Consider the following 72,089-nt stretch of genomic DNA (forward strand, 5'->3'; position numbering starts at 1 on the left):
GAATTAATGCATTTTCACTATATTATCAAGAGCCCCACCCTCACACCAGCACATCTGACCCAGGGGTCATGAAATTCATTACTCTGAAAGAAGCATTCTTGCTCATCATAACTATACACTTAGCTTCTTTGCTTTTTTAACCAGAAGCAGAAAAGAATATTTTCAAAGAAATTTTGCTTTTTCATTTTATAATCAAAAGAAGCCCCCCCCTCCCCCCCCCCCCCTCACCAGAACCCTTAAACCTGGGGTCATAAAATTCACAATTTTGGAAGATGCATCCTTGCCTATCATAACAATTACTTAGTCTGTTTAAACAATACCCAGGGGCAGAGAAGAAGATTTTTAAAGAATTAAAACATTTTCCCTTTTAATCAATAGAGCCCCACCCTAACACCAGAACCCCTGATCCAGGGGCCACGAATTTCACAATTTTGGAAGAGGCATCCTTGATTATCATAACTATGTATTTAATGTGTTTCAATAATACCCAGGAGTAGAGAAGAAGATTTTCGAAGAATTAATGCATTTTCACTATAAACCAATAGAGTCCCACCCTAACACCAGAACCCCTGCCCCTGGGGCCATGAATTTCACAATTTTGGAAGAGGCACTCTTACTCATCATAACTATATACTTAGTTAGTTTATTTAATACCCAGGAGCTGAGAAGAAGATTTTCAAAGAATTAATGCATTTTCACTATATAATCAATAGAGCCCCACCCTAACACCAGAACCCCTGCCCCTGGGGCATGAATTTCACAATTTTGGAAGAGGCACTCTTACTCATCATAACTATATACTTAGTTAGTTTATTTAATACCCAGGAGCAGAGAAGAAGATTTTCAAAGAATTAATGCATTTTCACTATACACCAATAGAGTCCCACCCTAACACCAGAACCCCTGCCCCTGGGGCCATGAATTTCACAATTTTGGAAGAGGCACTCTTACTCATCATAACTATATACTTAGTTAGTTTATTTAATACCCAGGAGCTGAGAAGAAGATTTTCAAAGAATTAATGCATTTTCACTATATAATCAATAGAGCCCCACCCTAACACCAGAACCCCTGCCCCTGGGGCCATGAATTTCACAATTTTGGAAGAGGCACTCTTACTCATCATAACTATATACTTAGTTAGTTTATTTAATACCCAGGAGCAGAGAAGAAGATTTTCAAAGAATTAATGCATTTTCACTATATAATCAATAGAGCCTCACCCTAACACCAGAACCCCTGCCCCTGGGACCATGAATTTCACAATTTTGGAAGAGGCACTCTTACTCATCATAACTATATACTTAGTTAGTTTATTTAATACCCAGGAGCAGAGAAGAAGATTTTCAAAGAAATAATGCACTTTCACTATATTATCTATATAGCCCCGCCCTAGCACCAGAACCCCTGACCCTGGGGCCATGAATTTCATAACTTTGGTAGAGGACTCAATGCTTATTACAATGATGCCAACAGTTTGACTGCTTGATGTCCAGGAGTAAAGAAGAAGATTTTTAAAGATTGCATTAATTTTGGTGGTTTTAGCCCAGGTCCCAGGGGGGCAGGGACCATGAAATTCACAATTTTTGTTCCCCTTCACCCATAGATGCTATATGTCAAATTTGGTTGAAATTGGTTGAGCGGTTTCAGAGAAGAAGCTAAAAATGTTCAAATGTTAACGCACATCGCACGACGCACGCCGACGGACAAAAACAGATAGCAATAGGTCACCTGACTCAGGTGACCTAAAAAAAGAGGGTAAATGAATGAAAATTAAACAATTTTACCATGATTACTCTAGCTGTGTAATTTTTGGAGGAAATATGGAAGGTATTTCATTCTCCAAGTCAAAGGAGAAAAAATTCAAAAGAATTATCCAATTTTCTAGAAGAGGCCCAGGGGCCACATCGCTCACCTGAACACTATGGCTAGGAAAAAGCAGAAATCAGTTCAATCTTGAAAGGTTGAAAAGTTTAAAGATAAAAGTGGTTCGGAGGGGGGGGGGGGGGATTGATTTGAACTTACTTGAATCTATACTTCATAGGGATGCTTTTGAATTAATATGACAAATAATGGCTTTGCTGTTCTTAAGAAGAAAATTTTTATTGATATATCCTTTGTATAACTATGATCCCCTGTTATGGCATCTCTATTCTCCTGGGGGGTCATGAATTGAACAAATTTGAATCTACATTACCTGAGGATGCTTCCATTTAAATATGACCAATCATGGCTTTGCTGTTCTTGAGAAGAAGATTTTTAAAGATTTTTCCTATGTATTCCTATGTAAAACTTTGATCACCCTCTGTGGCCCCACCCTACCCCTGGGGGTCATGATTTGAACAAATTTGAATCTACACAATCTAAGAATGCTTCCATATAAATATCACTATACTAATACTATGTATTCCTATGTAAAACTTTGATCGCCCATTGTGGCCCCTTCCTACCCCCGGGGGTCATGATTTGAAGAACCTTGTATCTACACTATCTGAGGATGCTTCCATATAAATATGACCAATCATGGCTTTGTTGTTTTTGAGAAGATTTTTAAAAATGTTTCCTATATATTCCTATGTTAAACTTTAATTGCCAATCGTGGCCCCCTTCTACCCCTGGGGGTCATGATTTGAACAAACTTGAATGAACACTATCTGAGGATGCTTCCATATAAATATGACTAATTATGGCGTTGCTGTTCTTGAGAAATAGATTTTTAAAGATTTTTCCTATATATTCCTACGTAAAACTTTGATCGCCCATTGTGGCCCCTTCCTACCCCCGGGGGTCATGATTTGAACGAACTTGAATCTACACTACCTGAGGAAGCTTCCACATAAGTTCATATTTTCAAGCACAGTGGTTCTTGAGAAGAAGATTTTTTAATGATGCCATTCAATTTTCACAAATTCATGATTATCTGCCCTTGGAAGAAGGTGTGGCCCTTCATTTGAACAAACTTGAATCCCCTTTACCCAAGGATACTTTGTGGCAAGTTTGGTTGAAATTGGCCCAGTGGTTCTGGAGAAGAAGTCGAAAATGTGAAAAGTTTACAGATGGACGGACAGACGGACTACAGAAATGTGATCAGAAAAGCTCAAAACTGTGACATGATAAAGTCTCCTCCAAAGAAAAAATTTGTTTGTATCATCTGTCCTTAAAATGACTCTGATGACCTCATAAACAGCAGTTAAAAAATATGACTCTAATACATGTATTTTATCTACATGTATGTATAGTTACTCACATAGACAAACCCCATCACATCTGTCTTAATATCTGTGAAAAGTTTTGTAACTTTACGAATAAAATTGATGACTGGTTGAAATTCCTGGGGTAAATCCTTCAGATCAAACTGTCCTATCTTCTTCCAAGCTGTGGAAGCTATCTTTCTTAATCCCAGTACCTACAAAAACAAAATATCTTCATATGCATGCATACAAATGTACTGTCATTTTAAAATGTGGTACTGAACAACTGTGGTTTTGCTATTTTTCAGTGAACACCAATTTTCATTATTTTTGAGGCAGAGTCAGATCCTAATTTGTATCTGTGAAGGCTGAGCTTTTTTTTACTTTCTTTTAGTACTAGAAAATGCCTTTGAATTTTACAAAAGACTGTTTAGCTGGTACAGTAAGCAATACTTTTACTGATCACAGTTAAAAAATTACCTTTGCCTTTCAATTCATATTGGTATTGTATAAGCTAATTGGGTACCCTTAATTTTTTTTTATTCAAAAGTATTATCTTAGCTGGTAGTGCCTGTAATCCTAGGTCCAAAATCTCTGTGAGATATCTTATATTTTTGCATGGAAGAACTTGATACTGGGTATAAGAGTGGAAGTCTTTTGCACAGAATGTGAGGAATGATAGGTATAATTTTAATACAGAATTCATCACCTTTTCAGGTAAGTGAGTAATGGCATCAATGAAGTCTGTAATAATATCCTTCAGATTCAGCTTTCCAGATATTATATCCTTGAAGAGTTGCACTCCTGCTTTAACACCCTCAACTATTTCTTTCAGTTTTCTCGAGAAGTTTGCAGCCAATTTGAATATTTTTTTCATATCATTCCCCTATAAAAAGAAATTTAATATATGTATATCAGATATATGCTTTAGCTTCAACTAGAACACCGAAAACAAGAAGTCTGTGAGCTAATGCTCAGAAGTAATACCCCCACTCTGATGTGAATATACATTTTGATGTGAATATACAAAAGTTCAGTTATGGACAAACACAGGGATGAACAGGAAGTTGACATTCGATTCGTACAAAAGTGAATCCCATCAGGGATGGGTATCGGCAAAGATTTCGTATCATGATATATCACGATTTTTTCCCAAAAATATGATAAATCGTGATATTTTTACACACTATTTTTACTAGAATTTCAAATGAATTTACATAATATTTGTTAAAAACATGCTATAAAAACATAACTTTATTTTTTAAATTTTTATTCATTTAGTATAAAGCATGTCTTTTATGCCGTTGTTTAACTTCCTGTAACTGTCATTCAATAGTTTGAACAAATAAATGAATGATTTCCGGAATTTATAGTTATGTACCAAATACCGGTACTTAAGTCTCTGTATCACGATACATATCACACAATAAAAAATTGCGATATACCGGTATACCGATAAAATCGTGCATCCCTATTGCATGCCACAACAGAGAGTGTGCTAACATTTCATGTATCTGCAATGAGTAGTTGCTGACAAAACTGCAACAAAAATTTGTTACATATTGTATGGACAGACGCAGATAAACAGGAAGTTGACATGGATTCATACAAAAATGAATCCCACCATGCCATGGCATGCCTCAACAAAGAGTGTGCTTATTTCAAGCATCTGCAAGGAGTAGTTGCTGAGAAAACTGTGATGAAAATTTGTTATGCATGGTACAGACAGATGCATGGATAAACAGGAAATTGACATCAGATTCATACAAATATGTATGGAATGCCTAAACAAAGGGTGTGCTAAAATTTCAACCACATGCAATGAGTAGTTGCTGAGAAAACTGCAACGAAAAATTTGTTACAGACAGACAGAGGGTCACATACACAGACAGACAGACACATAAGGGTAAAACAGTATAACCCCCCCCCCCCTCCGTATGAGTAGGAGTATAAGAAGTTGCTGAGAAAAATCGAAAAATTTGTTACAGACAGACAGACACACAAGGGTAAAACAGTATACCCCACTTTCCGGAGCGGGGGTATAAAAAGTCATACAGGACTATTCCTTGTGCTATGAATGATCTTGCCTTTTAAACAAGTGGCCTCCAAATCTAAAGTTGTCTCTTTAAATTAAACATAAATATGAAATGAATTTTTTGTACCAAAAAAGTGTAAAGAGTTTGACCTTGATCTTAGACAGTCTGTAGGTTTACACCGTTTACACCATTACTCACCTACATATTGAACATATAGGTATAAATTAAAAAATATCTGAGTTACTGCATCACCTAGATATGCAGTAGGCATACTAACAGTCTTGACTTTTGCCCCCCACTTATGTTCCAGAGAATCTTAGATACGACATAAATGTGACTTTTTCCATTCAATATTTAAGTAATAAATATGAAAAAAAAAATTGCTTGTTATTTCATCAGTGATCATATTTATATAATCATAACCTTGACCTTTGAAAAAGTGGCTTTAAAACAAAGAGGTGTATTTCAATAATCAAATCTTCATCTTTGTGGTAAATATGAAATCTGCATGCAAACATTTTTTTTAAATATTGCACCATATAAATGTCATGTTAATGGCAGTCATGCATCTACATTTTTTACCACGAGCTTTCACTTTGTGACTCAAAACAATCAACATCTTTCTGTAAACCATTTATCTTTAATCTATATAGTTATAAAGTCTACCATGTCAAAGATGGACAGATGGAGGTACACCAGGAAAAACAAGGGCAGACAGACACTATGTTTACTATTATATAGGATATCCACATCTTTATGGGTAGAACTAAGGAAGTATATACCTGTATGAGCAAACAAAACAGCCAGTACAATCGAGAAAAATCTCTGAAAGCTTTTGTATGAATTATCTATACATGAACATCAATTACTTGGAATATGTTTATGCTGTACTGGGCTCCTCCCTTGAAGCACACTCTAGCCACAAAAAAATCAATGTTTGTATTGACGCATCCAAGGTTAATTCTTGCATATGCTTCATCGTGAACTTTAACTTGAACGTGTCCATGTGATGGAGCTAAAATTTTCAGTAGAGAATTATACATAACAAAGTGGATATCCAATACAAGAGGCCCAAGGGCCTTGTATCGCTCTTCTGATAAACTGTATAACCTATCAGTTCTATTTGAAGCCTCTAAGTATCCTGTACATTTAGATAAACCCTTGAAATTCCAATTCACATTCTGAGAACCCAAGATGATTCTAAGCCAACTAGTACCTGAGAGTTGGTCAGGTGACCTACTTATCACTTGTCATTCTCTGAGGACCCATCAACTAAGTTTGATAATTCTAAGCCAATTAATACCTACACTACGGTCAACGCGGATCCCGCATTTTCCCGCGACCCCGCGATGGTGTTTTAATCCTTTCCGCGATACACCGTCACGGTTTTATCATCGCGGTGATCGCGGGGACACGAGATTACCGTGACGGTGTGCTCTACCGTATTTTACTCAATGTGAAGTCGATAATCCTTCTGCTTAATGTCAAAGTAAGGATATTTGATTGTGAATATATAAGATTGGTTTTTTTTTTAATTTGGCTTAAACATGTGAAAATTCTAGAAATAATTTATAAAAACTTTTTTTCAGTCTAAAGGGTGATACATGTATTTGAATGATACTTGGCATTTATTCTATTAATTTAAAAATATTATCATTGTTGTAGTTTCTAATAAGTAACCTGAATTATAGTGAGGAGATCTATAAATCAACATACATGTAATTTTTTTATTGTAGTAAATATCGATTCGATTTATTTTACGCCCTTTTTACATCATGAACAGTTTTTTCATACAGTATTACTGCAATTTTTTTTTTTTTTGAATTGAAAATTACAATGTGTATATCACTGAAAAAAATTAATTGAAAACACATTTTCACGCCAAATTACCTCTTCCAACATGTTCAAATATTATTTACAATAATCCCGAATATTTGTTAGAATTATGGGCCTGAATAAAAAAAAACAGCTCTGTTCATCATGTTCAAATATTCTAAAAGAAGTCGACAATAGATATATTTTTATAAAGCTAAAAAAAATTAAATGGTTGCGTTCTCAGCTGATAATTAAGCAGAGAAGTCATTAACTAAATAAGTTGAAACTGACCAAACACGTGTACATGTATTACACAATCACAGCGTGTGCAGTGGGGCGTAGCTAATATCCTATCGGTCGCCCACTATAAGACTATGGGTTCTCGGAAAATTCACGAGATGATCAAGCCCTTTTACGATAACCGTGTTTTCAAGCTGTAAAAACTGTATGTATAACATGACCATATTTCAGTAGCCGGTCTTGACACCTTGATCACCCATCATACATATAGGTTATATCAACTGATCAAACGCAGTCCTGAAATCACAGAAATATCGTTATACTTCTTTAAAAAAAAATTTAAAAAAATAATAATAAAAGTCTTTTTTTTATTGGTCGGCGATCTTGAAAAACTTGGGACTGCCAGAGTAATTATTGAAACCAAAGAGAAAGGTTTCACAAAACTGAATACTTTAAACCATTTAAGGGAGTGGGTGTTAAATTACACACTTTAATTTCGGATAGAGAAACATGACGATTAGTTTGCACGGCAACAAAGTGTGTGTGCGTGTGTGTGTGTGTGTGGGTGGGGGGGGGGGGGGGGTTGAGGGGGGTTAAGAATAAAAATCTAAAAAAAATGGCGAGGGACATTTCAGAAAACTTGCCTGTACGTATATTTTTACACTGTATTGTACATATTTATTTAATCAATTAACACACTTCATGAATGCCCAAAATGTACATAGCATATCTTTAGAAAATAATCAATAAAATATGAACAGTCTGTTAAAACCAGCCCCTTCTCCTATCGTCGTCGATATGTGAATATAAGATACTATTAAATCTATTTTTCTATATCATATTAATGCATAACACTTGCTGTTTGTTCAAAGCCTTTAAAGTCTGGAGGAATTCTGAATGAAATTTCTTTATGTACGCCGTCCATTTCTTGATTTTTATACGCCGACATGTAACATTACTTATTTAAAAAAAAAAAAAAACTGCACTTAATACTGTCTACTCAAACTACAGGCCTGTATGAAAGTAATTTCAGTTTGGGGCAAAACTTAACTAGAAAGTTCTTAACTAGCAAACCTTACCAGAAATTACAGGGAGAAAGTTATGTATGAAAGATACAGGACGGTACTGGCTAAACGGCTAAATTAAGCCACATGTATATACATGTTTATACAGCCCTGCACATCAACGAGTATACACCGGGCATTTATTTTCCAACAAATCAGATGATCAAATACTGATAAATTGTTACCAGTCACAACTAAAATTCTGAATGCAATGGACATAATTGTAGGTTACCTACAATAATTATGGGCTTATTTTTATCATGTGTTTTAGGTCTTTAGCAACAGTTTCAAAATGGGGGGGGGGGGGGGGCTTCCAAAAAAAATCTGACAAGCCAAAAAAAACATGCCGAGAATTTAATGTTGTATTGGTATTGAATCAATGGAAAATTTTGTATAAAATAATTTGCTACTGATAGAATGGACAAATTATTTTATAGTTTGCGATGTATTTCAAGTTTAAATTTACGAAACAGACTCCTATTCAATATGAATGCAAAATTTTGCATGTCCAGGTATACAATACAGGTAAATCACAGCTTTAAGAAATCTAATCTATTGTTGTGCAGACGTATGTGTATATCTATTACATAACACTTCCTGTCTGTATCAGTGCCAAGGTTCTGACTGTGCGTACTACAAACTCGAATCTAGCCCGGGGACACATACAAACCTTCTGTTTCGATTGTATTTTATCAGTGTAAATTAAATTTCAAAATCGAATGTTGCATATTTGCACATGCTGTAACATCCTCTGAGCTATTAATAACGTTTTTTGCCTGTAATTGAAGGTAAATAAATAATAATTAAAAAAAACAAATTCAGGGAGGGGTATCCATGGTATCACATGCATGAAGATAATGTGTGATGCCCAGAGCATGGGAAGTCAGTCACTAGGGTAACCGTCACTAGAAAACAATCCACGAATGAAAACTTAAACTAAGTTTGAATCAGTTTTGAAATTTTGAATTATCAGTTGATTATGGACCGAAAATTAATTAAATTTTCAAATCAAAATAGGGTAAGCTTGCTATTTACGAATAAACATGTATCTAAAGTAAATTAAAGTTTGAATGATAATATTTATAGACAGGACATATTTTGAAAATAATATTTTACACCCGAGTCATAGTTTGTAATACCTGGATAAATACCGTAAAAGCGCACTAGATTAGAAGTCATGAAAAAAAGTCTAGTATACATGTTGTACGTTAATACGTACTTTCTCAAGTTTAAAATTTTCAAGGAAACTTGAATTATGAATAAGGAATACATAAAAATAAAGATCATCATAAAATGAAGTATCAGCATAAAATACAGAAGTACATATCTATTCCTTTGAAGATTTTATTCTGAGCGCCTTTTTTTTTTAATATTGCGACTATTTTACTTATTTAAAATGGTTAAATGAAGGAAAGGTTGTTTTCAATTGACAATTAAATCACTGAGTTATTGGATGATCAATAACTGTGATCTACAAAATTAATGCATATGTATAATTTAAAAGGATATCTTAAGAACAATAAATGAACACACAATATACATATATAGTTGTCTCCATATCATGCATTCTTTCTTTCCCTTTTTTTTTTTTTTAATTTTTGAAAGAGGCGTGAAATAAAAAGATAAATTAATCAAATATAAAAAGGAGACCTAAATAACTGCTAAGACTGGTTTTATCCTTTTAACTTTTTTTTTTTTTACTTCTATTCATTCTTGTTTTGTTGAGTTTTTTTTTCCCGTCGGGGGAGGTAACTCGCGTTTATGAACAGAATAATTTTTTACCTGAGACGGATAACACTAACCGCGATGGTGTGGATTAGTTGAGGACCCGTACCGCGACAACACGCGGTTTTACCTGAGTTACCTGTGTTAAACCGCGATCAATTTCACACCGCGAGGACTCGCGGTAAATACGGAAACCGCGTTGACTGTAGTGTAAAACATTTTTTTTTAAAATTATAACCATAAAATTTTATAAGTAGGTCAAAGTGACCTACTTTTCAGTTGTTGTACTCCAAGGACTCAAGATGCATCAACTGACAAAATTTGATGATTTTAAGCCAATTAGTACCCGAAATATTTAATTAAAGCCATAAGTTTTCAAAAGTAGGTCACAGTGACCTACTTTCCAGTAGACCTACTCCAAGGACCCAAGATGCATCAACTGACAAATTTTGTAATTCTAAGCCAAATAGTACCCGAAAATATTAAATACAGCCATAAACTTTCAAAAGTAGGTCACAGTGACCTACTTTTCAGTTGTCGTACTCCAAGGACCCAAGATGCATCAACTGACAAAGTTTGATGATTCTAAGCCAATTAGTACCCGAAATATTTAATTAAAGCCATAAACTTTCAAAAGTAGGTCACAGTGACCTACTTTTCAGTTGTCATACTCCAGGGACCCAAGATGCATCAACTGACAAAGTTTGATGATTCTAAGTCAATTAGTACCCGAAATATTTAATTAAAGCCATAAACTTTCAAAAGTAGGTCACAGTGACCTACTTTTCAGTCGACCTACTCCAAAGACCCAAGGTGAATCAACTGACAAAGTTTGATGATTCTAAGTCAATTAGTACCCGAAATATTTAATTAAAGCCATAAACTTTCAAAAGTAGGTCACAGTGACCTACTTTTCAGTCGACCTACTCCGAAGACCCAAGGTGAATCAACTGACAAAGTTTGATGATTCTAAGACAATTAGTACCTGAAATATTTAATTAAAGCCATAAACTTTCAAAAGTAGGTCACAGTGACCTACTTTTCAGTCGACCTACTCCGAAGACCCAAGATGCATCAACTGACAAAGTTTGATGATTCTAAGCCAATTAGTACCTGAAAATATCTAATTAAAGCCATAATTTTTCAAAAGTAGGTCACTGTGACCTACTTTTCAGTTGATATTTTTTAAGGACCCAAGATGCATCAACTGACAAAGTTTTATGATCATAGGCTTTAAAATGTCCAAATTATGCCTCTAAAATGCTTTGAAATCGAATGCCTGCAAAGTTCAAAAAGTAGGTTACTGTGACCTACTTTTTAATAAATATGTTTTATGGCCCCAAGATGCATCATCTTACAAGATTTAATGATTCTAAACTTCTCGGTATTTGAAATAATGACCTTAATTGTTTTGAAAAAGATTAGCCATAAAATTCAAAAAGTAGGTCAAGGTGACCTACTTTTTAGTTGACGTACTTTGAGGACCCAAGATGCATCAACTGATAAAGTTTGATGATCATAGGCCTTAAATTGTTAAAAATATGCCTCTAAATCATTTTGATAAAGAATGGCCGCAAAATTTAAAAAGTAGGTCACCATGACCTACTTTTGAGTCAACATGATATGAGGTCCTTAGATGCATCAACTGACAAGATTTGATGATCCTAGTTCTTACAGTAAGCAAAATATCAACATTTCAATAAAATGTCATTTTTGGTCAACTTTGAAGTGACCTTGAGACCACGCCCTTTGCCCCAGGGTAAATCCCCGTGCAAATTTTAATCTACAACATATCCTCATCCTTTTGTGTAAGTTTGGTAATAATCTGCCCAGTGGTTCTTGAGAAGAAGATTTTTTAGCAACCTGTACTTTTGTTTCAATTTTCCTAATTACCTCCCCTTGTTAAAGGGTCACAACCCTAGTTTTAGTAAAAAAAGGAAGCCCTTGGGCCAAGGATACCCTGTGACAAATTTGACAATAATTGGCCAAGGGGTTCTTGAGTTATGGCCCATATTCTAAAAAGTTTACGCACACCGCACAAATGGCCATAGCATTAGCTCTTTCAGCCTTTGGCTCAGAAGAGCTGAAAATGAATATTGCCCAAAACTACCAATCATTAATGTAATCATGATAATGTTTTTTGTAAACAGTGCACTCATTTTACTATAATTTTCAAAGATGTCTCACTTCACTTCATTTCATACTCTGAAATAATTCTTGAATTTTTTTTGTGAAAGTATGCAACTCTTCCTTTCAATGAAACAATACAGTTTTCCAAGGATACATGTAGTCACTTAGTTTCATACCAACTTCCAAGTCCATAAGATTCATCATAATAACTCCAAATGAAGCTCCTATAGATCTAGATCCAACCATTTTTCGCCAGTCAACACCAGGGGCTTCCAATTTAAATTTCAAACCATCCCAGACACTGCGACGCTCTCTTCTGAAGTTCTTTGAAAGGTCTATAACATCCATTCCTGAATCATATGGGTCTTCATACAAGTAGCCTGATTCATTGTGATTTCGATGAAATCTAAAAGATTTTAAATGACTCACAAAAGAAATATCTGGTCAGCAAAGAGGAAAATCAAATGTAAGTTACATGCATATGAGAGAATTATTCCTATTTATAATAATACTGAAGAAAATTAGAATAAATTTTAACTGCAAATTTGTAGAAGTCAGCCTTGACCTTTTAAAAGTTACAATAACACTTAAACCTTTACTGTAAACCAACTTTTATTTACAAATTGTCTGCCTGAAATCCATCCAAAACTGTTATTTTCCACGACTGGGAAAACATGATACATCAATACGCGATTGAATAATAGGTTTACGATGAGAAATATTCACAAGCAAAAGGTTGCGAAGCTCGTGGATGTTTCTTGCATGCAAATAAAAGGTGATTTACAGTATATGGCTCTTTAAATGTTTCATATAATCTTACTTGTTTAAAGGGGATATCAGCATTTTTCCTTTCGGATGTGACATGTACAATAAAGTAGCTTCATAACGAACAGATAGGTCCTCGTCAAACAAGGCAGAATACAATAAAGTATCTGCAGCCTATAATAATAAGAAATTCCCAGCAAATTGAGTTTTATCTATTTTATGGAGTACTTTTTGAAAAGCAAAATATATACTTAAAATGTAAACAAATAGTTCTATTCATTCAATGTCCAGAGATGTCATCAGCTTTGCTCTCCTTGCTACTTGGCAAATTTCCCAGGTTATTTATTTCTGATAAAGTTCATAGATACATAAAAGATTTATCACATAATTACAACTCTTTTCTACTTAATTAAATCTTAAATTGATAATAATGTTTACCAAAAATACAACTGTGTTAAATTTTAAGAAATTTGGAAGTGTGATATAAAACCCTTTAAACTTGTCCAAATGAACTTGGATAAAGATTATTGACACAGAGCCTCACCTAGGCTGTAAGCAATCTATCAGTCAAGTATTGATATTCCAATGTTTCTTGCACAAATAGCCTTTGATAAAGGTCATGTCAAACCCTCAGCTAATAAATCTTATATTTCTTCTGCAAATGACTTTGGACTTTCCTAAATGACCTTAAGTCAAAGTCATATTAAACAATTATTTTGTTTCTATGAGCTTCCAATATTTCTCAATTACAAGACAGAGCCATGGCAGGAATTCTTCTTTTTTTCTTTATTGTCAGAGACCTTAAATTTGTCCAAATGACCATGGATAAAGATACTGACACTCCCAGATCAAAAAAATCTTCCATTCAAGTATCAGTTTCCGATAATTCTTTGTTAAAGATTTATGGAACAAAGAATTTAATTTTTTTTTTACCAGTCACCTTGAACTTTATCTTTGGTCAAGACATACCCTCAGGCCATAAACAATTCCCCTTCAGATGAACATTCTTTAAAATCTCTGGTTGCCGAAAGGATATAGAAATCTGTATTTTAGCTAATATGATTATACATCTTTCTTGCTATTCTACATGCCTTGTTTGATGAATATAGGAATTCCAGATACTTGATAAATCTGCCATGAAACATTAAGCTGATCACTGAGACTCAACCATGACAGCCAATCATACACAAAGAAATTTTTTTGCTATCACTAAAAACTCAGTTGCACTTTCCCACGTACGATTCAACTCTGCTTTTCTGTGAAAAAAATTCTGCTTTATTTCTGTGACAAGAAATACTACTTTTTAGTGATTATATTTTTTGCTTTTCCATGACTTAACATGTACCTCTTAATTCTGTTAGCCAGATAAAACCTATTTCCCCTGCCTACATTGCAATTCCTTTTGCATCGGTTGTAATTGTGGTGAGTATATTTTACCTTTGCTGCATTGTTAAAGACACATTGCCATTCCACATTTACCTTTTATACATAATAAATCCATCATGTATAATACATTTGTTACCACAATTTTTTACTGTATGAACATTTTCCGGAGTAAAATGTGAAATTATTCAATCTTTATCACACTGTTAGTACTCACTACTGAGTAGAACTCTGGGGTAAATATCGTCAACCTTTTGATGCAGTGTGGCAGACAGACAGGAATAACAACAATAGACCTTAATTTTTTTTTTAGAAAGTATCAATATATTTACATGTTGATGTTCATATTTCCTCAGTGCATGACATCCAGCCCTTTTGATCCATTGTGAGTTTGTACTGTTGATGTGAGAGATAATGTAATCATAGGACTCATCCATTCTTGCATTTCCCAGGGTCTCCAGCAAAATCACTTTCTTACTGTCAAAACCTTCTTTTTCTAGCTCTGTCATTACACTCCTTTTCTTTCTGTATTCCCAGGGATCTACATGACCAACATCTCAAGCTGATTTCAGCAGCAATAGCAAAAGATTGTGATGAAGTCCACCATCAACATTTAAATACACTTTACTGATGGACTGAAATTTACTCACAATTTGTAGGTGATTCAACTGTATTTTCAATTTTGTACAAATACATCAAATAAATTAGAATACAGAAAAGTTATTCACAGAAAATCTTTACATTAAACTGTAATTGAAAAATGACATACCATGCATTCCCAACATTACATGGACTTTGCTGATAATTTCTTTTGCCCTCTGTAGTTGTCCCTCTTTTACAAGTAAATCACTAATAGCTCCTAAAGCCAACAGGCATCTACTGTAAGTTCCTCTGTGATAAAATTCCTTAGGAAATTTCTCCTGGTGAAATACAGCATCCTCAAGAGTGTTTAACAATAGCTACAAACAATGATAACATTTTAATAAAAGACAAAAGCTAAAAAGCAAGATAATTTATCAGACATATCCGTGGTATATCCACTTTTATATGCGTATTATGTATTCTTTTATTAATAAATGTTGCTAAGCAATCAGAATCAGACATAAAGTCAAATGACAATAATATGACTGCATCAAGAGCAATAAAGAACTTCTAATATTTTGACACTAAGTTACAAGATGCTTCATAATAATACAACTCTTTATAAATACAAAAACATAGGTAATCAGATTACATAGTTCACCTCAACAAATATTGTCTTTTAGTAAGGCAAATTCCCACACTAAACTAATAATCTAGTAACTGTGCATCCCAAAATGCAACATTTATCCAATTTTGGTCTGATAGGGCTTGCAGTTATTTGGGAATGGACTTATCTAAAAAATTTAAATTAGTCACTCATCCGAAATTGTAAGTCAAAACCAGCATCTGAAGCAAGTTTGAGGGTGTTCATCCCTTTATGCATCATCCATGCAAGTCTGGTTCAGATAGAACTTATAGTTTCCTGGTAATGGACCTGCTCCAAAAACTTTAACCTGGTCATTCATCTGGAAAATGTAGGTCAGATCCAGCATCTGAAGCAAGCCTGGTAGTGTGCATCCTTAGATGTATCAACCATGAATGTTTGGTCAATATAGGGCTTATAGTTACTTGGAAATGAGATCTGCTTCAAAAACTTTAAACTGGTCACTCATCCAGATAATGTAGGTCAAATCCAGCATCCGAAGCAAGCCTGGTAGTGTGCATCCTTAGATGTATCATCCATGCAAGTTTGGTCAACATCGGGCTTATAGTTACTTGGAAACAAGACCTGCTCCAAAAACTTTAACCTGCTCCAAAAACATTAACCTGGTCATTCTTTAGCTGCAATTTCAGCATCTGAAACCTTGACTAGTACAATGAAACACACTAGAAGCATCCTCCATGCATCTCTGATTAACATAGGGCATAGAAGTACTTGAAAAGAAATCTGCTCCAAAAACTTTAACCTGGGACGCTGATGCCGAGGGTATTACATAAGCTCCCCCCAACTTTGTTGAGGTGAGCTAAAAAAAATAATGGAAAGGATACAATATTTTCATAACCATTTTACCAGCCTTTATGTAAAGCCAAAAGCATGAAATTTCATGTATTGCTTTTCTTTTCATTTCCACAAAAGATGTCAATTACAAGTACTCAAAAGTCAATTACATAAATTATAAGCCTTGGTTTAACAAATCAAAACACTGTATGACACATATTGTTAGATGTATTAGACTGCACCTCATGGGGAGCCTTGTCATTAGTTGCAGTATGTGAAACAATTCTTTGAATAAATTCAGGATCTGGCTTGGGATTCAGGAAGAATTTTTCTACAAGCAATTTTTCAGTCAACTCTGTATTTAGTGCTGAATAAACATCCAACATATTTTCAATTGTACGTCTGCGCATCGAGGTTCTGAAACATAAAATAAACTCAAACATACATGTAGTAATTAGATGAGTATACTCTACATAATCGAACTTTTGTGACTATTTTGGTCAATCAAATGATCCCCATGAAGGGTTGTTACATCACTGTAATTATTTTAAGTTTGTAATTATATAACTTGTTATTGTGCTATGTATGTAATTGTATAATATGAAATAATGCATTGTAAAGTTTGTGGGATGTCTGACCCACAGAATAAATAAATAAAGAACTGAACTGAATTATTAATGTTCATTTTGGGTAAAGTATGTTAACTTTCAACTTAGACTGGGTCCTTTTATAGAACTAAGAAAAAGGAAATAAATCTTTGATACCAATATAGCAAAAAAAACATTTTTTTCCAAACATGGCAGTGAAAAAAATAGGGTACATGGTAAATTGAATGGTTATAATTCAAGAAAAGACCATATTTTTTAATATATAACTTTTAATGCCTAAACTTTTCTCCAATAAATTTGGATATAATTTTAAATAATTATGCAACAAATAAAACCCTCATCTGTTAGAGAAGCGAACAAAAAGTGTAAACTTACTTGGGATTTAGATCTTGGAAATAAAAATCTGCAATGTTGATTATATCTTTGTCTGGTAATCTCTTGAGCAACAGTACAATACTATGAAAGCACACAGCTAGAGCGTGAGAACCTAATGTAAATTTTAAAAAAAAGAAAGAAAAAGAATGGATTGTGAAAAATGAAAAATTAAGTATAAAATATCTACTTACTACACTCTAAACATGGTTGTACTAATGGGCTGAGTGTTTCAAGTTTACTTTAGACATAAAGCATGTGGAAACTTTGATGATCTACTAGAATCTAGATACCATTTTTCTTTGACGGAGCCAAGAAAGTTGATTAGTGGAAATTTTAACAATAATGAATAAATTTGTCAATTTTGTTTAAGTTTCTAATTTGTCACTATTTCCATGTGGAATGAACTATTAAACACAGATTAACAGATGCATCTGTATATATTTTCATTTATATACCGTAAAGTCGCTTGTATTGGCCGCACTTTTTTTCTTCAGAAAATTGCTTAAAATTAGGGATGCGCTTAATACACCGGAACAAAATACAACCCCCTTTTTTCCAGGTCACTTTCTCAGTGCCGAGGACCATTTTCCCGATCCATTTGAATTGATTACTCTGTGCAACCAGTTACGTCAAAGTTTAGTACTATTACTCTAATTTCAGAGTCATATACGTCATCCCTACCTGTTGTAGTCATATACATCTACCCTACCTGTTGAAAAAAAGATAATTGTTTCATAAATAAAATCATAATGAAAAACGATCCTTGTTTTTGTTTTATTTCCACATGTTCCATTGCTTATTCCACCATTTTGAACTACCATCGCTTATATCATATAGAAGAACTGCATGTCGCTTAAGACATAGATATATTAATATTTATTAGGGATGTCAAATCGGTCAATATTTGATAACCGGTTACTCGGACGATTTTCCGATCGAGTACCCGGGTACTCGGAAAAAGCGGTATACATGAAAACTTTGTTGATTTTATTGAGACCTGTTTACCCCGTCGATGTTTTCTTTCGTTTATAATGCATGTACATAAACATCGTGCCCATCGAAAATGATTTTTTGGTACTTAATTTATGTATCAAACAAACACAAAAGACATGATCAATTATCATGATTATTACACCAACAATTACAAATGATGTACAGTTCTTTTTTAGGAAGACAATTTGATCAACGGAAGAGAAGGACGCAACTTTGTAATGATTAGACTAGCGAAAGAGAATCATGTCTTTGGGAATGGACGTTGTCGTGATCGTGAGTCGTACATGTATATTATTTACATTTCTATCTGCTGTTGATGCTCTAGCATACACATCAAACTAGACAGCGATTCCTTAAATACATGTATATGGTTGTTTCACCCCGTATACAGGTATACGCTGATATTTCTATGTATGACCGATTTCGCTACCGTATGCTAATTAATTTATCTAAGGATAATTAATAGATCATAATTAAAAGATGTTCACTGAAAACAAATAATTAAAGCCATTCAAAAATTAGGGTCACGAGGTGAGAACACCTGTGTACGATGTCCAGTGATTGGTCACGGTAATTACTGTATACACATGTACACAGCCAAAGGCGATAACGGGTATTAACTGGTGTAGGTGACGCTAATTACTGTATAGACATGGACAATAAATATTTAAATCACATTTTTTGATAAGTATTTAATAAAAATATGCACTTTGAAATATGAAAAAAAAAATACATCCGAGTAACCGAGTACCGATTTTAGTATTCGATACTCGGACGTTCGATCGAGTACCCGGTTAACTGGGTACTCGTTGACACCCCTAATATTTATAAATGAGTCAACAACTATAATCTTTGTGATATATTCTGAATTATCCTTAATTCTTTATCTTATTTTTATTTTTTTTAATTTCAGATATGCAATTAGAGGTCCAAATCATTAGAGATTCTATTGTCGCATCATTGCTATATATAACTTCAGTCTATGTTGTTACGTAGGACATGACCATTGTTTATATAACAATTATCACCTCAACACCTGCAATGAAAGCAACACGTTTTTTTTAAAAAGAACTCTATTAAAACATACGAGGGTTGTCCAAAAAGTTTGTGGACAAATGCTTAATTTTCTTTATAAAGTCTGCAATGGCAAACACGTACGATAATATCTTAATATAGACAATGACTGAGTAAATGTACAAAAATTAAAACAATGCACACTATTTACAGAACATTATAGGTGTAAATACTTTGTATTTGCAAGTCGCACAGGCCAGTCTGACGTAACACTTATTTCATGATAACGTCAGAAATATGAATTTTGAATTTTTACCGCATGTTCATAGACGCACACAATTTTTCTTTATTATGCCACAATGCCAAATGTGTGCAATAATATTTATGTATAGATTATAATTAATTTAAATTTTAAAATTCAAAACAATACACAACTAGATATCATTGAGATGGTGACCATCTCAAAGGGCCCCACTTTCAGCAATGAACATGGAAATGTAAGGTAGCTGAAAAGGGTTTATTTTGAAGAGAAACATTTGTGTACTATTAAGGGATGTGTTGTTTGAGTCTAAAGGGCTTCTATGTTATCCTCGTTATAATAAAAAATGGCACGAAAATCACGAGTGCTCAACACCTTCCATCAAAAAACGGCACAAAAATCACGAATGCTGCATATCCTCGATGAAAATTGTTGCATATCCTCTATCAGAAATATGGAAGGAAAATCACAAATGATCCGTACCCTAAGTCAATTGGTAAGGTTTGAGGCTGACTGGACTTAAGGGAAAGAAATTATGCACCGAACAAAGATTTTAAACAGAGAGGCTATTTTTGAAATTGACCCTTGACCTAGAAACTTCGTTCAAGGTCACTGCACATCCACTGACAAGTGGCACTCTGTGAGTGAAGTATGAGCCACATTGGACCAAGGGGAGAAAAGTTATGATCAGGACAAGGACTTTTCATATAATTCTGCTATGACCTTAACCTTAGACCTAGAAACATAGTTCAAGGTCACTGCACACCCTTTACCCAAAGGCACTCTGTGGGTGAAGTATGAGCCAGATTGGAAATATGCTCTGGACAAAAATTTAAACAGAGAGGCCTTTTTTGACCTTGACCCTTAACCTAAAAGCTTTGTTCAGGTCACTGCACATCCATTGACCAGTGGCACTCTGTGAGTGAAGTATGAGCCACACTGGATCAAGAGGAGAGAAGATATATCCGGACAAGGATTTTTCATATAATTCTGCTATGACCTTGACCTTAGACCAAGAAACATGGTTCAAGGTCCCTGCACACCCTTTACCCAAAGACACTCTGTGGGTGAAGTATGAGCCAGATTGGGCCAAGGAGAGAGAAGATATGCTCTGGACAAGAGATCTCGGACGGACAGACGGACGGACGGACTGATCACTATAGCAGAGCGGGGCCCTAATAATTTACGAGCGTCAACAATATTAACACAAGATGCACAGCCCAGCCCGACGGCGCTATATTTATAAAAACGTCATGAATAGGAATTTATCCTATTTTCATCAAATAACAGTGGTTTTCAACTTCTTGTAGTGTCTCGGAAATTTTACACACTGTTGAAAATCGTATACTCCAATTACAAATCACTAGACTAAATATTTTCCAATAAATTTAAGTTGTTTGAATAAATATTTTGTTTTTGACGACGTTTCAACCATATTAACCATAATTGTATGATTGGACGCTGTCCCGTTCGGATGGTCGACGTCGCTTTCTCTGTCAATTTTTGAAACATACTTCTTGCTGTTTTCACTTAATATTTTCATTGTTTATTTAGTAAGTGATACAAAAGGTATCAGAAAATGGCGATAACCGCTTTATTTGTGATATATTAAATTTTTATTCAGCTTTGACTCGTTTTAAAAAGAAAATAACCATTTCAATCACATCACTTTATTCAAAAGTTCATGGCAATTTAACCCTGGTCCGTGCGCACTATCAGCGACCTTTAATGACAAAGATTTTTACAAAAATACTAAGTTTAAACAATAAAAACCTAACTATTCCGACTTGGATTTTCATAACTAATATTTTGGTATACAATAAGCATATCTTGAACCATTCACTTTGACAAAAACGCCATTGTCCAACAACTTTTTGGACAACCCTCGTATTTCAGTCGGAAGCACATATAAAAATGTATTAGTAAAATACATTCAAGCACATTCAAGAAAAAATTCATAAGACATAAATAATACATACATGTGATATGACAGGCTGTATGCAAAATGTACAGTTTTTCGAGCCCATTCATCGTGTACCGGCGGGACACCAAAATTCACGGAATATGAAAATTTGTACAGTATTTTGAATTTCTCGCTAAATGCCGCCATTTTCCTCTCATTCTCGCTCGCAAGACACTGGAAACGTCACCTGTGTTTGACACTTGACCTGATGATAATTGTGTAGTGTACACAAACCATCGCGTGCGAAGGTGTGAACTGCCAATTGGGATAATTATCTTGCTATAAATCTGTATCAAATACCCCTTTAGGTAGCTTTATTTTTTAAGGGGTACTTAATTACTGTTAATGTTTCATATACCATGTATACGTAACTTGATTGAAAAAAATTAACTTGTAAAGTTGATATACATGACTTAATATACGTGAATCTGACCCAGATCTTCGTAGGTATAAAATATACGATGTTTATTACAATGATAACACTGGAATTTCAGAAGAATTTAAGCAATATTTTATACCATTTTTTGTACCGTTTTTTGATAGGCAGTGTAAAGTTTTTTCACCCAAATTCCAGTTTTTTATGGCTCCTGTACAGTTTTGTGGTCTTTGACTTATCACATGTATCATAATAAAGGCCAAATTCATTTAGCATGTCATCATGGTCACAGCACTGATTGTTCATTGCACTAGCTAATTAATACAGGCCTAATTATCGATGGATACCAAGAACCGTTTAATTACCCAAAGCCAAACCTTTGACACTAATATCGCTTGGGTATGAATTTTGTTTACATAAATACTGACACGAGCTTGTTATGCATTATACCGATAAACATAACTTCATAACACGCTTGGAATTAATTTGAAAAGAAAATAATCAGGTAATTCTTTTATTATATCTGGTGAGATAATTATTAAAAAGATTACATTTAAATGTTCACACATGCACACTTACAATACGTAGAATAAAAAAAGCTGACTTGCTACTTTCATTTGAGATTCGTAAATTTTCCTACTTTTATCTTAAGATACTGTACAGAAAAATTAAAGTCACATCCAATTTATGCGTTTTTTGGATGGGCATTTTACATAGGACATGCGTTTTTTTCAGGATTTTCACCCCAACTTTGGGGGCGCGTCTTTTACACCATTGCAGCCAATACACGCGACTTTACGGTACCACATCTTACCTTCAGCAGGTTGGTTTTCCATGCATGTTAAATTTCCATCAATATTTTCCATTATTGCTGTAATATTTGGAAACTTTTCTTTCCTTTCAAGCTGAAATTAGTGTTTAGAAATTACAAAACTACTTTATAGTTGTTTATCTTACAAAAAATGTTTATTAACTTCAACTCTAATTATTTCTTAGCAGATACTTAATAAATTCAGGCATGTTTTGATGTTCTATTTTCGAAGATTTTAAAAGCATAACTACAATGCATAATTACTATAAAATTCAGCTACCTGGTGACAACATAATACATGTAGTAACAGGTACAGTATTCAAAGAAAGAAGATGGGTGAACAAGGCGTGCGAAGTGCCTATATTGTGACAAACATGAAGTGAAAAATAAAATCTCAATTATATAAAAATTTTCATTGATATTTCATCTAACATTAAAGTATATTTTATGCTAAATCTCTACAATTTACAAAAATCTCACAAAGACTGAAATTATTTGCCTACGAAATAGCATACACACACTAAAGAGGACAAAAAGGATCATTTTCTCACACTTTAACCAAATTTTTTGATATAAGTGGGTCTTCGCTCCATTTTTTTGAAAGTTGATCCTAAAAGTTTGCATAAAAACATACATTTTTTGGTTTACAAAAACATGGAGCAAAGACCCACTATATCTTAAAAGTACACTTTTATGACAAAGCATTCTCATCTTTCCGAGAAATACTTGAAGTCCATTAAGTCAAGTGTCATATCACAAACATGATTTAAATGCCAATATTCGTCAGGAGCTGCGTGGTGTAGTGGTTAGCGTGTTAGTCTCAAAACAATATGATACACCGGATTTTTATTGATAGGGGTTCGAATCCCACGAATACCATTTTATTTTTTTAATAAAAGAATAATTTTTTCCGAGATCTTTTTTCTCAGAAAACTTTTGTTAATCAAAATTTCATAAATTTCAATAATGAGAACTTTATTTTTAATACTTAATTCACAAATTGAATACGATTTTAATAATATCTGAAGCTATAGGCATTCTGCACGCCTTGTTCACCCATCTTCTTTGAACTAATCACTATTTTTTTAAAATTCCTAATAAAAATTTTTCAAAACATAAAAAGTACTATTTGTATGAATATTGATTTACATTTCCCACTTGTATCGATGCAGTGAATAGGTATTTGCTTGGTTTTTCCCATTCTTTTTTATCTGCATGTCTGGTTAGAAAATACAGCTTCCCACTGCTTACATATGCCATATCAGGTAATTCTGAAACAAACAAATGAGGATTTGATTACCATAAGAGAATATATTTCGAAATCTAAAATCTTCAATAACACATGCAAAATATTAAGCACTGTACATGGTGTAGTGAGTATTAACAGGGCCGAAAAAAGTAATTTAACTTTTCATGTGAAACCTACAATTTTTTTTTTTTGCTGTTGTTATTTTTCTAATTTACTTTTAATTTAGCATGAACAACTTTCATAATTAGCTACATGTGGAAAATATATCACAGACTTTTATTTTACAAAATATTTAGTTGTCAATAAATTCTTTAAAAGACTATCTGACAAGTAAAAACTAAGTCAGGACAGGTAAATTTCATAGAACTTGTCCAATGGACAAGTAAGAAATAAATTTAAAAGCCCTGTACAGTGATAGATACACACTGCTCAGGTAGACTTATATATAAAGGGAAAACATTTGCAAATGTAAATATATTTCAATGTTTGGCTAAAAAAAATTTCCTGTGGAACCCTTGAAAATTGACAAAACCAATTAATTGAACAAATTGCATAATTTGTATCTTGTCAGTTTGGCTGAAATTGCCCAGTGATTCATGAGAGAACAAGAGGTCATTGGACCAGCCCAATATAAAACTTTGATTCCTTATTTTGGCGCCACCCTAACCTCTAAGGGTCATGATTTGAAGAATTTAAAATCTACATAATTTCTGGAAGTTTTCACATAAGTTTCATTTTTGTCTGGTCCAGTGTTCTTCAAAAGAAGATTGAAAGCTGTATGGTCCGCCAGTGTTAAGTTTTTTTTTACCCATGGATATAAATGAGAAACATACACTGTAAATGAATGAATGTAGTAATTCACAATTTTCTGAGACCGTAAACATTAGATTATAAAGCTTTAAAGATTTCTTTCTATATATATATATTCCAATGTAGAATTTGATTTTTTTTTTTTTACCCATCCCAGGGGCCTTCATTTGAACAATTTAAAATCAACACTACCTCAGAAAGCTTTCAAATAAATTTCACCTTTTCTTACCCACTGAATTTTGAGAAGATTTTTCCCTATATATATATATTCGAATGTAAAACTCTGAATCCCTATTGTGGCCCTACCCTACCCCATGGGCCAAGAATTTAAACAATTTAAAATCTACACTATCTAAGGAAGTTTTCACACGAGTTTCATCTTTTATGGCCCAGTGGTTGTTGAGAAGGAAGTTTTTTTTAATGACTCCAGCATCTTTTGTTTTTCTTAATCATCTCCTTTTGGAAGGGGACTCCGTCCTTTATTTTACCAAAGGTATCTTTGTACCAGCTTTGGTTACAATCAGCCAAGAGGTTCTTGAGAAGAAGTTGGAAATGTAAAAAGTTTACAGACGGACTGACACCTGAAAACAGGTGATCAGAAAAGCTCACTTGAGCTTTCAGATCAGGTGAGCTAATACTGTAAATGTCCACAGCGACAAACAACTGACAACCTTGGAACAAAATAGCTTACTTAAACATTCAGCTAAGGTGAGCTAATAATTCATCAGATCCTAATGGATCACAAAGAACATTTCAGTAGATTTACTTCTCCTTTTAAGATGAGTACAGCTTTAAACAATTATTACATCTATGCTTGTTAGAGAGAAACAAGAGGCCCATGGGCCACAACGCTCACCTGAATAACTTTGGCCCTGCTGTTCTTCACCAGACGATCTTTTTGTAATACCTATTGTGGCCCCACCCTACCCATGGGGGTCTTGATTTTAACAATTTAAAATCTACACTACCCCAGGATGTTTCTATATAAGTTTCAGCTTTACTGGCCAAGAGGTTCTTGAGGAGAAAATTTTTAAAGATTTTTCCTATATATTTCAATGTAAAACTTGGATTCCCTATTTTGGCCCCGCCCTACCCCCAGGGGTCAAGATTTGAATAGTTTAGAATTTATGCTGCCCCAGGATGTTTCTACAAAAGTCTTAGCTTTCCTGACCAAGTGGTTCTTGAGAAGAAGATTTTTTTTCCTATATATTTCAATATAAAACTTGGATTCCCTATTGTGGCCGCGCCCTGCCCCCAGGGGTCATGATTTTAACAATTTAGAATCTACACTACCCCAGGATGCTTCCACAAAAGTTTCAGCTTTTCTGGCCAGGTGGTTCTTGAGAAGATTTTTTCTTAGTATTTCAATGTAAAACTTACTTTTACTACTGTGGCCCGCCCTTCCCCCGGGGGTCATGATTTTAACAATTTAGAATCTACACTACCCAAGGATGCTTCCACATAAGTTTCAGCTTTTCGGGCCCAATGGTTCTCGAGAAGAAGATTTTTAAAGATTTTTTCTATATATTTCAATGTAAAACTTGGATTCCCTATTGTGGCCCCACCCTTCCCCTAGGGGTCATGATTTTAACAATTTAGAATCTACACTAACCCAGCATGCTTCAAAAAAGTTTCAGCTTCTCTGGCCAGGTGGTTCTTGAGAAGATTTTTAAAGATTTTTTCTTAGTATTTCAATGTAAAACTTACTTTTACTACTGTGGCCCCGCCCTTCCCCCGGGGGTCATGATTTTAACAATTTAGAATCTACACTACCCAAGGATGCTTCCACTTAAGTTTCAGCTTTTCTGGCCCAATGGTTCTTGAGAAGAAGATTTTTAAAGATTTTTTCTATGTATTTCAATGTAAAACTTGGATTCCCTATTGTGGCCCCACCCTTCCCCGGGGGTCATGATTTTAACAATTTAGAATCTACACTACCCCAGGATGCTTCCACATAAGTTTCAGCTTTTCTGGCCCAATGGTTCTTGAGAAGAAGATTTTTAAAGTTTTTTTCTATATATTTCAATGTAAAACTTGGATTCCCTATTGTGGTCCCGCCCTTCCCCCTGGGGTCATGATTTTTACAATTTAGAATCTACACTACCCCAGGATGCTTCCACATAAGTTTCAGCTTTTCTGGCCCAATGGTTCTTGAGAAGAAGATTTTTAAACATTTTTTCTATATATTTCAATGTAAAACTTGGATTCTCTATTGTGGCCCTGCCCTTCCCCCGGGGGTCATGATTTTAACAATTTAGAATCTACACTACCCCAGGATGCTTCCACATAAGTTTCAGCTTTTCTGGCCCAGTGGTTCTTGAGAAGAAGATTTTTTAATGACCCCACCCTATTTTTGTCTTTTCTTGATTATCTCCCCTTGTAAGGGGGTTTGGCCCTTTATTTTAACAATTTAAACTCCCCTTTACTCAAGGATGCTTTGTACCAAATTTGGTTAAAATTGGCCCAGTGGTTCTTGAGAAGAAGTTGAAAATGTGAAAAGTTTACAGACGGACGGACAGACAGACGGACGGACGACGGACAACGGGTGATCAGAAAAGCTCACTTGAGTTTTCAGCTCAGGTGAGCTAAAAAAATCATTTTGACAGTTTCTCACCTATGTTGCTGAAATCATTCTCTGACTTCACTTTCCTCATCTTTTCGTGTGGATCAAAACTGAAAAGTAATACATATGTTATAAAATAGGGCTGGGACGATATATCAAGATATTGATAATATCTATTCTATGTGAGGATGATACACATATCGATACGTATGAAGAAATATCGAAATATCGCAACAACAAAAAATAAATTCTTGCATGTTTTTCTTTGTTTACTTAACATTTTGGGTTTAATATATAAAATAAGTATGCTAAATATAAATATGAAATACATAATAACACCATTTGTGTAAAATAATTTGTTTTACAACAGATATACAACTTCTTTGAATAAATTATTCTTACTTGTGAAGAAATATTTCATTTCAATACAAAATAAAAGATTTAATAACCAATTAAACATATCATGATACATATATCATAGCTCAAATATTGTGATATGTATCGATATAGAAAAAATTGTATCGTCCCAGCCCTATTATAAAAAATTTCATCCAAAATAGACTCTTTATTCTATAAACCTTAGATAATACAGTCAATTCTTGAATTATCCCCATTTGATTCATCGCCATTCTTGCAATAACACCATGATTTTTTAAGAATGTTTTCCCCTAATATATAAAATTCTATTTATAAGGCCCAATTTGCATACCTCCATCCGCCACCCTGTTATCACAACAAATGTCCATTTCAAAGTGTCAATTATCTCAATACACCACCACAGGTGCATGTGGTCAGTGAAGCAACTAATTGGTTGTCCCTATCTGTAGATCACCGTTGTAAAGCCAGACAAGGCAAATGTCATTAAAGAATTAAATAAACAATAATTTTTAATATCGATTGTTATTATATCAACTGTTATTATAATTTTGTTTTCTGTTTTATAAAAATGATTCAGTCATGGCTTTGCCACAAAAGTGGTTGTTGTTAATTTGAGTTTGCTGACAATGATATTCTTTGAAGATACCTACTTCAAACAATGCAAATTTTGCTTGAAAAATAGTGACACAGTGATATAGTATTAATTACGAAAGTTTTAGCAATGACAATGCCATAAACAATTAAATTATTTACAGAAATTTATTTTACATACAATCGGCAATAGATCACATCGATCGACACAGCATGTTTTTTTTTTTTCAATATCAGACATTCAAATTTACACGCCTGTACCTGTGTACATGTACACGTATTTATTTTATAATTGTGTATTTAGTTTTAAAACGAAATTAATGTACTTAAAAAAAAACTATTTGAAGCATTTCCAAATTTTGAAATGTGTTTTAATTTTATACTATAAGAATAAATGCTCAGTGATTCATTTTGAAAATGGTTATCATGGGTCCAAAGGACCCCTCTTAATGACAACAATGAGTCCCGTGCCAAAATCAATGTGTCCAAATCCAAGGGTACCGTATATTAGATGTTACAGAGGAAATTCTAGTGAAAAAAAAGGGTATTGCACGAAAGTGCAAATGTTTTATTGTAGCTGTGAGTGATTTATACTTTTACTATTAATTGTCCAAGTAAGAGTACATGATTTTGTGTCGTAAAAATAATATATTGTCCACTGTGCACGTTGGTTCTATTTTTAGATCGTACATACGATCTCACACATTGTATCAGTTATAAAATGCATAGAAGCAGAATGAAGTAAAAAAAAGTTTAAGAAGAAATGACAAATAGTCAGAAATAAAAATGATTAAATTTTATACTTCTTATCATGTAATGAAAAAACGAAAAGAAAAAAAAACAATTATACAGGTTACAGCTTAAATACAAAGGTATAGTATTCGCTTCAGAAACGTTCCACGGTAATAGACTTAATCAGTGATAATCGAACTATGCTAACTAACTTTCAAATATTTTCTGATAATTGCTTTTAACTGCAGTTGTGAAATCTGACCTGTTGTTGGCAACCTTATACCTGTTAAAATCGTTCATGCGTATCATTTAGCATGTGGATATGATGCAATCGGTCAAGTTTTGAATCAGATTATACCGAAATAATTTAAAATAGTACATGTCCTTCTATAAATTTATTGCGTCCAGTGGGATGCACATTTATTGAAATAATGCGTCCTTAGCAAAATTTGTGCGTAATTTACGCAGGACGCACACCAAAATGAATCACTGAATGCTAAATGGTTTTATTTCCAAGAAAGGCAACTCTATTTCTTGTTTCCCCAAAGATGGGAAATTCATCGCCAAATTCGTTATCGAGAATCAACTGTATTGTCAAACATAATTTTTGTATCATTATAAAAACTAAATATAGAACATATAAATGTTATTAGAATAAAAGGCATTTTATCAGCTAGGTACATTATCAAGATTTACCATACCTCTGATGTGCTCTTGGAGACTTAAAATCTTCCTTAATTAAAACACTGTGTATTGTACCCAGATAGTCATGGAAATGCAAGGTCTAGGAAAACAATGAAATAGAATGTTTAAAATGATTGAAAAGAAATTCCTACCACAAAAAATATTAATCTTGGCATGAAATGTATCTGTCTAGGCTCATACTAAGACTAAAATCTTTAAAAAAAAAAATTATATTTTACACAAAATAAACCAATAAATAAACAAGAGGCCCAAGGGCCTTAACGGTCACCTGAGTACAATACAACAATTTAGAGGATCCATAGAATATTAAAATGAAAGGTGAAGCTTTGTTGCCCAAAAGCAAGAAAAATAGGGTGATCAGGATCAACAAAATAATTAGTCTAGTATTCATTAACAGTTCACAGATTAGGTTCTAATCTGTTCCCCATTTATCACTATTACCATAAGTATATTAACAAACTATCAGTGCTTCTATACTATTTTAATTCCTTGTTATAATCTCTTACATTGGCCTCTCTTGGTCTTTGATGAACATTTAATAAGACAAGTTATTTTTGTCTCATCTTTATTTATCTATTACTTACAAGTCCACCTGATCATTAAAAATTTGAAAATAATTTTTGTATTATACAATAAATATTCTTGCATAATTCTCTTATTCTATTAACCTTTCAAGTACATTATTTACAGTGATTAATTATCAAAACTAAACGGCAAAGGGGAATAACTCCTCTCAGTAGAATGCAAATTGAGCCCTGGCTAGGACCAGAACACTTGACCAAATGGTCCAGATGTTCAAAAATCTGGTAAAAATACCCTTCCTTATTACAACTTTTACTCTTTTTGCCTCTGATATGCCCAAGTGCAGAGAAGATTTTTAAAGAAATAATGCATTTTTCCTACAGATTCACTATATTATCAATAGAGCCCCCCCCCCCCCCCTTCACCACCGAGAAACACCAGAGCTTCTCACCCTGGGACCAGAAGTTTGCTCTTCATAAGTAATCACTTTCTTAACATGTATCTGCTTAACATTAAGGAGCTGACAGGATTATTTAATAGAATTAATGCATTTTCACTATATTATCAACAGCCCCACCCTTACACCAGCACATCTGACCCAGGGGTCATGCAATTCACTACTCTGGAAGAAGCACTCTTGCTCATCATAACTATATACTTAGCTTCTCTGCTTTTTTACCAGAAGCAGAAAAGAATATTTTCAAAGAAATTTTGCTTTTTCACTATATAATCAATATAGCCCCCCCCCTTTTCACCAGAACCCTTGACCCTGGGGCCATGAAATTCATAATTTTAGAAGAGGCATCCTTGCATATCATAAAAATGTACTTAGTTTGTTTAAATAGTACCCAGGGGCAGAGAAGAAGATTTTCAAAGAAATAATTCACCTTCACTATAGGAGCTATATAGCCCCAACCTAGCACCAGAACCCCTGTCCCTGGGGCCAGGAAATTCACAATTTTGGAAGAGGTCATTGCTTACCATAACAATGTACTTTGTTTGTTTAAATAATACCCAGAAGCAAAGAAGAAGATTTTTAAAGCATTAATGCATTTTCACTATATAATAAATAGAGCCGAGTTCTAACATCAGAACCCCTGACCCAGGGGCCATGAAATTCACAATTTTGGTAGAGTCACTCTTGCTTATCATAACTATGTATTTAATCTGTTTAAATAATACCCAGGAGTAGAGAAGAAGATTTTCAAAGAAATAATGCACTTTCACTATATGATCTATTTAGCCCCCCCCCCCCCCCCCCAAACACCAGAACCAATGACCCTGGGGCTATGAATTTCACAATTTTGGTAGAGTCACTCTTGCTTATCATAACTATGTATTTAATCTGTTTAAATAATACCCAGGAATAGAAAAGAAGATTTTCAAAGAAATAATGCACTTTCACTATATGATCTATATAGCCCCCCCCCCCCCCCCCAACACCAGAACCAATGACCCTGGGGCTATGAATTTCACAATTTTGGTAGAGTCACTCTTGCTTATCATAACTATGTATTTAATCTGTTTAAATAATACCCAGGAATAGAAAAGAAGATTTTCAAAGAAATAATGCACTTTCACTATATGATCTATATAGCCCCGTCCTAGCACCAGAACCCCTAATCCTGGAGCTATGAATTTCACAATTTTGGTAGACTAATCCTTGCTTATCATAACTATGTATTCAATTTGTTTCAATAATACCCAGGAGTAGAGAAGAAGATTTTCAAAGAAATAATGCACTTTCACTATATGATCTATATAGCCCCCTCCCCCCCACCCCCACCCCCAGCACCAGAACCCCTGACCCTGGGGCTATGAATTTCACAATTTTGTTAGACTAATCCTTACTTATCATAACTATGTATTCAATTTGTTTCAATAATACCCAGGAGTAGAGAAGAAGATTTTCAAAGAAATAATGCACTTTCACTATATGATCTATATAGCCCCCCCCCCAGCACTAGAACCCCTGACCCTGGGGCTATGAATTTCACAATTTTGGTAGAGCCACTCTTGCTTATCATAACTATATATCTAATTTGTTTAAATAATACCCAGGAGTAGAGAAGAAGATTTTGAAAGAAATAATGCACTTTCACTATATGATCTATAAAGCCCCACCCTAGCACCAGAACCCCTGACCCTGGGGCCATGAAATTCACAATTTTGGTAGAGTCACTCTTGCTTATCATAACTATGTATTTCATTTGTTTAAATAATACCCAGGAGTAGAGAAGAAGATTTTCAAAGAAATAATGCACTTTCACTATATGATCTATATAGCCCCCCCCCCCCCACACACACCAGAACCAATGACCCTGGGGCTATGAATTTCACAATTTTGGTAGAGTCACTCTTGCTTATCATAACTATGTATTCAATTTGTTTCAGTAATACCCAGGAGTAGAGAAGAAGATTTTCAAAGAAATAATGCACTTTCACTATATGATCTAAATAGCCCTGCCCTAGCACCAGAACCCCTGACCCTGGGGCCATGAATTTCACAATTTTGGTAGAGGGCTCAATGCTTATTACAATCATGTCAACAGTTTGACTGCTTGATGTCCAGGAGTAAAGAAGAAGATTTTTAAAGATTGCATTAATTTTGGTGGTTTAAGCCCCACCCCTCAGGCCCCAGGGGGGCAGGGACCATGAAATTCACAAATTTTGTTCCCCTTCACACATAGATGCCATATGCAAAAATTGGCTGAAATTGGTTCAGCGGTTTCAGAGAAGAAGCTGAAAATGTTCAAATGTTAACACACGACGGACGACGACGGCGAAAAAAAAATAGCAATAGGTCACCTGAGTGACTCAGGTGACCTAAAAATTTAATAGATCTGCAACATCTCAGAATGCTTGCATATTTATATGACTAAATCATGGCTTTCTTCTATTCTTTAGAAGCTTTTTGTATGTAATGTTCTTGCAAATAATAAAACTTGGTTTAAGTTCAGAATTTATTACAAGTCCAAAATATTAATGTCACATTTTAGAACAAGAGGCCCATGGGCCACAATGCTAACCTGAGTAACTTGGTTTTTCCATCAGCAGATTCTCTTTCTCCTATATATTCCTATGAAAAAAAAACTTTGATCACCCATTGAAGCCCCATTCTAGCCCTAGGGTCATGATTTGAACAAACTTTAATTTAACTACCTAAGGATGTTTCTAAATGTTTAAAAAAAATTCTTTTTTGTGTGTGTGTGTGTGTGTTTTCTGGAGAAAATTTTGATTGGGCATTGCGGCCCCATCCTTTCCCTGGGGGTCATGATTTGAACAAAATTAAATCAACACTATGTAATGAATCTTTGGCGTAATAAATAAATATGTTTGTTTACGGTTACATGCTGAAATAAAATAGAGTAGGTAGGTAGGATTTTTTTTTTATTTTATTGAATTTTTTTATACACAAATTCACATGAATTGGTTGAAATACAAAACAGTTTTATCATTGTGGGTGCTTTACTTTTGTTTGGGCTTGCCATATGGGCAATAGACATGAACACGTTGATGTTGTTATTAAACTTTTTTGTTTTTAAATTTTGTTTCTAGTACTTTCGATTTCCATTTCAAACGCTTGACCGATTAAGATGCATGTAAATGTTAAACAGACTGGTGAGTGACTTCCGGATTTTTTCCGACGAAAAAAATTTGGGTCGGCAATTAAATATAGGGTCGGTCGGGTAACCATAAAAAACTTTTAATACCCCTTTCACATACATCTCATCTTTTCTGACCCAGTGGTTCTAGAGAAGACTTTTAAAAGATGCCATTAAATTTTCACTTTTCACTAATCTCATCCTGAAAGAGAGCATGGCCCTTCATTTGAACAAACTTGAATTCCCTTCAACCAAGGATGCTTTGTGGCAAGTTTGGTTGAAAATGGCTCACTGGTTCTTGAGAAGAAGTCAAAAATGTGAAAAGTTTACAGACGACAGATGCTGGACAATCTAAATCACAAAAGCTTGCCTGAAAGTTCAGGTGAGCTAAAATGTTAAAAATTTGCTGCCAACACCAACAACCACAACAGACAAATTTTGACCAGAAAATCTCACTAGAGCCTTCAGTTCAGGTGAGCTAAAAGTAACAAATTTTAACAAAGAATTTCATAGATTGACTCAACTACAAATAAAACACTTTTCTCACATATATGCCTATTCACAAATACATGTATAATTTTTTATCCCCTTTCTTGACCCACCTCCTGGTGGTGGTGGGGGTGGGGGGTGGGGGGATAATGTGAATAATTTAGAATCTATCTTATATCAGGAAGCTTTCACATAAGTTTCTTCTTTAATGGTCCAGTTATTCTGAAGAACATTTTTGAAGATTTTCTCTTTATATTCTCATAAAATTTTGATCCCTTATTGTGGACCCAACCCATCCCAAGGGGCCATGTCTAAACAATTTAAAATTTATATAATGTCTAGAAGTTTTCATTTTTTACAAGTTCATATCTCTGGACCAGCGGTTCTTGATTTTTTTAAAAAAAATTTTACCCCACCCTATTTTTACCTTTTTTTAATTACATCCCCTTTTTGAACGATTTTTGTAGCAACAAACCTTTGAGTCAAGTACGTGTAATGAGATTTGGCCTCATGGTTCTGAATAAAAAGTAAAAGATGTGAAAAGTGAACAGGTGACAGAAAAACAAAGGACTACTTTGGGTCAGAATAACTCGCTGAATGGAGCCTTTGACTCAGGTTAGCATAAAAACGCAAACTACAAATCGTTTTCATATTTATTACAGGTGATCATATGCATATGAAAGACAAATTTTGTCATACAGTACAAGAAAAATACTAACCTTAGTATAATTTGCCCTTGCATTAATAACGGGATGTCCATGTCTGATTTTAGTGAATGTCACGCCATCGTCTACAGGGGATACAATGTATGTTGCATTGTGTTCACCTATAAGTAAATGAGAAAAGGCCATTGAATTTGTCGAGTCTCAAAATTTGGTATTTTGCAGCGGCAGATCTAAAATATCATGTAGGGGGGTTTGAAAATATCCTCATTTTTAGATTTTCAAATTATCCCACCCTTAGTTCAGGGATGTACCTTCACTTCCATTTTCTGTTGTATTGTAAGTAAAGCCATTGCTGTTTTCAACTCCAAGGATCTAAATACAAAAAGAAAATATCATTACATTTAGGACTATAATCTTTCCATCATTTATATCTTGCATATATAATTTATTTCCAGTGTATTTTTAATAGAAAGTCTATGTACATCTCCTTTTTTATGCAGTCTTGATGCAAATAAGGCTGCAAATCCTTTCTTTGTGGCTACAACTTCCTCATCTTCTCCCTTTGGATGATAAACATGTGTGACTACACCAAGAGTTGATATCTCAAAAGAAAACCTGTTTTAAAAAAATCAGAAAGGTGCATTACATGGAAGATGACATTTCTATTCACTCTATAAAAATTCTAAAGTTTCCTTTAAAAAAACTTTAATATTATGTTAATCGCCATTGAGATTTGGCTTAGCTGGAAATATGGACAAAGCTTTCACCGACTCTCAAGACAATCCTTGATAATTCATGATATCTGCAAATTTGTAGGTCGCAGTCTGAAAAATTTGGGATGGACGACCAGAGAGCTGCAGTGTAGCTGCCCCCCAGTTCGAAAAATGATGCTATGTCCCTCATGTTGTCTGCATGCACACAGCCTTGAGTCCATTTACATTATGGTATTTAAAATGGTTTTGACAAGAAGCGTAGACAATTTGTTTACGCTTTTTTTTCCTTTAAAAAAAATCCTGGAGTCTTCTTTGTGATTATTGGATTGTTTGATTTTTTTCTTTTTTGGGCATATATAATCTTGTCATTTTAATCCATACAATGTAACCAAAGTGTTAAACAAGTTTTAAAAAAACTTGTTTTTGATTTTCTTTCAAAAACTAAATTAACGCTCAACACAACTAGAATAAAGCTATGATGAGGGACAAACAACAGGAAAGAGGTCATGTTTTCCTATTTAGTAAATTTATTCATGCACTTTGAAAATTCCTAGAATACAATTCCCAGCATATAGTGACTACCTGTCATATCTTTGAACAATATCATATTCAATAATTCACATTTTCTCTTAGAAAGTATTAACTAATATTGTTTTCAGTTCCTTTACCATTATGCCCATGTCTGTTCACATCAAAGTTTTTTTTTTTATATTCATTTAGTGACAATCGCCTCATTTTTTTTCTTTTCAACAGTGAACACCTGGTTCAATGCCATCGGAACATTTCCATCCAGATATTAAGATCGGGGATGACATTTTGTACTTAAATCAATTATCAAAACTTATTTTTTCTGTATGATCACGTGATCGCTGTCTAATTAACTTAAATTTTTAATACAGGGGTTTTCATTTGAGTCAATAATTGGTTAATTACTGCGGTTTATCCGCATTAAAAACACTTAATTTATAAACTGTGGTCATAATGAAGCTTTTACACTTTTAATTTCAAATAATTTAGAAACATGCGATAAGTCCTTTAAATCAAGTTTTGGTTGAAAAATTCATCAATGACATTTTATCAAATAATTACGATTTGCTTTTTGTCAGATTCACTAAAACAAGAGGCCCATGGGCCACATCGCTCACCTGAGCACATTGGCTAGGAAAAAAAGCAAAAATCAGTTCAGTATTGCAAAGTTTATGGGGGGTGGGGGGGGTGGGGGGTGGAGGTTGAATTTTAAACTACCTAATGATGCTTTCATATCAATATAACAAATGGCTTTGCTGTTCTTGAGCAGCAGATTTTTTCCCCATATATTCGTTTGTAAAACTTTGATCCCCCATTGTGGCCCCACCCTACCCCCAGGGGTCATGATTTGAACAAACTTGAATCTACACTACCTGAGGATGTTTCCATATAAATATGACCAATCATGGCTTTGCTGTTCTTAAGAAGAAGATTTTTTAAGATCTTTTCCTATATATTTCTATGTAAAACTTTGATCCCCCATTGTGGCCCCACCCTACCCCTGGGGGTCATGATTTGAACAAACTTGAATCTACACTACCTGAGGATGCTTCCATATAAATATGACCAATCATGGCTTTGCTGTTCTTAAGAAGAAGATTTTTAAAGATCTTTTCCTATATATTTCTATGTAAAACTTTGATCCCCCATTGTGGCCCCACCCTACCCCCGGGGGTCATGATTTGAACAAACTTGAATCTACACTACCTGAGGATGCTTGCAAATAAATATGACCAATCATGACTTTGCTGTTCTTAAGAAGATTTTTTAAGATCTTTTCCTATATATTTCTATGTAAAACTTTGATCCCCCATTGTGGCCCCACCCTACCCCCGGGGGTCATGATTTGAACAAACTTGAATCTACACTACCTGAGGATGCTTGCAAATAAATATGACCAATCATGACTTTGCTGTTCTTAAGAAGATTTTTTAAGATCTTTTCCTATATATTTCTATGTAAAACTTTGATCCCCCATTGTGGCCCCACCCTACCCCCGGGGGTCATGATTTGAACAAACTTGAATCTACACTACCTGAGGATGTTTCCAAATAAATATGACCAATCATGGCTTTGCTGTTCTTAAGAAGAAGATTTTTAAAGATCTTTTCCTATATATTTCTATGTAAAACTTTGATCCCCCATTGTGGCCCCACCCTACCCCTGGGGGTCATGATTTGAACAAACTTGAATCTACACTACCTGAGGATGCTTGCAAATAAATATGACCAATCATGACTTTGCTGTTCTTAAGAAGATTTTTTAAGATCTTTTCCTATATATTTCTATGTAAAACTTTGATCCCCCATTGTGGCCCCACCCTACCCCCGGGGGTCATGATTTGAACAAACTTGAATCTACACTACCTGAGGATGCTTGCAAATAAATATGACCAATCATGACTTTGCTGTTCTTAAGAAGATTTTTTAAGATCTTTTCCTATATATTTCTATGTAAAACTTTGATCCCCCATTGTGGCCCCACCCTACCCCCGGGGGTCATGATTTGAACAAACTTGAATCTACACTACCTGAGGATGTTTCCATATAAATATGACCAATCATGGCTTTGCTGTTCTTAAGAAGAAGATTTTTAAAGATCTTTTCCTATATATTTCTATGTAAAACTTTGATCCCCCATTGTGGCCCCACCCTACCCCTGGGGGTCATGATTTGAACAAACTTGAATCTACACTACCTGAGGATGCTTCCATATAAATATGACCAATCATGGCTTTGCTGTTCTTAAGAAGAAGATTTTTTAAGATCTTTTCCTATATATTTCTATGTAAAACTTTGATCCCCCATTGTGGCCCCACCCTACCCCTGGGGGTCATGATTTGAACAAACTTGAATCTACACTACCTGAGGATGCTTGCAAATAAATATGACCAATCATGACTTTGCTGTTCTTAAGAAGATTTTTTAAGATCTTTTCCTATATATTTCTATGTAAAACTTTGATCCCCCATTGTGGCCCCACCCTACCCCCGGGGGTCATGATTTGAACAAACTTGAATCTACACTACCTGAGGATGTTTCCAAATAAGTTTCATCTTTCCTGGCCTAGTGGTTCTTGAGAAGAAGATATTTAAATGATGCCACTATTTTTTCAGTAATTCCTAATTATCTCCCCTTGAAAGAGGGCATGGCCCCTCATTTGAACAAACTTGAATCCCCTTTACCCAAGGATGCTTCATGGCAAGTTTGGTTGAAATTGGCCCAGTGGTTCTGGAGAAGAAGTCAAAAATGTGAAAAGTTTACAGACGGACGGACAGACAGACGGACAGACGGACGACGGACAAAAAGTGATCAGAAAAGCTCACTTGAGCTTTCAGCTCAGGTGAGCTAAAAATTGCCAGTAACTTAGATCTGCCAACCGTAGCCACCACTGTAATAAGGTCTATCTTTTTTTGCTATTCTATTTATCAGTCTGGTCAAACCCCCACAAATAGGAGTAAACGGAAATTGGAAAACCATATCCCCAAACAGGGATACGAGCAAAAAGTAGGGGTTTACAAAAAACGCCAGTGCAAAGTAACGCATCATTTTGCAAATGTAAAACCACTCCGAAATGATAAATTAAAGGTGTTTTAAGAGTTTGCATTTTACAAAAATACGACTTTATTGTACAAAATCAGGATTTATTCACTGGCAAAGTTGGTGATCTTTTGCTCCTTGACATCCAGGTATTTAAGATAATATATTTGATAAACAGACATAAGCAACTAATATTAAGAGGGCTGGGTGGTTGTGGCCATTTTCAGACTATATTGATCTCCTTTAGAAGAAGAGCTCCATATAAAGATATACAAAAATGATCAAATTTTAAAACTAAAATGTATGAAATTTTTGTTTGCCAAATGATAGTTTACAGCTTAAGATATCATGTCTAAAAAATTAAGTTATATCTGATGGTTAATTTGTTGACCCCCCAGCCTCCTGAAATTGAAAAAATAAAAGAAATATATTATTCTACCTTATATCTTATATTTTCATAATAAAATGCACGAAAATGAGGTGTTAATATTGATTTATTTATCATAGTAGTTTATTTCAATCTGCGTTTCCTCTGACTAGCAATCAACGTCTTTATTATCGATAATCATGCCCAGGAAGTGTAATAAAAATACATTTAAAAATAAAATTCAAATGCAATTTATCATATTTATTGTCTTTTATATTGTATAAGAATTTAATACAATGTTTGGCAATTTGTTCTTTTTAAGAAATACGATTTTTGGGAGGGAAAACACAATTATAAATAATTTTTTAAAATCTAGATTCTATAAATTAAAATTCTGAATTTCTCATTCTTAGAATATTTTTCCTTGTGTTTCAAATTCCATAATTTAAAAAAATTCTTAATTAGATGTCACACAAAAAAAATTAATTATTTCATGAAATGACGGAAAATATTTCTTTATTCCTACAGTATAAATTCAAAATATGGAAAACTTAACCTCTTGATTTTTTTCTGTTGACATTTTTCCAAGTTCGTGGCAAAAATAACAATATTATCGATCTTTTTTCCTATTAAGATAGATGATACAGGCAAGTTTCTTTACATTGGATACTGCAAGAGTTACTGTTCTTGCGCATTGCATGACAGGATGAAAAACCCTCATTTGAGGGTTACCCCGTTTGAGTGTTCAACCAGAGTGTTTATAGAAAAGGAAAAAAGACTTTTAATTAAATTCATAATAATTACTATCATCTATGCGAGTAAAATCTAAATATACATGTAGTTTACAAACATCATCCCATACCTGGTGTTGTCTTAGAAGAGTGATGTGAACTCTGGTTAGGGCTGGGACAATACATTTTCTATATCGATATGTATCACGATATTTGAGCCACAATATGATATGTATCACGATATGCTGAATTAGCTATAAAATGTTTTTTTTTGCATTGAAATGAACAAAACATTTCTTCACAAATAAGAATAATTTATTCAAAGAAGTTGTATATCTGTTGTAAAACAAAATTAATTTACACAAGTGGTGTTTATTATTATGTATTTCATATTTTTCAAATTTATATTTTGCATATTTATTTTATATATTTAACCCAAAATGTTAAGTAAACAAGAAAAAACATAAGTCAGATTTTTATAAAATGTTTCTTTTTTGTATTGAAATGAACAAAACATTTCTTCACAAATAAGAATAATTTATTCAAAGAAGTTGTACATCTGTTGTAAAACAAAATTAATTTACACAAGTGGTATTTATTATTATGTATTTCATATTCAAATTTATATTTTGCATATTTATTTTATATATTTAACCCAAAATGTTAAGTAAACAAAGAAAAAACATAAGTCAGATTTTTTTGGCGATATTTTGATATTTCTTCCTATGTATCAATATGCGTATCATCCTCACATTGAATCAATATTATCGATATCTCGTCCCAGCCCTAACTCTGGTGCATATGTTTATTTGTAATATGAAAAATTTAACAATTTCTTTTGTTTTTGTTACAGTGATCTGACTATAACTCTGAGTGAAATTACTTCATAATTAATTCTTTCCCTGATAGTTTTGTTATTAATATGTCAGACTGTTTTGATAAAATGCACTTACAAGGGCACAGGCACTTGTTTCGGTAATAAATTTTTAACCCATAGTATAATAATAACACAAGGTATCCAACTCCAAATTACATGGAGTACCCCCCTCCCCCAGAATCGCACTCATTTACACTTTCAGAGGAAATACACTGTCAAACTGTTTATACCTGCAGGGTTTTTTTTAGGTCTTAAGATCAAGGGCCTGGGCCTTTCCATTTGGGAAAAATAGCGACATTTGGTTTGAAATTGGGAAAAATATCACATTTAATATTTTTGTAAATAAATTCAAATAAGAGGGGTTTTTTTTCATTTGCAAGGTATTTATTGACTTATTTTTCATTCAGTCAATCAGTTTTTGGAGCATGCCTTTTAGATTTATTTTTTTAACACCATTCCTGATATACATGTTACTGAGTTCAGACATTTTTTAACCATATTTGTTTGTTTTGATTCTCTTTTGGGAATTTTCTTTTATGAAATTGGGAAAAACACATACTTTTTACCATTGGGAATGGGGCCTATTACAGGCCCCCTACGACCCCTAAAAAAAACCCTGAACCTGTGTTTTCTACGATAATTTATCTACTCAACCAAATATGGCATGCTCATCTTTATTTTCTTTAGTCTCCGTAAACAGCATCAATACTCTGCTTGCCGTGTGGAAAAGTCGAATTCAACCATGTAATTCGGAGTTAGATACCTTGTGTTATAATTATACTATGGGTTAAAAATTTATTACCGAAACAAGTGCCTGTGTAAGGGCTAGGACTTCATATTTATATTTTGGGCCAACTTTAAAATAATTTTTGTTTGCTCTCAGCCTCTTAATTTTTAAGCATAGATGCCTGATGTAGGAAAATATCGAACACCGGTCTCTAGGGCGCTCTATTTCAGACGAAAATAAATAAAAGTTCGAATTTTTCTTGGAAGTACATCATATTACAATTGTTCATGTGTGATTTATCGATTAAAAAAATTGTCCAACAATTATTGTCTATTAGAACACACGAGTTCTACAGATGATCCGGAAAGTTCTACCGTAATCACTGGCACTGCATTGATAAAATTTCGAACTCGTTGATGCAACAAATCACGACTTAGATTTGTAATATTTATGACCTTTTTGTTTAAAAATCTCACCGTTAAGATTAATGGGGAGGCTGTCTTGAGATAATGGTTAGATTATTGGCAACAATGAAAAAAATTCTCCTTCTATTTGGACATTTACCGCGTATTTCAGTAGCAGCAGACACACAATTCGTATATCGAGCCCGATTGATTTGTATTCGATCCTGAGCTTTTGAGCAGACTTTTGTCAGGACCTTATTTCTAAAATTCTGCATCAATTTTAAGTTCTAACATTAAATCTGGATTCTACAATGCAAATTAAACTATATCCAATGAAAAAAAAAACACAATTAAATTCCATTCAAATAGGATTAAGCCGGAACTATATTTTGTGGCGGAAGGTTTTTTAGAAGAAAATGATCAACTTTTCCCTTTTGAAATATAGTAGTACTGTTAAGTTTAGATACCTATTTTTCCATGCTACACAGAGCTGTTTTTTTGCAGTAAAATTTTTTATGCTAGTTCTGAAATATCTATTAAATTATTTCTTATGAATTCTTTCATCATATTGTAACAAATATAGTAAATATATTCTGAAAGTCCAGGGAAAAAATGAACCAATTTTAACAGAAAATTAACAATTTTTAAGGAATTTCTGAAAATTTACATAATAGACCCTCACTTTTGATTTTCTTTCTAAATATATAGGATAACTTTGATCAATCTGCTTAATTTAAGCTAAAGTTTAGGACTTAAAAATAATTATCTTGCTTGTTAAAGTGAGTGCAGAAAGGTCAAATAATTGATTATTAGAAGCAATTTGAAACTTTTTCTTAGTTACAATTTTAATGTGTCTTTTTAAAAGGGACTAATCGTTTATTTTGTCCCATGATTTATTTGGATGAAAACATTGGAGGGAAAACTTCGAAGATGTGATTTTTGATTAAGACACAAATTTCAGTGCAAAATGGTCATATTAAATGTACTGTAGCGCCAAAAAAGCATACTGACTACCATTTTTTGTTTTGATCTTTAATTAAGCTATGTGTGTAGAAACTAAAAAATATACTTGACAAAAAAGTTTAAGACTCTAAATATCAGGATCCAACCTCATTAAAAAAAACACTCACCACCTCGAGTAATCAAAGTTGTCTCCCTTTACACCTGAAAGGAAAGTTTTATATTTATTGATTAATCTCTAAATGCTAAATGACTATAGGGATTTGTTAAGATGAAATACAATTTTAAGATTAAAAATTATGATTTTCTAACAGAAATATACAATGAAAAAACAAAATCGAATCATTTCAACAGTAATGATTGAACTTTATTTGGGATCGTTATTTTTTGTCCCATATTATCAGAAACACTCATGTTACCATGTAAACTTACAATCATTTTATATATGGATGCATGTTCAGACCCGTAGGAAGCAAATCAGTTCATGGGTGGGTGGGGGGGGGGGCTAACAGATATTCTAGACACGCAAAAAAAAAAGAAAGAAAGAAAGAAAAGAAAGAAAGAAAAAAAGAGATCACTTGATAATTAGAATAAAAAGAGGTCACCAGACGTTCTTGCAATAAGTTTTCTTTTCTAATGCATAGTATATACTTGTAAAATTATTGAGGAGGGGGGCACGCGTACTGCTGCGCATTAGCTTTGTTTTTCTAAGTAAAGTAGTAAAGTACATGTATATATATTCAGTGGTAAAATTTTCAATCGATTTGCCCCCCCCCCCCCAGTTCATAAAAGCTTGATGTAATTATATACAGGATAAGTATATATTTTATTTAAAATGTTACAAACCTTGTAAGACTCTCTGCTGGTACTGTACGGTTTAAAATACAATTTTCACTACTGCACTACTGTAGTGATGCAGTTAATGATACAAAAAAGATAGATAGATAGATAGATAGATAGATAGATAGATAGATAGATAGATAGATAGATAGATAGATAGATAGATAGTTAGATAGATAGATCTCTTTTTGATAACAGCAAGGTACTTTCAAGGAAAATTGCATTGGCAGATACATCGGAAGATTTCATCCTATCTTATTTGTAACCTGCCAGGGGAAAATGCAACGGACTATACCAGGATTCAGGTGCTCCACTAACTGATCTTTTTTTTTTTTTTTTTTTTTTTTTTTTTTTTTTTTTTTTTTTTCTACTGCCGATCGAACCTGCCTGGCAACAATAAACGGATGCCCGTCTAGAGTGACTAGTTGTCCTTGTCATTTTTTAGAATATTCGTTTATTAATTTATCTGTTTATAGGGCGGAAGGTGGGGAGGGGGGATAGATAATACATATAATACAGGTATCATATGTATCATTTATAGAAACGATATTTTGGGTGTAAATAAATAATGTTTGTTACAGTGAATAAGAATTCATTTCGAAGATACTCACTAGGATCATTCCCTGGAGCGAGGTTGTAGCTGTAAATTCGTAGAAACAGTTCTTGGCCATCTCCAATGCGTCTTATATTTGTGTAACTAACCTTTAAAATACACAGATATATATATTTATTATATAGTCTATAAATAGTCCCTCTATAATCTTTACAAACGCAAACAGTTCATATACATATGCACTGGATTTGAAGCCGTATTCACCAGAGGGTCAGTGCTCGTGCAGCGGCATTGTGACGTCACAATCATTACCTAACACAACGTTGAAAACAATGGTCGCAATGGCCGGAGCCAGTTGTATGTCTGAGCAGGAAAATTGTTGGACAAGTCTATCGCAGGATTATTTTCCAAACATTTCGATGTCTTACACACAGCGAAAGGAAAACACGGTCGTTGGAAGTTGTATATTGGACTTTTTTTTTTTAATTTTTCTACGACAGAAGTTCGCTAATGAAAATGCAATCATCATAGAGCCTTCAATGTCTTATTCATTCAAATCCTAACTATTTAATAAAACAATTATGGACTCTTTCGGTGGTGAATATGGTTTGTTATTCACCAGAAAAATATCAATATTGACCGAGGCGAAGCTAGCGCGCTTCATGAAATATATGCCCACGTGACAAGTCTGTGTGATTTACACACCAATAAATCACACAAAACTTAAAAACATTCCTTATATTTACATTTTACAAGTTAAAAAGAATCAATGATATACTCAATATTTAAATTTCTTGCTGCCCTATATCGTTACATTTTTATTAACGTCTCTGTAGCCTCATTGTGACGTCACTTTAGCGCGAGTTTCATCGTGTATATTTCTACGCGTGAGTATACACAAAAATGACTTTCAAATCAATTTCACGGTTGGCTTAGTAGAAAAATACAGCAATATATATATATATATATATATATATATATATATATATATATATATATATATATATATATATATATATATATATATATATATATATATATATACGATCATTAAAGCTATATATGGCGTATCTGAGCTAAAAAATAAGATAGAGTGAAGATAAACATGATAATTATTATTTACGTTCAAATTAAAATTTTCACCGATTTTGAACTTGAATATCCTCATGTTTCCATAGTTAGATTGATTTTAAACTGTGTTAATATTAAATGCGGAGTCGGTAAATAAATAGATTATTGTTTTAAATTTCTAATATCTTTGAAACGTGATTGATTTAAATTGTATAATTTATGAAAGTTCTATCTTTATAAAAGTAATAAAACAAATAGAAAAATCTTTTTAATTTTAGTTAGTCTGAACTTATAAAAAATACGCCATATATGACTTTAATTTTTGGCATGTGTACGTGTTAGTGAAACATTCATACCAAAAGCGACTTGTACTGTGTACAAGACAAGGTTGACGAAAACTAGACATGTCCTAATGGAAACTATTCAGAAGGGTAAATAGAATTAAAACACTTTTTTTAACAATACATTGTTTATAAGAAAAAATTATACAAGAACTCATAAAATTTTTCATTGCATGCATATTCCTGTAACCTTCCTTAGAAAGTTTTAAATGAGTTTGATTCTGGGGCCATGACGTATCTTCCAGTGTTACTAGCAGAGGGCCTTCCAATGCTTTCCATTTATCAATCTTTTTCCAAATGACATTGAGTTGGGGTAATGAAATAAATTTGTAAGTTTTTAAGTACAATGTTCCTAATGTTTTTCTTCCATAGAGGTTTAAGGACAGACTTTTTGCCCATTTCGCTATCATTCTTAATTATATATTTTTCGGATTTATCTGAAATTAGTATATCGATTTAGTTTCTGACGCAAGCTATAACATATCTATCTGTCCTGAATTCATCGATATCTTACTCAGAATTCTCAAGAACCTTGACATGAACGAAGATTATCATAGTCGGTACAGAGAACACTTCAACCCAAAGATAACAGACAACTTTTGGAACTCTCTGCAAATACTCAAACAAAGTACACATTGTCTAGTTTCAATGACCAAGATAAAAAAGTTAAACTTAAAAACAGATTAAACAAAGAATGCAAGAGCCATTCAAAGATTTGGTATTTATCATGTAGCTTTTGTGTCAAAACACTCTAACTTTGTAGATATTTTAGAAATTGATATCATGTGGGTTATCATTCCGATTTCAAATGTTTTGGAGATGGCAAAACAAACTGACAACAATTTCCATCAGAATTTAAGTCATGTTGATCAAGGGTATATATTTTCTGTGCAAAAAGCAGTCTGTGTACAAGAACTGTGTACTCTATTATATTACCACAGAGGACAAAATGACATTATGGCATAGAACTATTCCTAAACAACTAAAACACATATTGCTTACATTGCTTCAGGAAATCATCATTAGCTCCACATTGCAAAAAAAAAACACACAAAAAACAAACAAAAAAAAAAACAAAACAAAACAAAACATACAAAAAATAAACAAAAAACAACAACAACAACAAACAAACAAACACACACACACACCTTCCAGCACTCTCCTTCATAACTGGGTAACTAATTATTAAGGAAGAAGCCACAATAATTCTGTATTTGACACAAAATATAGACATGTATTTGTCAAATCAAGCATAAAATGCTCAGGTGATCATGTGGTCTATGGGCTTCTTATGTAAGTATTTCAAATACATGTACTTAAATTCATTACCAGTCTGAAATTAGAATTTAATGATGCAAATTCTGATTAAAAGATAATTCTTGAAAGAAGACTTTTGTTAAAAAATAATAATAATGTATTTGCTTATGGCAGCTTTATGGTGAAGGTTAAAGTTATCGAATGCAGGTCAAACTCCAAGGTCAAGAGATCAGAAATTTTGGTACCCAAATAAAGGTCTTGTCACAAGAAAATACACATGTGAAATATGAAAGTCCTAGACCATCCATTCAAAAGTTATGGTCAATGTTAATTTTTTTTCAAAAATAGACCAAATTAACTCCAAGATAGAGAACAAAACGTCAAATGTGTTGGTTTGGTACCCTAAGGGAATGTTTTGTAACAAGAAATACACATTTAAAATATGAAAGCCCTAGCACCAAACATCCAAGTTAGGGTCAAGGAGAACGTTTTTCAAAAGTAGGCCAAACTCAAAGGTCAAGGTCAAAGAGACAAAATTGTTGATATCAGAAGGAAGGTCTTGTCACAAGAAATGTTATGGCAAAGGTTGAAGTTTTTTCAAAAAGCAGGACAAACTCCAAGGTCAAGGTCAATAATGTTGGTACCTAAGGAAAGGTCTTTTTTTTTCAAGGAATACACTTGTGAAATATGAAAGCCTTGTTTCTAAACGTTCAAAAGTAAGTTATGGTTAAGGGTATGGTTTTCAAATGTAGGTCAAATTCAAAGGTTAAGATCAAGAGGTCGAAATTGTTGGTACCCAAATGGTCTTGTAACAGGAAATACACATGTGTAATATGAAAGCATTAGCTCCAGCCATTCAAAACTAATGGAGTCGCCCGCGTGACGCAGTGGTTAGAACGTTCGCTCTAGAGTCGCGGGATAAGGCGTTGATCCTTTCGTCGCGGGTTTGAATCCCACCTGTGGGACGTGGAGACCGGTCTTCGGATGAGACCGTATAAACCGAGGTCCCGTGTCGCAGTAGGTGCTGACACGAAAAAGATCTCTCACTGCTCAATGGCCCTAAGTACCGAGCATAGGTCAAAATTTGCAGCTCTTCACGTCTCCATATGAGTGAAAAATTCTCGGGAGGGACGTTAAACAATAAACAAACAAACATCAAAACTTATGGCCAAGGTTAGAGTTCTGCTAAACCAGGGTTTTTTTCTGTAGAAAAAATGTAATTTTTCGACAACCGTTTGATCCCTAGCGTGAAAATAAAATTCCGAAACCTTAATGCATATCTAACGAACATCAGCAATCATCTTTCAAAAGATACTATGGCTATTGCTTACTAGTATGTAAGAGGATTTCGATCTGAGAACGAGTTTTTTTTTTATAGAAAAAACGTCGTTTTACAAGTACCATTTGACCCCTAGGAGACAATGAACATTCCGAAACCTTATTGCATATCTACAGTAGACCACGATTCATCTTTCAAAAGATGATTTGGCTACTGCTTAAAATGTAAGAAGAGTTCAAGTAACCAGGGTAATTTGTAGGGGAAAAAACGTAAATTTGTGACCGACATTTGACCCCCAGGTTGAAGTTAAAAAATCCGAATTCTTATTGCATATCTACAGGACACCAGCAATCATATTTCAATAAGACGATCGGCGATTACAACCCATTACCGATATATACACAAATCTGCCTGCAATTGCACAGAATATTGTTTCTTCATTTCTGGGACATATTTTATATCATCATTTTACAACAATGTAAAAAGACTGTGGACCCATCATCGCAAGCCACGGACTCTAAGTGTCCATTAAATTTACATTGATAGAAATAGAATAGGCACAAGAATCCGTAGCTTGTGACGATGCCATCGGCCTCGCATCCAAAGTAATAAGGAAGATTTCACCCCACCCACCCCTCCCTCTCTGTGTTTGTGTTGGGTGTGTCACGAAATTTGTGGTAAATGATGAAAAAATCACTAACTTAATCTTTAGAGTTTTAACCTTGATCCGTACTTTATGACATTATGGAGGTTACAAGGAGAAAAAAAAATAACGTATTAATCTAAGAAAACGATGGGAAGAATATTTGTTTAAAATAAATAATATATTGAGATATAAGTACCTTCCATCATATTGACAAAAAATACCAAAACGCGGAAGTTAGGATGTAGAATGAAAAAAAAAATGGATATCGTACTTGGATATATAAGAAAAAAAGATCAAATGCACGATGACAGCTAATTTTGTTTTAGTCCGAAATTTGGACATGTGTACGTTATCTTTGAATAATCTGGATTAAATTTAAAAACTATACTGAATATATAGTTATAACCCCTAGATATGAAAAATTATCTTAACTCATTATCCCAGGGTTTCACTTTGAAGGAACGCTTACTTGATTAAACCCCCGTCACATTTCCAAAACGACCAACGACCGAAGGATTTTGAGGCAAAAATGGGATTCTTCGGGCGACAGTCGGCAGTTCATCGGCCGTTGTCTTGCCCGATTTTGACCTCTTTTTTGTCGGTCGACCAATTTTGTGCCCGTTGGGCCCAGCTTTTTCTGCTTCGGTGGACGACTTCTTCAATTGAAGCAGTCATTGAACAATCCATCGACCTACTCTAGATCATCGCCCCACCATCCGCAGTTTAAGTCTGTCGTCGACGATGAAAATCAAACTGCGGCTCAGCGTTAGATGATCGGGCGACATTTGCATGGCCTACTCATAAATCTTTAAACTTTTATAGTCATCGGTATTCCTAGGAATTAATGTGACTGCTTCGCGTCGTCCGATACTAGTGTTGACCGATAATGTTTTTCAGCCGACGATACGAGAAAAAATTAAGGTTTCATTAAATGAATTTCTAATACATTTATCAACAAAAGGCTAAATTTAGCTAAAAATTAAAAAAAAAATTAAGGTCCAAAATTTGTATTGTTTAATGGTCTTTTAAGCTTGAATACTGTTCGTTATCTCCATACATTTCATAATTACTAAAAACCTATGAAGAAGGTACTTGGAGAAAAAAACTTTTCTTGTTAAATTTTACTTCTTAATGACAAATTGAAATACAGACAACGCAGTAATTACCTTTGCCTTTACGACGAAATTTCCAAGACCGTCAACTTTTGTTTGGCCTTCAAACCCATACACGTACTCATATCCAGGTTTGAAATGGATGAATCGTGACTGGATAACTGGAAATAATTCGAAAATCAAAATTATTCCGAATACATACAATTTAAATCTGCCCATCTTTACGACATCTTTTGTCAGGCAAGTAACGCAGAATTCTGTGACAGCATTGGAACAGGCGAAGAGATAACACTATATGCACATTTAAATACCCATTGATACGTCATCATTTAATATAATAGCCAAAAAGAATATCAACATTTTACTGAACCTTCATTCAAACAGTTGATACATGTACTATAAAAAAGAAACAAAATATTGAAGTGTGAGTTTTACGGTTGCAGAGTCCAGATTATGTAATTTAAAAAAAAAATTGAGCTAAAAGCAAATCAACTAGAGGTACTTTGAGCAATGAGTTCACAAAATGATACCCCAGCTATCAAAAGAGTATAACGATAAAGTCCTTTTTTGCAATGGGAAACCTTGTCTGATATCGATCAGAACATAAAATAGGAGATGCACAATGACGCTATGTAAGAAAGATTGTGTGAAAGTCCCATTAAGTTTTATTCAGTGGTATAGATCGAAGAGCTGGAACAAGAGATGGCTACCCCCAATATCACAGAAAGAATGGCATGTCAAGTTTTGCTATGGGAAACCTCAAATATCTGTCCAATTGAAACGAAAGATAGAAGGTGCACAATGACATTATGGAGTATAACGTTTGTGAAAGTTTCATTAAGGTTCATCGATACTCTGATAAGAAAGATAACTCTTAATGACATAAATATCTATTATTCCTTTATTAAGTTGTCAAGTTGAAGTGTCTTTTTTGTCCAATTTTGCCCCGCAAGCTATGCTATAATTGTTTGTATTTTACTTACCAGATACATTTCTTTTGGAAAATCATAAAAGTTGAAGAAACATTTTATATGAGTGAGCAGAGGGTTAATGAGCCTTAAATTTCATTCACTGGTGTAGAAGGAGTAGCGGATAAGAGATTGGACCCCCCCCCCCCAAATATTATAGAAATAATGGCAGTGTCCTTGTTTATGCTATGGCAAACCCCAAATAACTGCCCGATCGAAAAGTAGAATAGGAGATGCTCAATGGTACTATATTTAAAAAAGATTCTGTGAAAGTCTCATCAACTTTTATAGAGGGGCATAGGAGGAGTTGTGGATAAGAGATGGGTAACCCCCAATATTACAGAAAGAATGGCAGTATCCATGATTTGGTATGACAAACTTCAAATAATTGTCCGATTGAAACTGAAATAGGAAGTCACAATGACACTGTGTACAATGTATACATGTAAAAAAGAGTTTGTGAAAATTTTATTCAGTGGTATAAAAGGAGATGCGGAAAAAAGATGGAACCCCCCTCCCCCATGTAATAAAAAGAATGAAAATATGCATGTTTTGCTATGGCAAAACCCCAGATATCTGTCCGATCAAAAAATGAAATAGGAGGTGCACAATGGCACTTGGTAAAAAAGATTCTATGAAAGTCTCGTTAATTTCTTTTCAGTGGTATAGGAGGAGTTGCGATAAGAGATGGGTACCCCCAATATTATAGAAAGAATGACAGTGTCCATGTTTTGTTATGGGAAACCCCAACATTTCTGTCAGATTGAAAATAAAATAGAAGGTAACAAAGGCACTATATGACCAAAAGAGTCTGTGAAAATTTCACAGAATTTATTCAGTGATATAGTTGCGGAAAAGAGATGGGTAACAACCCTCCCCTATGTTATAGAAATAATGCCAGTGTCCATAATTTGCTATGGGTAACCCTATACATCTGATACTGACTGCCAATTCCAGTTGTCATTGCCACCACCATCTGTCATTGCCACGTACATATACTACTAAATAACATGCATGCCACGTACATGTACTACTAAATGACATGCTTGCCCATGCAGATTTTATTTACACACATCTTATCCCCCTCTCCCTCCCTCTCTGCATTTCATTATTGAGGTGAAATTCAATCATCTATTATCGATTGACAACAGTTACTTCCATTCATATGTCGACTCGATATATCCAAGTGAACTTGAAATGAATGACACCACACAGTCTTCCACATCTGTTTCATATTTGGATATTTTATAGCTGCAGAACAGTAGCTCTCTGGTTGAGAAAATTCAGAGACAAACCAGAGAGTTTCAGAACTGTGTATTGTAAAAACCTTCAACTTCCTATTTTGGCGCTTGCTTCGAGTATTATTTCTAGTATATGCTTTTCCCCGCTTAAAGGATGGTATTATTTAATTAGCCATATTTTACTTGTATTCCTGATACCTGTCAACGTTTACAAACAGTCCTATATGGCCAACTAACAACTAAATTGTATGATTAACGAGATAACTTTGGCTTTTTCATCGTCAACTTTCCTTATTTATGTAACAATATCCAGCTATCACCTACATATGGTGTTACATCTCCCACATTTCCCAACTAATTTGATACTCAAGACCGTTCACGGTAGCTCAGTCGTTAGAGCGCTCGCTCAGTGATTGGGAGGTCGTGAGTTCGAATTTCGGCCGCGACTGACCTAAGTTGATAAAAAATGGGTAGCAACTGTTCCTTCGCCATGCGCTCGGCACTTTGAAGTGAAAGTTGCGGGTCCTTCGGATGAGACCTTAAAAACCGAGGCCCCTTGTCACGATAAAGATCCCTCACTGCTCATCGGCCCTGAGATCCGAGTAAAGGTCAAAATGGGCAGCCCTTCATCGGAATACTGTAGATTCCTAAATGTATGCGAGGAATAAATTATCGCGTAATTACGCGAGAGCCACCACTCGCGAAATAAAATTAATCGCTTTTATTTTTCTGGTGCTGAAATCAATGTAAAATATCTCGATCAACCGTCTACTCGCGAATTATTGTTCTCGCGATTTTACGTAAAAGAGTCATTTCGCGAAAATAAGTACTCGCGAAAAATAAGGAATCTACAGTATGGTGACGTCTCTATATATGGTGACGCCTCTATATTCTCGAATGGGACGTTAAACAACATACAATCAATCAATCAATCGATACTTAAGAGCATGCTCCGAGTACAATCAATTATTTAACCGAGGCAGGCTACTGGCAGTAAGTTGATGTTACAGGGATTTCAACAACCTCTTTTAAAGTTAGCATTTCGTAAATTCAGTGGTCATTATGATGACCTTGTTAGCAAATATAACCTATCATTGGGTCGTATTTTGGCTGATATGTTTCATACCAATTGTTAGGCCTTTTTTATACTGAATTTGACTACGGAATGTTCCGTCTACCTGATCAATATATAGGGCTCACGGCGGGTGTGACCGGACTACAGGGGATGCTTACTCCCCCTAGGCACCGGATCCCACCTCTGGAATTTCTAGGGGTCCCAGCTTTAAGAGGGCTGGGTGGTTGTGGCCATTTTCAGACTATATTGATCTCCTTTAGAAGAAGAGCTCCATATAAAGATAAACAAAAATGATCAAATTTTAAAACTAAAATGTATGAAATTTTTGTTTGCCAAATGATAGTTGACAGCTTAAGATATCATATCTAAAAAATTAAGTTATATCTGATGGTTAATTTGTTGACCCCCCAGCCTCCTTAAGCCCTCTTTAAAGATTTGTATTGTTTATAGATTTTTTTGGAGATCGAACAATGTTCATTATCTTCCATTTTTCATAACACTTATCCGTAAAATAGAATTAGATACACCGCTTTTTGAATATCTTATTTCTTTTTGACAAAGACTTCAACATCAGCTTTATGAATCAACATATTATTTTGCATTTAAAATGTCACTGCTTTGTAAGACCGTTTTGTAATGCTAACAGTTTGCCGGCGTAACGGAGTATTGACCTGGGTTGAAAAGTGACCCGGGTATGGCACGCCGATTGCTTCAAAATTATTTTCTGCGCGACCTAAAACAAAAATTACACGAGTAAGTAAAAATTTACACAAAGTGAGGAAAATATACACGAAGCTATTGAAATTTACACAAACTATAGAAAAACTGCACAATCAACAAAATATTTACACGATATAGTGAGGAAATTACACAAACGTAAAAACGAAAACTGCACGAGTGAGAATACAACATACGACATAATATGCTACGCATCCTCATTGCGCACATTTCATTAATATTCATTAGAGAACAGTTCAATGTGGCTTGGATGCTTGAAACATACTATAATTACAAAAGGGGGAGTAACGTGTTAGTAATCTTTTTAAAAAAGATTATTTTAAAATTCCGCTAGACTCTCAAGAATATGTACAACGTATATTATACATGTAGATAAATTGACAGGCACACAGTCTTAAACTTGTAGTATATGAACAACCCCGAATAAAAAACATTCTACACGGAATACTTGTTTAGATAAAGTAAAAAAGGGGGATGCATATTACCAGTTGCGTGTTTAATTGTTGGATTTTTTAAAGTATGTCATTCCTCTATAGAGCAATTTCTTTTTAAAGTTTAAAACAATGACATATAGGCCTAAATAAAAATAAAAACATGTGATATAATACAGGAGAGTTAACAACAAATCAAACTCTTCTCCTCCACCACCCATTGTGTGTACTTTTGGTAATAATCAAGGATGTGCATGCGTGACCTTTTCATACAGAGATCTCTCGCTACTGCATGGTTCTGGAACGAAAGACACCTGTACGCTAATCAATTTATAGCTATTTGACACGCCAATAATACCTTTTGATTAAAGATTATATTACTAGCAATTCATACAAAAATTTTGAAACAATGTTGCGATCATCTGGGTTGTGGAATTTGACCGAAAACTTTTTGGAAGTCAACAGTAAAGAAAATCGAGCAAATAATTGTGCAACTTAAATTTTAATATTGAAACGCATATCTCACTTTATATATGTATGTAACAAAGTACATATAGTACGTGTAGTCTTAACTTTTGAGCAACTTGTGGTGATTTCATAAAAACTCCATGAAAATGTAGAAAAAATATACAGTCGTTTTACTTATGTGAATTAAAGTTTAACTTATGTTGTTTTTAATTTATCGGCGGTAGTCTATTTTGAATAGTTAAAAATGCATATAAAGGAGTTAAGATAATTATAAAATACAGGCACGTAGTATCGTTTTTGAAAGCGGGAGGGGGCAGTCAGATTTTTTTTTTGACAACCTACCTGAAAAAACAAAACAGTATTTTTGAAACACATTATAATACCAAATTACTTTGGTTTAAACTATCCTACAACAAAGGGAGGGGGGCAACCAGCTTTTCAGTGGAAATTTACAATAGAAGTAGGTTATGTTTGGAAAAAAAGTGGGGGGGGGGGGCAGACCCCTCCTGATGCTACGTGCCTGAAATATTTTCTAAGAATTTAAGGGTACATAAAATAGTCTATCGAAATCAGGATTGCAATTCAACTGAGCTGTAACGATATTGTAAGACCAAATTCAAGAAGACATACAAGATGAACTTAATTAACTGGGACTTGGCTACACATGCATACATGTATTTATTTTCAATGCAGATTTTTACAATAATAAATTTGCACACGGTAAAACAAAGATTTCTTGAGGTTTATATTCATGATATGTTTTCTTATATTTATTCGTGGTCATGCTCGGAGTAAAACAAGACCTGGTTGATGCCATTGATACACATGTACAATATTGCTATAAAGCAAACTTTTTAATTACTTGTACATGTATACGTACAAAATACAAATTGCATAGATTAGGCTTTTTAACTCATAATCCGTTAGATATGCACATGAATAGTCTATTAAAAAGTGGATCTTGTATCAAATACGTTCCTTGAATGTCATTGAAGATTATTTTCATTTTTTAATTATACAGTCATGTTCTTTTTATAATGACTATAGATTTGGGTAAAAAAGTGTTATTACAAAAACTTAGTGTTCGGAAAATAATTAAAATTTTATGCATACGAATTCGAAATGTAAAGAGAAATTGTTGTCTTGGAAAATATTTGTCAAACCTCGAGCTCCATAAAGAACATGATTTATTTGCATTATTTTAGAGTGATAAAACACATTCTATGTTCTTTCTATTTATTATAATATCCATTCCCATTTTCTTATTTGTAACATTGTACGTAGATGTATTTAGTAATTCACTACGTTTTAAAATTTCTGATGTGTCATTATGGTCCAACGATTTGAAACTTTAATAAATACATAGATTCAGATGTTGCGACTCTATCAATCCACGAATCAGATCCGCCACTGATGATATGTTTTACCGGTGCCAGGATCATTTGAGTAGAGTTTTGTTATTTTATTTGGACAAATTTTAAGTAACAAAACACAAAAACCGCATGTACTAAAGCACATAGAGTATATATACTTTCCCTTTATCTGGTCCTATTTATCAAAAGTGAAAACATTTATCAAGTAATCGTCATTACGAATCAGGGTAACGATTACCCATAGAAATGTCTTGTTTTTTTTTTATTGAATAGTTTAGGACTGAAAATATGCGATATCACGGAAGGAATTCAAAACAGTGTAAGCTACATATGTCCAACCAAAATTGATATCCTCATATTCTATAAGTAAAGATACATGTATAATTAGAAATAAAATATCTTTTATGTTTGACTTTAAAAACATACTGTGTATATCTAAGGTCAGGTAATCCCCACTTTTTAATCTTTTTGAAAATAAAAAAAATATATCCAGCCAACTGAATAATTTCCTATTCCTGAATGAAAAAAATCTGCCCAAATGAATTCATAATTAGTACAAATGAGAAGTACCAAAATAAATTTTAATCAGAAATAATTCTGCCATCATTTTCATGAAGAATCCACTTTATTAATCGTTTTATTATGCATGTGTTAATTTTATTTTATACAAGTACTATCCGTTAAAGTTGTATCTATCAGTTAGAGAATTTTAAAAGGCCATAGAGCGTATGTTTAAAAAATAACTAAATAATTCTATCATTTTTTAAAGCAAGATCTGTTTACCGTTAGGAATTTAGAATTTGCTGTGTATTACTTTTAGTTCGGAGTTGAGTACATCATATGCAATGGTACTTTTTTCCCCCGCATTATAACACACAAACATGCGATTCCTTTCTTGCCACAATTTATGTCTGGCATCATATAATACCTCCATATTTTGGCTAGGATCTCGGTCAATGTAAAAAAAAATATGATATCTCTGAACAACTTTTAAATTTTTTCACACAGTTCACGAGAAAACACTTCATTCGTTCGATTGGCATTACATGTAGCTAGAAATCGGATCGAGTTTTAGCAAAGAAATAAAGAAGCAAACAAACATGCATATCATGGTCAACGCCATTTTCTCTCGATTACATCCAGCATTCATAAAGAGATAAAGAGTACAGAAAACCAAGAACACAATGAATATTCTATGTGCATAATAATGATATGCGCAGTAAAATTGTTTGTGTAATTTTTAGTTTCCTCTGCTCGTGCAGTTTTTGAGTTTACGTTTGTGCATTTTATACCCCTTAATCGTGTAAAAAATTTCGGATTCGTGTATTTTTCGTTATGTTTGTGTAAAAATCTTTCAAACTATGTGCAATTTTTACCGATACGTGCATTTTTATTTTACTCGTGTATATTTTTCATCAACCTCGTGTATAAAATCATGATCGTTGTGCAGAAAATAATCTTGGTGCAATCGGCGTGCCATACCCGGGGGTCTTTTTTCACCGTTGAATATTGAGACGATCAGCGTTGAATACAGACCCTAGCCTGTTGAAAATTAAGCAGGATCGTTGAAATCTCAATCGTAAAACCGGGTCAAAATTCAACAGCATCAAAAACACTTATACAATAAATTGAGGTTTACAATTATTTATTCAAAAATTTCACTGGCCTGGAATATTAACACATGTATATATTTATATTTCATCATGTCTGTAGGAGCCAGGTGAGAGAAAAAGGGAAAGGGGCACGGGTTGACTGTTTCCCTTAATACATGCGATCATATACTAAACAATAGGAAGCAAAGCTAATTTACGTTTGTGTACCTTTATAAAGAACGTCACTCTGATGACCCCTTTTTTTCTCTTATCAATGGATTTTTGTTCAATTGCACCCCATTCCCACCCCCTGAGACCATATAAACCGATGTCCCGCGTAGAATATTGACCGGGGGGTCAAATTTCTCCGTTGAAAAACGACCCCCGGTCAATTTTCTACGGCAAGTAGGGTCATTTTTCGACCGTAGAAAACCCTTCCAGGCCGGTAATTCTACGACTCCACACACGTTGAAAAATGACCCCTATAGAAATCTAATCCCCTACTATTTCACTATATTTTATAATTAAACCTTTAGAAATGAGTTGTGAAATGCGTTAATCCGATGTTGGGGAGGGTCGGTGAAGGCTTAGAGTCTCCTGATTTTTTTTTCTTTCAAATGTATATTGGAGGAGGAGCAAAGTACCTTCCCCTCCTTAACGCCACTTCTCAATACTAGCATGATATACAATGTATATGGTATGGTTATTTTTGCTTGCATCCCATTGAGTATACATTATTATGGAGCATAAATTCATAATTCATATATATATATATATATATATATATATATATATATATATATATATATATATATATATATATATATATATATATATATATATATATATATATATATATCCGTTTTGTTTTTTTCTTGTTTTTTTAGGTTACCTGAGTCACTCAAGTGACCTATTGCTATCCGTTTTTGTCCGTCGTCGTGCGTCGTCCGTCGTCCATCGTGCGTCGTGCGTTAACATTTAAACATTTTCAGCTTCTTCTCTGAAACCGCTCAACCAATTTCAACCAATTTTGGCATATAACATCTTTGGGTGAAGGGGGACAATAATTGTGAATTTCATGGTCCCTGCCCCCGTGGGGCCTGAGGGGTGGGGCTAAAACCATCAATATTAATGCAATCTTTAAAAATCTTCTTCTTTACTCCTGGACATCAAGCAGTCAAACTGTTGACATGCTTGTAATAAGCATTGAGCCCTCTACCAAAATTGTGAAATTCATGGCCCCAGGGTCAGGGGTTCTGGTGCTAGGGCGGGGCTATATAGATCATATAGTGAAAGTGCATTATTTCTTTAAAAATCTTCTTCTCAACTCCTGGGTATTATTGAAACAAATTGAATACATAGTTATGATAAGCAAGAGTGACTCTACCAAAATTGTGAAATTCATGGCCCCAGGGTCAGGGGTTCTGGTGCTAGGGCGGGGCTATACAGATCATATAGTGAAAGTGCATTATTTCTTTGAAAATCTTCTTCTCTACTCCTGCGTGTTATTTAAACAAATTAAATACATAGTTATGATAAGCAAGAGTGACTCTACCAAAATTGCGAAATTCATGGCCCCAGGATCACGGGTTCTGGTGTTAGGGTGGGGCTCTATTTATTATATAGTGAAAATGCATTAATGCTTTAAAAATCTTCTTCTCTGCTCCTTGGTATTATTTAAACAAATTAAGTACATTGTTATGATAAGCAAGGATGCCTCTTCCAAAATTGTGAAATTCATGGCCCCAGGGACAGGGGTTCTGGTGCTAGGGTGGGGCCATATAGATCCTATAGTGAAGGTGAATTATTTCTTTAAAACTCTTCTTCTCTGCCCCTGGGTATTATTCAAACAAACTAAGTACATTGTTATGATAAGCAAGGATGCCTCTTCCAAAATTGTGAAATTCATGGCCCCAGGGACAGGGGTTCTGGTGCTAGGGTGGGGCCATATAGATCCTATAGTGAAGGTGAATTATTTCTTTAAAACTCTTCTTCTCTGCCCCTGGGTATTATTTAAACAAACTAAGTACATTGTTATGATATGCAAGGATGCCTCTTCCAAACTTGTGAATTTCATGGCCCCAGGGTCAAGGGTTCTGGTGAAAAGGGGGGGGGGGCTCTATTGATTATATAGTGAAAAAGCAAAATTTCTCTGAAAACATTCTTTTCTGCTTCTGGTTAAAAAGCAAAGAAGCTAGTGTATAGTTATGATGAGCAAGAGTGCTTCTTCCAGAGTAGTGAATTCATGACCCCTGGGTCAGATGTGCTGGTGCAAGGGTGGGGCTCTTGATAATATAGTGAAAATGCATTAATTCTATTAAATATTCCTGTCTGCTCCTCAGTGTAAAGCAGATAAACAAAGTGATTACTTATGATGTGCAAACTTCTGGTCCCAGGGTGAGAGGCTCTGGTGTTTCTCGATGGGGAGGGGGGGGGGGGCTCTATTGATAATATAGTGAATCTGTAGTAAAAATGCATTATTTCTTTAAAAATCTTCTCTGCACCTGGGCATAACAAGGGCAAAAAGAGTAAAAGTTTTAATAAGGAAGGGTATATTTACCAGATATTTGAACATCTGGACCATTTAGTCAAGTGTTCTGGTCCTAGCTAGGGCACTATTAATTTGTAATCTACTGAAAGGAGTTATTCCCCTTTGCCATATACTTTTGATAATTAATCACTGTAAATAATGTACTTGAAAGGTTAATAGAATAAGAGAATTATGCAAGAATTTTTATTGTATAATACAGTACTTTCATAGTTTTAATGAGCAGGTAGACTTGTAAGTAATAGATAAATAAAAATGAGACAAAAATAACTTGTCTTATTAAATGTTCATCAAAGATCAAGAGAGGCCAATGTAAGAGATTTCAACAAGGAATTAAGATAGTACAGAAGCAGTGACAGTTTGTTAATTTACTGTAAGGTGATAGTGTTAATTGGGGAACAGATTAGAACCTAATTTATGAACTGTTAATGAATGCTAGACTAATTTTTTTTTTTTGATCCTGATCACTCTATTTTTCTTGCTTTTGGGCAACAAAGCTTCACCTTTCAGTTCATTTTATACTCTATGGATCCTCTAAATTGTTGTATTATACTCAGGTGACCGTTAAGGCCCTTGGGCCTCTTGTTTTCTCACAGGTTTTGTTCCAAAAATGACATGATATGTTTCTGACAAAGATATACCTGTATGGAATGGATGTTATCGGAAACTATTTAAAAGACAAGTTTGTGGCCCCATACTTCTAGCTTAAAATTTGTGCCCGCTTTCAACCTGCGTCCACCCCAGCTTTTACATGTATCAGTTTCTGAATACACCATTGCATTGAAACAAAAAACGTATTGTATTATTTATTTTAGACAAGGAAAAAATTAGAGAAAGCACGGCATATGAAGCGTCCAATAGCGTCCAATATGGAAATGCTATCATTAACTGTAATTGCTGCTTCATTTTTAATATCATGTAATATCTTTTTCCCTCTTTTAGGTTCATTTATCCTTATTTATTACATGAATATTAATATCCCCGCTTCGAAGGAAATGGGGTTATATACCTTGTACCCTGCGAATCTCTCTGTTGTGTGTGCGGGGTGAGTGTTTGTGTCTTTCTGTCCGAAACATTTTTTTCTCATTGCAGTTTTCTCTGCAACAACTCATCGCAGATGCTTGAAATTTTAATACATTCTTTGGTTCGGCATGCTATACAGTGATATTCATTTCGGTACAAATCTTGTCCGTCTGTCTGTGCGGGTGAGGTGTCACTAGAAAGCACTGGCTCATAGATTTATTGTTTCCCCTGTAATTTGTGTACTTACAATTATTGTCTGTAGAATTGTATTATATCTAATTTAGGGAAAAAACGAATGTATCTAAATAACCTTAACTATGAAACACTATATATATTGTTTGTATCAGGATCGGTATATGAAAAACACTGATATTTTCTAACAAAAAAAAAACAAAACAAAAAAAAACTATAGTTTACCAAAGTTAACTATAGTTTAATGCAGTATCAAAGTTTTTACTATAGTAAATCAAAGTATTTTTTTTATACATGATTGTGATATTTTATGTTCTTAAATTTATGTGTGCACTTTTTTTTAATTTTAGGGAACTACGAGGGGTGATCAAAAAGTTCTATCTCGTTATTTACAAAACCACAGTTCGGATCAAAATGAAATTTGGCACACATTTAGTCATAAACATGTTCTATAAATAGGTGATACTTGCTCCACGTTTGGACGTCACAATATAAAAATGACCCAATATGTAGATGACGTGATAAAAAATTGTTGACTCAGTCTTACTTGATCAACGAACGGCTTCAAAGTTTAAAGTTTATCGTAGAAATTCCTTTTCAGTAGCATATAATAATTTGCACACGATTTATGAAGACAAAAAGACATGGCAGAAGTTCAATCATAATTGGATTGATTGTTTTAGTGAAGGAAGGGAGGTGGTTAAAATGATGTTTGTTCTGGTGCCCAGCGAAAGCAAGCTTGAGAAGAGATGTGTCCTTAGTTGAGCAATCTGTAACGAAGATCGCCAAATTACAGTAAGAAAAATAGTTGAATATCTTAACAATAATATAATTATTGAATCCCTAAAATATCGTTTACCTTAGATTTTAAACATACATGTATCATATATGATAAAAAGAAGGCGCCCATACTTTATCCACAATGGATAAACGACGCACCCCAATACAAAAGACTCGGGTTGTGATGGTCACTATGCTCATTCTGCAAGGAAAAGATATCCTAATCCACCAATCCTATTTGTGACAAATGGGCTATTCTTGTTATAAACATAACTTGCATGGTAAGAAATATAAAACTCGGAAAAATCTTTTAATTTCTGTGAACAGAACGTTACGGAGCATGTCACGTGAACGCCTGGATCACGTGATTCGCGCATGGGCAGATCCATTATAATAAGAAAACGTGAAATAAAATTTCTAAGCTAAAAAATAAGCCGATTATTCAATAAAAAGATACAACTGAAAGATAACTGAAAGGTCACTGAAATGTATCTGTCATTCAGTCGACTGAATGGTAACTGAAAGACCACGGAAAAGTCACGGGAAGGAACTTTTCAGTGACCTTTCAGTGGCCATTCAGTGGGCATTCAGTTACCATTCCGTCGACTGAATGGTGTAATTTCATCCTGTGAGAACGATGGCAGATGTGCATTCAAATCGGAGAGGACCACTTTAAAAAATAATAAACATCGAAATCTGATTTTATTTCTTTTATGGAAGTAATTCAATTAGTTCGTGATTACCCCTCGTATTTCTTGTTCATTAACATATCATCCCAAAATTTTACATTACTGATAACAATTTAAGAAAGTTTCAGCTTTGAAATCTCAAAAAAGTTCCAAACAAAGTTTCATAGTTAATCAAAGTATTTACTATAGTTAATAATAGTAAACTATAGTTAACTACGAGGATTGTTCGGTAAAATCGTGGACAAGTTGTCTAGAGTAAAAAATAATCATCACTAGGTTCTAAAATTTACACTATTTTCTAGTACACTTTCCGTCAATATACATAGCAAATTTCAAATAGATATGTGCTCAAATAAACAAAATATGAGACTTTATGTTATGTGTGGTATCGCCAAACGGCGCACGTATGATAACGTCAAAGTGTATAAAGCAGCGTCACGTTTCCTCTTTGCTAAAAAAAAAAAATTAGGTAAGCCCCACTTAAATTCGGAAATTTCATTGAGGCACATACTTGAGTTCCCCTTTATTCCTCCATAAACGGTCAAGGAACCAACCTCACGCACACATGGAACTTTCTGAAGATTTATAAGTAAGTTATGGACAGTACTCTCACCATCATTCAACTAAACAGGCTGTCTTATATCGATGGTCTACACTGACAGCGTCTTTTGCTATTGCCAGTAGCTGTTTGTTGGGATGTTTCTTTCTACCCGAGGACCCGATCAAAAAACTTCCGCTTAGAAAACTCCCATTTCACTTGTATATTAAAGATCTAGTGATTTTTTTTTCTTCTGTAGTAAAAGTTTCTGAGGGCGTAATTACTACATCTAAATCAAACGGAACTGCTCTCCGGTGCGCCGTAACGTCACCAAACATCGCCATTTTTCGCTTGTTGCGTTTACCACTTTCCCATTTCAAATGCTCGGGAAACTGCCAAAGTTTAAGGAAATGCCTTGAAAATTTACAAAAGACGACATAATAGATAGTGGATTAAAAATAGGATAATTTTTACCCCAACCTTATCTATTTAGTACTTTTATTTCGAAATAATACTCATGTATTTTCAAATGAAACCGTGATTTATTTATCGTGCACCGTAGGACCGTACCCTGTGTACATTCAAGCGTAATAAACACTTTGTTTTTGTTTATATTTTATCCAAAAAATTACGATGCACTTAAATATGATAAATAAACAATTGTTGAAAATTCCAGCTTAGTGCGCCCATTATTTTTTCGAGAAAAACGCTTTGTCCACGATTTTACCGGACAACCCTCGTATAGTTTACTATAGTAAATTTTTGTTAGGAGTGCCCTTCGATTGCGATAGAAATACTGGCAATATACTCCCCTTCCTTGATCATTTTATAGATACATGTATAATCTACATCATCATGCACATAATTATGCATTATGTAATTCCTTATAAGTAGGATTTTTAATGTAAGAAAAAAAGATTTTTGTTTACTTTTATCGTAAAAACTCTTATGTTTTTAAAACCTCGTATCACACAGCAAGATCGCTTAATTTGTGCATAGGAAAGACATGGCCAGATTTTTTTTCTATAGGCTAGCAAATTTAAAGAGTGGGTTACATCCTCGTCACCCACCCCCTCAAAACTTACCACTATAGATACGCTGACACGAATCACGTACTTGAACAATATTTTTGGCACAGTTGTTTGTAGTCTTGCAAACGCAACTTCAATTGTGCTAATATTGCCAATCATACTTATGGAAAATATAATATGTATATTAGGCTGAGAAGCTTTTTCATAATACAACATTCGGTTTTTTTATTGGTAAAAATTATAACATGTAACTAGAAAGGGGAAATACGTACTACTGTGTACAAACTTGTGTCAATTCTTAGTATACCAAACACCTTTTATTAATTAATTATTTTTTTATGTAAAAAGCCTCATTTTGTTTATAGGCTTTGTTGACACTAGCAAACGACAAAAGACATTGGTAAAGATTTTGAGCTAACCATTTTTTGTGTCTCTGAGATAGAATATCAGAGGAATTTTGAATTTAGTCCTGTCTGTTATTTTTACACAAATGTAATCTTCCTTATATTTTTATTAGAAGTTTTTACCAGAAAGTCAAAGATATATATGAGATCTAATTTTCTTAACAATTGTCCATTTTTTTCACGCAGATTTATTTGGGTAGGGTTCGAAAACATTAATCTTTCTTGTAACTTCAGAAAAAAAACCCTTGAGACTTTATTTTCATTCTTTTTTTTACATTATTTACCCAGAGTAAAATTTAAAGAGGATCATTATACACAGAAACCATGCATTTTTATTCATATATAAATTTCTCTCTCTGACACTAGCTAAGTAAATAATCTTGTTTTTTTTAAATGACGACTCTGGAAACTTTTTTTTTTTTTATAAAATTGATAAAACAAATCTAAGAACACACGTATTATTGTTCTTATAGTAATCGAACAGCATAATAGCCTATAGTTATTTGTTTTCCTTTAATGGGATAAAACATCTTGTATTATTGATGTACATGTAATGTATATAGTGTAACCTTTTGTTACTTAAACTTTAAAACTTTTAGGCTGCGTGATTTTTCCCCTATGTATTTGCCTAACAAGAATAGTCCTACCAAAACCAGTTTTTTGTATAGAAAAAAAAAGACACGGGGTCATTATTCTACGGGGTCATTTTTCTACAACCCACACGGAGAAAAATGACCCCCAGGCCATAATTTCTACGAAAAAGGGGGTCATTTTTCTACGTAGAATATTGACCAGGGGGTCAAATTTCTACGTAGAAAAATGACCCCCGGTCAATATTCTACGGGGGTCACTTTTCGTCGTTACGCCGGCACGAAAAAGATCCCTCACTGCTCAAATGGCCTTGCGTGCCGAGTATAGGACAAAATTTGCAGCTCTCCACCGGCAAGTGGTGGCGTATCGATATGAGTGAAAAATTTTCAAGAGGGACGTTAAACAATAAAACAAACAAACAAAAAAGTACACATTATTCTATTTCTTTTCTAAACTGTACAAAGAAGGCTCTAAAATGCAATCAATGTCGTCCTATTTTTCACTTATATATAGTGAACGTTTCGCATATTATCGTCACAGACAATACTAGTATTTTTATATAGGGACTATCTACGAGACATTACAAAAACTGGAAATAACATCATAATCGTACTTATTGAATTTTAAATCCAGCTTGAAAATTGAGAGTTACTTTAATTTTACACAACAGTTTTAGCCCTTGTATGTTATCAACACTCTCCATATATAATTAAACCCACAGTTAGAAAACAGAAAACCTTTTTTTTTCAATTTGTTTGTATCGTTATTCAATCATTTCAACTCCTTTCTCATTTATTTTTCAGTAATTCATTATACCAAAAATTTTGACGTCTTACGACTGCCAAAACATGACAATGGCATATTGTCTAATCAAAATAATATAGATCTGAAACCTTGTAATCTTTCTCTATGAAATGAAATAACTGAAACGGAAGTAGTAGCCATATCCACTATAATTTATAATTCGATCAACCGACTGAATTTTCTTTACAAAATATACCGGTATACGTAATTTTCGACCCAAATGAAAAAAGGTGAAATGAAATATATGGAGATAACGAACAGTATTCAAGCTCAAAAGTCCATTAAACAATACAAAATATGAGCAGAGCAAACACGGACCTCTAAAACATCAGGGGTGGGATCAGGTGCCATGGAGGAGTGAGCATTCCCTGCCGACCGGTTACAGTCGAGTTGAAGGCCACAGCAAGTGTTTTCTTCTTTTCACGTATAAGATTTTGGACAAATTTTGCTTCATATGAATACAAAAAAAGGTCTGCTTATAACAGGGCGCAATTGGCACCCATTGGAATTCCAATAGATTGTTGGAAGACCTGGTCTCCAAAAACCACATAGATATTGTCAATAAGAAACTCAAGCATCTTTTTAATGTCAACTTCAGAGTACTTGTGTGTACAATCAGAATGTTTTTTAAAAAAATAATTTTGCAAATGACCAATGATAAGGTATGTAAATTTACGACTTCCATTTTTATTGAAAAAGCAGCTGTCAATGATATAAAAAATCCTGGACTTTAATTTATCGTGGGGAATGGTTGTGTATAAAGTTGAAAAGTCGTAAGTTTTTAAGTTTTGAAAATAACTATAACAGTGAATGATCTCAAAATTCTCAAAAACGATACAAATTTGTGAACAGGACATAAAACACGGACCCCTGGAAACTCCAGAGATTGAATTTAATGCTAAGAGGAGTAAGCATCCCCTGTCGATGGGTTACACCCGCCTTGATCTCTATATTGATCAGGTAGACGGAGTAATTTAGTATAAACAATGGCCTATCAAATGGTATGAAAAAATGTAAGCAGTAATATAACCCAATGATATATTGTATTTGCTAACTTTGACATTATAACGCCCATATAAAATTTTCGAAATGCTGAATTAAAACAAGGTTGTTGAAATCCCAGTAACATTTACTTATTTGCAAGTATCCTTCCTCTCAGAGCATACTGTTGAGTATCGAATACGTGTGGATACATAAACATCATAAGTAGGTGATTGTGGAATAATACTAAATAAATAAGAAAAGTTGAATTTTTCAACACTTTATGCAATCAGTCCCTGTTTTCTTCTTTTCACGTATAAGATTTTGGACAAATTCTGCTTCATATGAATAAGAAACTCAGACCATTTGACATCATAGACACTGCTTCTTTAATAATAATGGTGCTCACAAATTTTCCTATCTTCTCATTGTCATCTGCAAACTTACTTTGCTAAAACCATTGTGATTCTACACACAAGTACATGCATGTAATCTGAAGCTAATATCAAAAAGATGAGTTCCTTATTGACAACCAGCAATCTGTTGAAATTCCTATGGGGTAATTGTGCCCCTTTATCAGCAGACCTGTTTTTGTATACTCATGAAGCAGAATTGATTTTAAAACTTTTACACGAAAAGGAGACATCTCTTGCCGCGGCTTTCGGTTCGACATTGAGATATATCGATAACGTTTAACAATGAACAATACTAATTTCATTCATACCGGTACGTTGATTCGATATATCCAAATTGAATTCTTTTCTAGAGAAAGACATTGATGGCAAACTAACAACTAAATTTTATGATTAACGCGATGACTTTGACATTTCTATCGTCAACTTTCCTTATTTATTTAGCAATATACCATTATCACTTGCATATCGGGTTTGTGTCTCCCTAATAATTGGACAAGAGCATGTACTATGTACGAACAAATAAGTTGATGATATAAGGATGTCAATGTCTTTACTATGTACGAACAAATAAGTTGATGATATAAGGGTATCAATGATCTCATTTATAGTCAACATTTTGCAAATTCTATGGTCGATACAATAACCTTGATTACAAAAGCAATCTAATTAGGTCGGTTGACTGGCGTCTTTCATACAAATTGATGTGCCACTTTTTCATACTGAATTGACTGCGTATTTCTGCATTTACCCGATCATGACAAAGGGCAAGCGGCGGGTGTGACCCATCGACAGGGAAAGCTTACTCCTCCATGGCATCTGATCCCACCTCTGATGTATTAAAAGTTTGCTCTGCTCACAGTTTGTTTTGTTTTATTGGACTCTTCAACATGATAACTATTCGTTGTCTTCACTTTTCATGGAAATGTTTAAGTCATCTGTTTGTCATACAGTTTAGATGTTAGTTGGTCATTATCGTCTACAGTCAGAAAGACACCCAAGTATGACAAAGATGTTGCAGATTCTGTTGTGTCTTTTATTTTGAGTTCACTGGGATATATCGAGTCAACATATGAATGAAAGTAATTATTGTTAATTGATAAAACGTCATCGATATATATCTGAATGTGGAGTTAAATTCCACAGCAGGATTTTTCTTAATTGTTCTCATGTAGAATTATTTGAATAAAGTCTGCTTCATAGGAAAATAAAAACAGGTCTGCTAATAAAGGAGCACAATTAGGTCCCATCGAAATTCCAACAGACTGTTGGAAGACAAGGTCTCCAATGACTACATAGATCTTGTGAAAAAGGAACTCTGGCATATTTCTAATATCAACCTTAGGGTACTTGTTTGTAGAATCAGACTGTTTCTAAACAAATTAATTGTATAGTGACCAGTCACAAGACAGGAATATTCCCAAGTTCCATTTTTCTTGAAGAAGCCGTTCTATGATATCAAAACACCTCATCTTAATATATCGTACAGAATGGCTGTATAAAGTGTTTAAAAAATCATACGTTTTGGCATTACTGACTATGGGTGGGGGTGTGGTTTTAATTGTTTTAAAAATGTGAAAGTTTGTCATAGATTTTAAAATCTATAATTTATATGATTTACACAATTTCATGTATATGTTGAAGCATAGTGCGTTTTCAGTTTCACCTTCACAGCAATTAACATTTTTGTTAGAAGTAAAAATAGGGAATTGGTAGAGCTTATATGCTGAAACATGCATGTATCTTTGTAAGGACTTTCTTGAAGTTTAAGAATCCAGCATAAATAGGATAAATCGAATTCACTTTCATTGACTGGAATGTGAGGACCATTTAAAGACTGAAGAGTGATTTTGAGAAATTTCATCCTTAGAGAGTGAACCTTGGAGTATAAGTATGAGTTGAATTTAAAAAAAAAATAAAAACAAAGTTCTTCCAGCAGATCACTAAATAGATATCCTTGAAATGTGTAGGTAAATCAAAGTTATGCAGAGATATGAATTCTGCTGTTTTACAAATCTAATTCGCAATCAATTGATTAAAATTTATGTATCAAATAACAAGTAAATACTGTAAAACTGCATGATTATTTTTGTACAGTTTTGCTGTTCTATTGTCCTAAGTACAGTGCGATAAAGGGGCCCTTTAGATGGTCATTCTAGTACAATTTGTAGTTATAGTTACATCTTTAATAACTTTTGTCAAAGAAGACCATGAAGATATAAGGTGTACGGAACAACAACTGTATTTTCAGAATGCTATACATGTACATGTATATAGGATTACTGACTTCAGACCAATTTTATTATTATGCTATAAGAATTTCAAACTCTTAAACTGATCAATATATTGATAGTTTCACGTACATATAATCATGTATAACAAACTTCCAGATCGAACAAAACGGGCAAAACGTTCACGTTGAAGTTGGGGGTAAATATTTAACAGGGTCAATTTTCAACGCGTTTATGTCATAAGTGTCGAAAAAATTACCAAGATGTTAAAAAATGATCCCGGGTATAATGTCCACGACCTTTGGTCTCAATTTTCAACGTTGAAAATCACCCCTGGTTCAATATTCAACGTTGAAAAATGAACCCCTGGTCACTTTTCAACATGGGTCAAAATCCATCGTTACACCGGCTATAAATGTCCATGAGAAAAGAATAAGTTTTTGAAAATTGTATGAATTTTGATGGGTTTCTCAGAGAGGCAAAGATCACGAAGTTCACTTTCTTTTGTTTCCCTATACCCATGGATGTAATGAATGAAATTTGTTTGAAATCGGTTCAACTTTTCTAAAGAAAATGTTGAAAAACGACGCAATTCATTTTCTAAATTGTTTGTGAGAACTGAGAAATAATGTCTAAAAAGAACCAAGTTTATCAGTAATGCTCGACTTAAAGATAAAATCCCACTCGAAAGAAGAATATGAACAGGGCAATCAGAAGTTTCTGGTCATTGTATGATAAATACATCTATAAAACTATACATTGCGATAACTGTGCAAACAAATAAAAATAAATCTTTCAAGTATTAAGCATAATTCATACATTCATATGTAAACTTTTAAACCTCAAGTAATGTTTAGAAAACATATCTCTTATTTCTAAAGTTGCATTTTGTTTTTTGTTTGTTTTTTTTTACTCTTGTCTTTAAGACTTTGCCGATTTTTTTCTTCTCAAGTTTGAACTGCTGCATGGAATTTCAGTATCCGTACGTTCTTGAAAAAAATGAAATATTCTTCATATTTTGATATATTCCTGGCATAGATTCAGCATTCACTAATTTTTACTATAAAATGGTATTTTGTATTACAAAGATTTACAAGTAGAAAATAGAGATCATTCTATGTAATATTTAAAGAACGAAGGCGCACAAGGCGAGGACAATCCCGCTCTGAGAAAAGACATTTCTCAATCCTAAAAAAATTATGAAAAGTTATATTTTTCAAAAAAGTGTATTGTCAATATCATCTTTTACACATTTGCTTCCTTTATTTTATTGAAAAACTTACTGTTAAAAAAAATCACCAATGATTTTAAGGTATGTGATAAGAAAAAAAAAATCAATTATGCTATTAAGGTTTATGAAAAGAAAAATAGCCTCACGCATGATTCGAACTTTCTTCAAATAGGAGTAAGACTGACTGCGTTAACTACTACGCTAAGTCTTCTTGTCATTGCTGTGT

The 72,089-nt window shown here is 33.9% G+C and overlaps 1 protein-coding gene and 1 long non-coding RNA gene across 2 annotated transcripts in view; both read right to left on the reverse strand.

Annotated features, from left to right (window-relative positions):
- LOC133181486 (uncharacterized) overlaps window positions 1-4,071 on the reverse strand; it is a 344,223-nt gene extending 340,152 nt beyond the window's left edge. Inside the window, 2 exon segments of the mRNA XM_061315978.1 lie at window positions 3,248-3,406; window positions 3,901-4,071. Of these exon segments, the coding sequence (XP_061171962.1) occupies window positions 3,248-3,406; window positions 3,901-4,068 (327 nt within the window). The 5' untranslated portion in view covers window positions 4,069-4,071.
- Window positions 4,072-27,441: 23,370 nt separating this feature from the next.
- On the reverse strand, window positions 27,442-35,240 carry LOC133181626 (uncharacterized). Its single transcript, XR_009720487.1, has 3 exons — window positions 35,132-35,240; window positions 29,793-29,875; window positions 27,442-27,500 (listed from the first exon to the last, which is right to left on the reverse strand). It is a non-coding gene; the product is annotated as an uncharacterized LOC133181626 (long non-coding RNA).
- Window positions 35,241-72,089: the final 36,849 nt, after the last annotated feature.

Source organism: Saccostrea echinata, unplaced genomic scaffold (genome assembly GCF_033153115.1).
Source record: "Saccostrea echinata isolate AGI-Se365-2 ecotype Australia unplaced genomic scaffold, CSIRO_AGI_Sech_v1 ptg000009l, whole genome shotgun sequence".
NCBI lineage: Eukaryota > Metazoa > Mollusca > Bivalvia > Ostreida > Ostreidae > Saccostrea > Saccostrea echinata.